The sequence below is a fragment of the Polypterus senegalus genome, chromosome 10 (assembly GCF_016835505.1).
Source record: "Polypterus senegalus isolate Bchr_013 chromosome 10, ASM1683550v1, whole genome shotgun sequence".
Lineage (NCBI taxonomy): Eukaryota > Metazoa > Chordata > Cladistia > Polypteriformes > Polypteridae > Polypterus > Polypterus senegalus.
Window position 1 is genome coordinate 15,902,537 of NC_053163.1, and position 65,230 is coordinate 15,967,766.

General features: G+C 41.6%; 2 protein-coding genes across 2 annotated transcripts; one reads left to right on the forward strand and one right to left on the reverse strand.

Annotated features, from left to right (window-relative positions):
• The first annotated feature begins 4,954 nt into the window (after positions 1-4,954).
• On the forward strand, positions 4,955-55,274 carry LOC120536800. The gene is made up of 2 exons (XM_039765295.1): positions 4,955-5,566; positions 53,370-55,274. Exons 1-2 carry the CDS (start codon positions 5,388-5,390, stop codon positions 54,235-54,237), a joined length of 1,047 nt encoding a protein of 348 aa, XP_039621229.1. The 5' UTR covers positions 4,955-5,387; the 3' UTR covers positions 54,238-55,274.
• On the reverse strand, positions 17,341-36,359 carry LOC120536802 (probable G-protein coupled receptor 146). Its single transcript, XM_039765296.1, has 3 exons — positions 36,109-36,359; positions 27,808-27,959; positions 17,341-18,644 (listed from the first exon to the last, which is right to left on the reverse strand). The coding sequence occupies exon 3, from the start codon at positions 18,420-18,422 to the stop codon at positions 17,646-17,648; it is 777 nt and encodes a 258-aa protein (XP_039621230.1). The 5' UTR covers positions 18,423-18,644; positions 27,808-27,959; positions 36,109-36,359; the 3' UTR covers positions 17,341-17,645.
• Positions 55,275-65,230: the final 9,956 nt, after the last annotated feature.

Consider the following 65,230-nt stretch of genomic DNA (forward strand, 5'->3'; position numbering starts at 1 on the left):
AGTGCTTCATATAATAATTAACCTAATTCAGGCTGCACTTCCAGGTGTGGCTGCTTTCCAGCCCACACAGGCTTGTTAAGCTGTGCAGCTCCCCCTGGTGGTGGCCACAGAGCCCAACAGGGATGAGCTCTTGTGTAACATAATTGTGGCCCTGATGCAACCCAGGGGGGCTGCCATCAAGTGTTCTGGGGACATAGTGTACATCCCATGGCTGCTCCCCCAGATCCAGTGCCAAAGGGCAACACCAGGAACACGATGGGGATGTAACAGCTTGTTGTTCTCATTACGTCTTTATATTTGTTCATGTTTATTGTTAAACTATTGATGTATAAATTAAAATAAAATTAATAATAATTAATGAAAGAATATGCTTTAAATTGAATACAGTTTTTAACATCGTGTCCAAATTTATATTTCCATGATAGAAAAAATTGGGACGGTTGCTTAAATAAAATACTACTTCCAATTAAGTAATTTTTCTCAAATTTCATATCTATTTGCTTTTTATCATTATAAATATCGATACAAAATTTGAATCCTCCTTCTGTAATTATAGCCATAGTTTACTAGAAAATGTGCAAAAGTATTCAGTTAAAGCAACCAGAAGTGGCCCAAAAGTTGATAGGATTTCTCATTTTTGATATAAAGCAGGCGTACACAGTCTCATTGAGTCATCGTGTTTACACACAGACAGACATAATTTCAAAAATGTATTTTCGGACTCATGTAGGTCTAAACGTCGAGATTCATCAAAATCTCGAGGTCGAATTTTTTCCTGATTCCTGTACTTGTTCTATACTATGTATACAAGAAAGTAAAAAAAGAAAGAACAAACCCTGAAATCATTCATTATGTTAGGTTGCAGGACACTAACAGATTAAGAAAACCTGCACTTAGCCTGTGTGATTGTATGCAGCGAGAGTCCTTTTAACATCAGGACCTACTGGTATTTCACAAATCTGTTATCATCTAGTCCTGGTTACTCACTCTTTGGAGTCTGTTACAGATCTAAATACATTAAGGTTCTTTCTGGAACTTTCATGTGGGTGGGTCTTTTGAGAACTCAAAATGGCTCCCCTATGGCATCACTTTGAAGAACCACTCTGGCACCTTGACTTTTAAGATTGTAGTCTGCCCTCTTCTCTCAAGATGGTAACAGACACCTTTGTATGGAGTCTTCTTGTCAGTTTGATGTGTCTAATAACTATAAGAGACATTTGTTAGCTGGTGTTCACCTATACACAGTATGGTATGAGTTACTTTAACTGGAAGAAAGTGCGCGTTCGTGTTTCCGAGCCGCCAGGTGCGCGTGCACGAGTGCCTGTTTTGAAATGATGGCGGAGGAAAAGATTGACGAATCTGAGAAAACGTGTGTGAATGTGTCCAGCAGTTGTGATGCTCATAAACACGATGTGAAAAGAATAGCATTCTGCTAAGGATCCGGATGTCGTCCCTCCACTGCCATTGACCCGTAAAAATCAGACAGGGCATCAAGAGTGACACAGACAAAGCAAGAAACAAAAACAAAACAAACAACTAATGACTCAAAGCCGATACCCAGACAGGAATATCTAATTCTGCTTTTCCGCCCACGCAGCACCGTCAGTCCACCAAACAGCGCACACTTATTCTCACAAACAGATGCGTGTATGTGAAGACAGAAATAAGCACACGACCCCAGAATCGGACTCGCATTCGCACTCTACACACTCGCACATATTCAAGATCAATAGGAAGTCACACATAGCAAATACTCATAAACTCCCGAGCCACTCACGCACACACACACACACACACACACACACACACACACACGCACATGTACACATTCAATTCTTTTCTAAGAACAGCTGCACGGGGTATCAGGTGCAGAGGTAGATCGGCTCCCGTCCGCATCAAACTTTCCTCTGCTTTCAGCGCCAGGCATTGTGAGAAATGTTCCAAATGATTTTTCCATCCACTTCACCGCGCGGCTGCTGACGGCTCAACGTACAGATTTACGAGGCTCAGTCTCCGATCCATGTGTACCGATGAATTTAATTGCCGTTTTGAGGATTAGAGAACAATGGTCTGATATTCCAGACTCGTTCAGGTCCAAGTGACATCTGCACCGTCGAGTAAATCGGGCTCGTGCGACTTCATTAACACTTGACTTTTCTCGACTGCAGCCCTGTTTCTCTTATCTTTTTAATTTCCCGTCAGATCACACAACCTGCCATAGACATTTGTGTTCAAACAGAAACGAAAAAATGACAGACCTGCAAAACCTTTCAAAGACGCATCCCGTCAATTGTTCATCCTGAAGCCTTCATTTTTAAATCACTGCTGCCACCTGATGGCGGTTTTAGAAGATAGCCACTGCAGCTGGATGCTTCCCAAGTTAGGACTTTAGTCGTCAAACGATGGGATGGTAGAAATGTCGCCATCTCCTGTCCTAACTTGATACTCTACAATACCTGCCTTTTTAAAACTAAACTCGCTAGGGAAGGGAAAGACGAAAGCCCTTTAAAGCTTGATTGATGTTTATGCAGTATGATTGCGACCTTGACGGGACATATTGTTGGTGGAGCCTGTTTAGCATTCATCTGCTTTCCTAACCAGTCATTCCAGTAGAGCAGTGGTTCCCAAACTCGGCCCTGGGGACCCTGTGGCTGCAGGTTTTTGTTCCAACCACATTCACAATCGGTGATGATAATCAATAACAACTAATCTCATTTAATTAGCTGGTCTTTTTTTACTCTTCTCTTATTCTGCTTTCAGAAAAACACAACAGTGTGGTTTTTACATTTATAAGACATTTAGAAATATTTCTACTTTTTTTCTAAAGCTATAAACTCTTAACTGTCTTTTGTTCTTTTCCTATTGTTTTCCCCTTTTCCTGTTGCTCCCTTCATTTAGTGACAATTAACAACCAGCACAGCAGACACCCGGGATGATGTAAACTGCAATGACTTCAGTGACGGACCCGCTAATTAGCAAATAATCAATTAAATAACTAGAACACCTGGAAAAGCACAATTAAAATTAGGTTGAAAATATTGTTAACGACTTAAAAAAAAAAACTAAATATTCCCCATATAGCTGCTTATTACATTTTAATAAAAATCTACCAAACTTAGTTTGTAATTTCTACATCGACTCCAAAACGCAAAAAATGACTCACTTAATTAAGCTAATTGTCCAACGAAAAATGGAAGTTGGTTGGAACAAAAACCTGCAGCCACAGTGGGTCCCCAGGACCAGTAGAGGATTTCCAGGAGCTGAAGGTTTTACCAGCAGTCACAGGTTCAATGCAGGAGCCAATCCCCTCATACTGTGGAAGTGCATTATGGGTTGCCCTCACGTGATTATAGCGACACGGGCCAATGCCCCCCACTTACACTCTAACAAAGGGGCCAAAGTGCCTCTTCGGAGTGATGTCACAGGGCACTGGTTCTCAGATTCGGTCGTGGGGACCCCCTGGGGCTAAAAATTTTTGTTCCAACCAACTTCCATTTTTAATTGGACTCCTAGTCTAATTAAGTGAGCTGTTATTTCCCAGTTTCTGTGTTTTGGGGTCAATGAAGTAATTACAAAAGTAAGTGTGTTAATACATTTTAGTGAAAATTAAGCAGTTATATGTGGCGAATGCTTATTATTATTTTTAATTTTATTTTTTTACTTTTTTATTTATGTTTATCGTGATTTTCATTTTGCCTTTCCATAATGGACTAATTAGAAGGTCTGACACTGAAGCAGTTGCAGCCTTTCATCATTTACTGGTTGGTCACCTTGGTCTCTGCTTTGCTTGTTTTTAATTGTCACTATTAGGATACAAGGAAGGAATCAGACACAAAACAAGGGGAAAATAATAGAAAAACAACACGTATAGCAAATAAATACAGTATTTCTAAATGTCTTATTGTGTAAAATCATACAAGCTGTACGTTTCTGAATGCAGAATGAATAAAAAGACCAGCTAACTAAATGAGATGAAAGATTGAAAGTAGCTCACTAATACCAATTTGTTCTTTTTTATTAATGATATATCATAGATGCATATTTTATTATACCTACTTAACTTTTTATCGACATTTATCTATATTTATTTTTCTTGTATCAGAATATAGTTTAAGTTAATTTGTTTTGGTTTCAATAGATGTATTTTTCATATTTTCGATTCTTGTTTTCACATCTTCGCGCGCCCCTTTTTGTTACTTCGCGCCCCGCTAGGGGGTCCGCCCCACAGTTTGAGAACCACTGCAGTAAAGTACTATTAAAGAACCATTCATTTAAAGAATGTGAGTACCATCTATAGTTTCAAGATAACCCAGCATTGCACTGCAGTGCTGAGGAGTCTGCCGCTACACGCGGGTGCCAAGCCGGCTGATTCGGCATGTGGTGGGTGCGACAACCCGCTATCTGCGCATGCTCCCAGCTGCGCTCGGTCTATAAGGTAAGAGAATTGCTACAAGATGTTTTTCTTTTTTCCCAACAATTACGGAATTTTTAGGGGTACCCACATTGTATTTTTTATTTCTCTGAAATATATTTTAGTTCAATGTACAATAAATAAAATAGTGTTTCATGTTAGGAAACAAATCTTAAGAAAACAAATAGTCTGCTTCCATATATTTTCAATGCCTACACTTTAATATTTTGTAGAGACATCCTCTGCAGCAATAATAAGTCTTTTGCGGGGTAATGCGATCAAAAAGTGAAATAGTCTGAACGTGACCAGCTGTTCAGTAACGTTACGTCGAAGATTTTTTTTTTGTTATACACTCTCGAAAATAAAGGTTCCAGGGTGGTTCTTCAGAGTGATGCCTTATAGGGGAACTATTCCCAAAAGAACTATCCACATGAAGGTTCCAGAAAGAACTTTTGGTTTTTTTGCATAACAGGCTTCATACGGCAAATAACGATGAAGAGATAGTAACGATTTGTGAAACACCAAAGGTTCGTGATTTTAAAAGGTATTTTGCTGCATGCAATACCACAGGCTAAGTCCTTATTTTATTTATTAGTGTCCTACTTGGTAGCCTACCAGCTTCGTATACAGAGAACCCTCCCACAATGAAATGGTGCTTTGTCCAGTAATTGAAGAACCAGACAACCCAGTGTCAGCAAAGAACCAGTACTTTTAAGAGTGGCTAATTAGTAATCGAAAGACTTGAAGATAGAAAGTGTCCCTGAACGTGTGTGTGGGTTCTGTGCAATTTTCCAGCAGCGCTAACTGTTCAGGATGTCCAGGATAGCCGCATATTAAATGAAGATCTTGTTTGGCGACGAGGTTCAGTTATCAAAAGCTTTCAGCAGCTCGACTTTACTGCCCCCCGGTGGCGATGACGGTAATTTCATAGTAATGCCGCAGTGGAGATCCTGCGACACTTTTTCTTTTTTACAACATGTCAAGCACAGAGCATCCCAGATCTGATCAAGTTGTGGACGGCGGGGCCGAGATGGCCATCAGTTTGTGTGATATGAACGGAGGGGACGAGGTGAGTGTGGAGCAGATGAACGAAGAGAAATGTCCTCCTAGTCCTCCTCTTTCCACTTCTCCTGGTGCTCAGACGCTGCAGCACAGGTTAGTACTTATACCATTATTAATAACGTCAGTATAATAGCTGGGTAAGAAAAGGATGTGTGATGTTAATGAAAATCAGAAGATCAGTGAACAGAGTCATAAGTAATCAGCCTCCCCTAAAAGTTTGTGGTGTCTGCGCTCCGTGCGTGTACGAGTGTGACCGCGTGAGGTGTGTGCGTGTGCGCGCGCGTGTGTTTATGTGTGGGTGGAGCCCTCTGCTGGGCTGTGACTCTTTTCAGGTTACGTGCCTAAAAACATGTTTAAACGTCTATAAAATTGATGGATGGAATGCTTAATCTACTATTAAAAATGTAGCGTTACAATTTAAATGTCTATTTTTTATATAAATATTAGATTTTAAATTGACGTCTTCACTAAGCGGTGACTAGGATACTTTAAATCTTTACCTTTTAAATACTTTGTACTATTTTATATTTGTTTATAACACAACATGTTATTCTGCCAAAAAGTTTGCGTATTTTGCGTATAGCGAAATGAAACATTCATTTAGCAGGTGTTGGACTCATGCTATGACTGAGTAAACAAACCAAGGATGCCAGAAGAAAGGTTGGGGTGCCAACTGGGCAACCCCGTTTAGTGTGAAGAGAGACAGAGAGAGTGTGAGAGAGAAGTGCACTCTTGGAATTGAATTTGAGAGGCTTTCTTAGCCAATACTTGTGGCACTTCTGTTGGATCTCTTTCTCCACTGAGGCCATGGTCCAAACTGAATGCCACTTTGCGGAGAACGCCGGACTTTATGTCATCACGGGTGAAGGGGCGGAGCCTTCTCCGAGACGTGTGGGCGGGGTTAGCCATGCACTGTCCTCGAATACCTCATCAGAACTGCAATGGAGAGAGGAGAAGTGGTTAGGATCAGCTTCCCCTCATGTCCTAAAGTGGTACTACTTACCGTCTAAAAATCAGAAATTTTCGTCCCCTAGTGCATATATGACAAGAGCAATCTGCTGGAAATGTTTTATCAGTCCTTAGTTAGCCAGTGTGGTGTTCTAGGTTGTGGTGTCCTGGGGAAGCAATTTGAGCTCTAAAGATGCATAATGCCGGAACAAACTTATCAGGAAAGCGTGCTCTGTCACAGGGTGAACCCTGAATATGCTGGAAGCTGTTGAGAAAAACGAGGATGGTAGCAAAATTGGATGCCATCATGAAAAAAATCCCCTCCAGGAGGCGCTCTTAGCCAACGGTCTTATTCCTCCATGGTGTTATTAGGTGCGCTTGTTGGAGTCTTTTGTGATTGCTGCTATCAGGAAATTGTATGTTTCCTCCTAACATCTCAAACCAAATGTAATTTTTCAGTTTATTTTGCAATTTCTGTACAATACACATTACATTGAATGATTGATTGTTTGAATTATTTAAACAGTGAGTCTGTATGTTTGTTTTTTATTGTTTCTGATACTGTATGCGTCTAAATTTCACCCTGGGATTAATAAAGTTTATCTAATCTAATCTAATAACCTAGCCAAAGGAGATGCACAAACTAGTGTGTTTATTCGTGCCACTCCAAAGCCCGGATAAATGGGTAGGGTTACATCAGGAATGGCATCCGGTGTACAATTTTGCCAAATCAATATGTGGACAACAATACAAATTTCCATACCAGCTCGGTCGAGCCCCGAGTTAACAATGACTGCCACCAGTACTGTTAGTCAAAAGGGTGCTGGCGGAAATTGGGCTACTGTTGGCCGAAAAAAAAAGAAGAAAAGATATGCAGGTGATGGGTGTAACAGAACAAGATGCAGAGGACAGAAAGATATGGAAGAAGATGATCTGCTGTGGTAACCCCTAATGGGAGCAGCCGAAAGAAGACGAAGATCTAATCTAATCTAATCTAATCTGACCTAATCTAATTTTAGGTGGAGTAGTCCTTCAAGTTATTCCCAGAGAATCCTATAAAAAGTATGTTAAAGAAAGTTAATCAATAGCGCAACCAATTGCCTATTGTCATTAATTCAGACATCCCGAGTACCGTACGTGTGTCCCAACCCTACATTATCTTGAGCCAGTGGATCTATGGGCATTAAAGATGGACGTGTCAGTCAACTTGTCAATACGCTGTGCAGATGTATTACACTCCAGCCCTACATTGTCCTATATATCTGACAGACTGCCATCTTAATCAAACTGATCAGGTTCTTTCAAGGTTAAGCACAAGAATGTTTATATGAGCCACCAGCCAGAAATTGTGAAAGTTCCTTATTATTACTTTAGTTGTTTCCTTATTTTTCCCTTGTTCTAGTTTTATTTTTATATTAGAAAACACCTATATATATATATATTGTAATGAATGTTCTGGTCCAAATAATTTTTCACAACACACAAACAAAGGTTTGGGGACCGTCCCCATATATTGTCATCCAGACAATAAAGAATAAATGATTCAGAGTCTTAATCAAAACAGTGAACAGTTTAGTTTCAACAAAATGGCGGATTTATAGGGAAAAGGATTATGGGACAGGAAATGGTTGGCATGAAAACAGGAACCGGAATTAACATCATAATGATGAGACGGAAATGAGGTGGTTTGATTAAGCCGGAAGTGACGTCATCATGGTTGGCCAGAAGTGATGTCATTGCAGCCATTTTGGAAGTCGGAAGTTGAGGAATTTATTTTTCTTCAGGTTTTCTGTTGAGCAAAAGAGATTTAGGTAAGTACCACGTGACAACCCTTTATCTCACGATGTTTCACTCACCTTTAGGCTCTTTGACTGCCTCCTAATCGCACATGTGTGACAATATATATATATATATATATATATATATATATATATATCCAATATCTGTCTATTTAACTTACATTGGGTTTTTTTCTAGAATTTGCTTGAACATTCCGGTTGACTTTGCGACTACTCTCATCACGGTAAGTATTATAGGTCTACTTGCAGTACCAATTTATTTGTGAGAATCCAAGACACAGGTAGCGAGCCGAGGGGAGCGGGCCCTCCTCACTCATGTGCCAGCCTCGGGGCATGTCTTACATCCGCTTAGCTAGCGAACGAGAGAACTACTTAACGGATTTAGATCATGTTTTTTTTCTAGAATTTCCTTGAACATTCCAGTTGATTTTGCGACCTCTCTCATCACGCTAAGTATCATAGTTCGCTTGTGGTACCGATTGATTTCGCGAATCCCAGAGAGACACAGCGGGCCAAGGGGAGTGGGGAGGGCCTTTCCTCACTCACGAGCCAGCCTCGGGGCATATCTTACATTCGCTTAGCCAATGAACAAGAAAACTACTTAACGGATTTAGATCATGTTTTTTTTCTAGAATTTCCTTGAACATTCCAGTTGATTTTGCGACCTCTCTCATCACGCTAAGTATCATAGTTCGCTTGTGGTACCGATTGATTTGCGCGAATCCCAGAGAGACACAGCGGGCCAAGGGGAGTGGGGAGGGCCTTTCCTCACTCACGAGCCAGCCTCGGGGCATATCTTACATCCGCTTAGCCAATGAACAAGAAAACTACTTAACGGATTTAGATAGCGTTTCTTTGTAGAATTTGCTTGAATGTTCCGGATGATTTTGTGACTTCTCTCATCGGGCTAGGAATCACAGTTTGCTTGCAGGAGCGTTATATTCGTGCTAATCCCAGTCAGAGACTGCGGACCGAGGGGAGGGGGAAGCGTGATGTCAGGAGTGGGGAGTCGGTCTACCTCTGCGTTTTGGAGTGTACCTTGCCTCCGCTTAGTTAGTGATACTTTTTTGTTTATTGATTTTTAAAGTTTGTCTTGTTCCACTACTATATTGGCGGAGCCGTGGGGAATGACTAGTTCAATATACAATTTGACATTTTAAAAACTGAAGTATGTTATTCCTTATTCTTCATCGACTCATTTTTTAATCCCTTTAATCTAAATCAGGGCACTGGAATTAGGGAGGCTGTCCTGGCAGCACTGGGCACAGTGCAAGAACCCAACCGTGATCATTGCAGGACATGATTTTTTTTTTCTTGCATGTTCACTGGGCATCTTCAGAGTCTCCTGTTATTATAAGACTGGGACTCACAGAAGAGCAAGAGCAAAGTGGAAACACCTCCAAAATGGTCCTTCAGATCCAAGTGTTTAATTGAAAGAGTAGATACGATAAATATGGTTTCCCATATAAAAAAATTATACTTTTCAATTTTTCATTGACAATTAGCTGTGTGTTATGCATGAACAGTAGCTACTGAACTGCTATGTTATTTGACAGTATCATTTAGATGATTTTTAAAAATTACATTTATGTCTTACTTTAAACATACTTATTATGTAGCAGAAGTTTGATTAACATACTTCATACACATGATAACTGGCACATTGTGAATATACACAGTACGGCTATTTAAATGGTTTATATGGTGTCACTTGTACATTTCCAACCTTTTTTCCCCCTTAGAGCTACTTTTACAAAATCAAAATGGCCGAGAGCTACTCATGTTTCCATCCATCCATTATCCAACCCACTATATCCTAACTACAGGGTCACGGGGGTCTGCTGGAGCCAATCCCAGCCAACACAGGGCACAAGGCAGGAAACAAACTGCAGGTCACTTGTACAGAGTACAGTGAAATTTTTACTTGCATGTGTTAATAAACATTCAACACGTCTCCACATTTTGCAGAAAATGAATACTGAGCAGAACTTCTTTACTTTGAAACTTCTGTCTTTCTTTGCTTTAAATAATTTGTAACAAATCAGATCCGATGTGTTAAAAGCGGGCCGATTGCCTTCCGAAAACTGCAAGGTGGCTAATATAAGGAAAGACCAATCCACACAAACTCCCCGCAAATACCCCGCCTTACGTCCCTGTTTCGATAAAATCAATGTAAGGCAATTTTAGCAAAATCAGAAAAATATAAATGTTTAAAAAAAACACAAAGATGAAAACTGCAATGACCCTCCCCAACACGCAATTTCCCCAGTAAGTATGAATCAAAACATACAGTGCACCCAGAAAGTATTCACAGCGCATCACTTTTTCCACATTTTGTTTGTTACAGCCTTATTCCAAAATGGATTAAATTCATTTTTTCCCTCAGAATTCTACACACAACACCCCATAATGACAACGTGAAAAAAGTTTACTTGAGATTTCTGCAAATTTATTACAAATAAAAAAACTGAGAAAGCACATGTACATAAGTATTCACAGCCTTTGCCATGAAGCTCCAAATTGAGCTCAGGTGCACCCTGTTTCCCCTGATCATCCTTGAGATGTTTAATTGGAGTCCACCTGTGGTAAATTCAGTTGATTGGACATGATTTGGAAAGGCACACACCTGTCTATAGAAGGTCCCACAGTTGACAGTTCATGTCAGAGCACAAATCAAGCATGAAGTCAAAAGAATTGTCTGTAGACCTCCGAGACAGGATTGTCTCAAAGCACAAATCTGGGGAAGGTTACAGAAAAAATTCTGCTGCTTTGAAGGTCCCAATGAGCACAGTGGCCTCCATCATCCATAAGTGGAAGAAGTTTGAAACCACCAGGACTCTTCCTAGAGCTGGCCGGCCATCTAAACTGAGCTATTAGGGGAGAAGGGCCTTAGTCAGGGAGGTGACCAAAAACCTGATGGTCACTATATCAGAGCTCCAGAGGTCCTCTGTGGAGAGAGGAGAACCTTCCAGAAGGACAACCATCTCTGCAGCAATCCACCAATCAGGCCTGTATGGTAGAGTGGCCAGACAGAAGCCACTCCTTCATAAAAGGCACATGGCAGCCCGCCTGAAGTTTGCCAAAAGGCACCTGAAGGACTCTCGGACCATTAGAAACAAAATTCTCTGGTCTGATGAGACAAAGATTGAACTCTTTGGTGTGAATGCCATGCGTCACATTTGGAGGAAACCAGGCACCTCTCATCACCAGGCCAATACCATCCCTACAGTGAAGCATGGTGGTGGCAGCATCATGCTGTGGGGATGTTTTTCAGTGGCAGGAACTATGAGACTAGTCAGGATAAAGGGAAAGATGACTGCAGCAATGTACAGACACATCCTGGATGAAAACCTGCTCCAGAGCGCTCTTGACCTCAGACAGGGGCGACGGTTCATCATTCAGCAGGACAACAACCCTAAGCACACAGCCAAGATATCACAGGAGTGGCTTCAGGACAACTCTGTGAATGTCCTTGAGTGGCCCAGCCAGAACACAGACTTGAATCCAATTGAACATCTCTGGAGAGATCTTAAAATGACTGTGCACCGACGCTTCCCATCCAACCTGATGGAGCTTGAGAGGTGCTGCAAAGAGGAATGGGCGAAACTGGCCAAGGATAGGTGTGCCAAGCTTGTGGCATCATATTCAAAAAGATTTGAGGCTGGAATTGCTGCCAAGGTGCATCGACAAAGTATTGAGCAAAGGCTGTGAATACTTATGTACATGGGATTTCTCAGTTTTTTTATTTTTAATAAATTTGCAAAAACGTCAGGTAAACTTTTTTCATGTTGTCATTATGGGGTGTTGTGTGTAGAATTCTGAGGAAAAAAATGAATTTAATCCATTTTGGAATAAGGTTGTAACATAATAAAATGTGGAAAAAGTGATGCGCTGTGAATACTTTCTGGATGCACTGTATACAGTGAAATAAACACCACAGCCCCCTTCTGAAGTTCGCACAATAGTCGAGGTGTCTTAATATACTGGGTGGTTGAATTGTAAAAGCAGGCCAGCGAAAGAAAATGAGTTTTTAAATGTGCATTTACAGTCAGTATTGCACCATTTAAAAAAATTCAACAAGCTCACCCGGGTAAGAGCAATGAAGGATTCACGGGATTACCGTCCTTGGAGACGAACGCTGACCTTCATCAGTCTAGACAAGTCTTCTTAGCTGTAGTTTCATTTACATGGCCAATGCAGTTCTTGATCCGTTTAACTAGTTTGCCAGTCGTTCTCCCTCCTCCTTTCGAAAAACGCAGCTTCTTATGCAAATTACCTTTGAAACCGCACGTCCAGCCTTCAGGGGTGCCACTCTCACTCACTCATCCGTTCCAAACAGCGTTTATGGACACACAGCAAGTAGACCAGACCAACAATCAGAAAATATAATATTTTATATGTAGCAGTGCTACATCTTCCTTACCTCATAACCTCTTATCAGAAAAAAAATGTCTGAACATACCTGTCATAATCTAGCTGCCTTTCTTATTACGCACGTTCACCTAAAGTGAGTTGCAGTTGCCTGAATTCAGGAGGGCATAGCTGGGGGAAGCTGGTAAAGCTGAAGCACTATACAATTCTGGTACGTGTTGCTTCCAGCATGTCCCATAGTTGTTGCACATTTAGCAAGTTGCGGATTCTTGTTAAAGAAGAAATCCCAATGACTGTCTTGAATCTGCAAAAGGTGATCGCTGGTTAAAGCAATTTAAAGATATTAACACAGACATTGTTGGTGAGCCCCAAAATAATCACCTGTAAATTTCACTTTTCTTCCTCTAATTAGCTGTGAAGCACCCAATCCCATTGAGATGGCACGGGGAGGCTGCAGTGATCTGTGGTATCCGAGGGTGAACTACTCCAGGCTGGTGGTCAGGCTGTCCTCCTGGCATCGCAAGCAATCTTTGCTTCCATTTGGTAGACTGGCATCATCCCAACTGACTGGAAAACGGGACTTGTCGTCCCTATCTGGAGAGGGAAGGGTGATCACCTGGATTGCAGCAACTACAGGGGGATAACACTGCTCTCGGTGCTGGGTAAGGTCCTTGCTAGGGTCATCCTCAATAGGATCCGTGATCACTTGCCCACCTACCAGTGACCGGAACAGTCTGGTTTTACGCCTAAGAAGTCTACCATCGACCGCATCCTGGCACTGAGGGTTCTCATGGAGCACAAATGCGAATATCAGCAGAGTATCTTTGCAGCCTTTGTCGATTTTCACAAAGTGTTCGACTCAGTTGATCGAACTCCCCTGTGGGACATCCTGAGGGTTCGTGGGATCCTCTCGATGTTGCTGGATATCATGGCCGGCCTGTACACTGGCACTGTGAGTGCTGTGCAGAGTGGAGGCAGGACCTCTGCATTTTTCCCAGTTGATTCTGGGGTTCATCAGCGGTGTGTTTTGCTCCTACTCTGTTCAATGATTGCATGGACTGGGTGTTGGGCAAGGTCCTGGGGTCCAGCGGCTGTGGGGCATCTGTTGGTGAAGAAAGATTCATGGATCTTGACTTTGCTGACGATGCTGTGATCATCGCGGAGTCAATGGAGGCTCTGATCGGGGCTTTTGAAAGACTGAGTGAGGAGTCTGAGTGTCTGGGCTTGTGAGTGTCCTGATAAAAGCCAAGAGCCAGGCCTTTAATGACCTCTTGGGCACTGCCATCAGCACTGTGTCTGTCTGTGGAGAGAGTGTTGACCTTGTTGAGAGGTTTACTGACCTCGGAACTGACATTCATGTCTCTGGTGACTCTTCCTATAAAGTCAGTTGACGGATTGGGAGAGCATGGAGGGTCATGAGATCGCTGGAAAGGGGTGTGTGATGCTCCTGATATCTATGCAAAAGCACGAAGGTCCAAGTCTTTAGAGTCCTGGTTCTTCCTGTCTTGCTATATGGTTTCGAGACATGGACGCTACCCAGTGACCTGAGATGAAGACTGGACTCCTTCAGTACTGTGTCTCTTCAGAGAGTCCTTGGGTATTGTTTATTTGACTTTGTGTTGCTCATGGAGTCTCGAATGTGAGGGAGCGTCAGTTACGGCACTACGGTCATGTGGCGCGTTTCACAGAGGGTGATCCAGCTCGTAAGGTCCTCATTGTTGGGGACCCGAGTGGCTGGACCAGGCCAAGGGGTCGTCCACGTAACACCTGGCTGTGACAGATAGAGGGTCATTTCCGGAGGGTAGGACTGGACTGCCTGGAGGGTTGCCAACTGGGGTCCCAAGCTGTTTCATCGTGTAGTGGGTTCGGCAACACACTGTACCAGTGCATGCTCCCCAATTTGACTTCACTTGAGTTTCTCTTTTTGTTCCTTTTTCTAACTGTCTCTTCTTTGAAAATTAATTTTATTAATTGATTTTGCGCCTTATGTTGCTGCTCGTGATGTCACGTTATTGTTATGTTTTTTGGCTTCCACGGAATGCTTTTTCATTTCAGTGTGATTGATGAAGTATCAGATTTTATCAATGAGAAAAGTTTTGTGGAAACTGTCTGTCTGTACTTAATGTAAAAAAAAAATAAGGAAACACCTAATCATAATCTGAATGAATACAAGTGGATTATCTCTGTTTGGACTTTTTCCATTAAATCTTCACTTCCTTCACCACACTTCCTGGTTTCATCAATGAAAGAAAGTGCAGCCGGAATTTACGCTGAAACTTACCTATGTTATGATTGTAATTTAAAGTGTTTCTGTTTCTGCCATCCTGGAAAAAAATTACCGTAAATAAATTCACCAGTAACACAGACAGCAGCAGTACATTGCTGTTGGATATTCTTGCAAAAGGGACTAACAAACATCTACGATGGAGTCAAAAATCAATCAGGAAGGAAATTTTCTGGTGGAATAAACAAAGAAGAACACCTTTGATTACTGAAATGTCCTGTTCATATCTGTATCAAATTCTAAAAGTAAAATGTGCATTACGTTTTATAGGAACCCTGTATCTATAGTAGCTTCACTCATTTGGTGTCCTTCACCGTGCCCACTAACAATGGGGACTGGTTCCAAAGTAAAGATCCCATACTCAGAGCCCTTCACTTTTTTCACATTATTTTATGTTACAGCCTTGTACTCAAATAATTTTTAAATTATATTTTCCCACAGTTCCTCAGAATGAATGACAAAATTAAAAAGAATATTTTAGAATATCTGAAAAAAAAAATAAAAGCTGAAATATCATACTGACATGAGTATTCAGACCCTTTTCTGTGACACTTGAAATTTGGCTCAAGTGCACCTCATTCTGCTCGGTCATCAATGAGATGTTTCTACACCTTTTTTAAGAGTCCATCTGAGGTCAGTTCAATTGATAGGACTGATTAGGAAAGACACACCGTTACCTGTGGAAGGCCTCAGAGTTTGGCAAAACCCAAGTCATGAGGTTAAAGGTGGTGCAATGGTGGCTTTACATCCTGGGTCCTCCCTGCATGGAGAGCGCTTTGAGTAGTGAGAAAAGCGTTTGTATAAAAGTAAAGAGTTATTATTGTTATAAATGTAAAGAGTCATTATTATTATTATTATTATAGGAATTCCCTGCATAGCTCACAGGCAGGATTGTGTAGAGGAACAGATCTGATGAAGACTTCAAAAAAGAAATTCCTGCAGCATTGAAGGCTCAAAAGAGCACAGTGGCCTAAATGGAATAAGTTTCAAGCAATAATAACTATTCTTAGAACTGGCCATGCAGTCAAAGCGAGCAGCCATGGAAGAATGTGAGAAAGGTGACCAGGAACCTGATGGTCATTCTGGCTGAGCTCCAGAAAAGCAGTGTGGAAAATGAAATGTCCAAACGGGAGAATCGTCACTGCACCACTCCATCGATCCAGACAGTAAAAGACACATGGAAGCCCACTTAGAGTTTGCAAAAAGGCATCTGAAAGACTTTCAGACTGTGAGAAACAAGACTCTCTGATCTGATAAAACCAAGCTTAGCATCACATCTGGAGGAAATCGGTCACCAATTATCACCTGTGCAGTATCATTTCAGCTGTGAATCAAAATGGTGGCAGAGACTGGGACTGGGAGACTAGATAGGGTTGAGGGAAAGCTGAACAAAGCAAAGTACAGAGATATCCTTAATGAAAACAGTGATCTGGGACAAAGGCTTGCCTTCTAACAGGTCAATAACCCTAAGCGCCAAGCAAAGACAACACAGGAATGGCACAGGGACAACTCTGGGAATGTCCTGAATTCGAACCCAATTGAACATCTCCTGGAAATAGCTGTCCACCAACAATCTCCACCCAAACTGTCTATACTTGAATGGATCTGCAGAGAAGGAAGATAGAAAGACCTCAAATCCAGGTATGCAAAGCATGTTGCATCAGACCTAAAAACACTCCATGTAGGAATTGCCGCCAAAGGGGGTTTCAATGTCATATTAATTATTTTAAAAAAAATTATAAATTTAAAATCTGTTTTTAATTTGTCATTCTGGAGTATTATGTGCTGTTTGATAAGGGAAAAAATTAAACAAATGACTTCAGCACAAGGCTGAAACATAATAAAGTGAAAAACTGAAGGGGTCTGAATGCTTTCAGAATCCATTGTATATATATGCATTAATCTTTCAATACACAATAAAAACATTTTTCTAACCCAGCTCTGTCAGACAGAAAGAGAATTTAGGAAAAGGCTAAATACATAAATGAAGTGATGGATTAACAACCAAGTTTTTCCGATAGGTTTGGATTTCACTTCCATGAATTCAGCATTTTCATCTTCTAATCTGGTGATTATAAATGTTTCCCTGGGCAGATGAAAAATGATCCAGCAATAATAATAATAATAATAATAATAATAATAATGGATGTATTTTTATTTTGAAACCTGAGCATACTGTACAAGTAAAGATCTATCTATCTATCTATCTATCTATCTATCTATCTATCTATCTATCTTGCCTATTATACTAAAATGGAAGTCTATCTATCTATCTATCTATCTATCTATCTATCTATCTTTACTAAAATGAATATCAATCTATTGTAACTTCTAGGGGTCACCACCCAGACCCAACACCAAACACAGCTCAACCACAGACCTTTCCAAGTTCACTTAAATTCTATTTCAAATATATTGTATTAAACAACCCACTTTTAACAACACGTAAAGAAAATGTTTATTTTTCTTATACATCAATAAATTGTGGAAAAATTACAGTAAAAGATAAAAGAGATGACAAGAAGGATTAAATGAACGTGGCTTTCAAATGACGTCAAGCTATTTTGTTTTGATCAGCTGTCCTATTTCAGGTTCCTGGTTTGCTGATTGTCCTTGTCACTTGTCCACATTACAAATTCTCTTCTTTACAAAATGAGGGACAGTCACAGTTAATTAGGACACAATGAACCAGAATGCTGAGTTTTAGGTGGGGCGACCTGTCTAAGGGGGTTGCTGCCCAATCCACTGTTCACTGCCAGCACTGGCAAATCTAAATGTCCACCTCCGCTGTCGTCTGAGAGGAGCACAAATGACATCTGCTGCCTGCCACAACGTCCCTGAAGCGCTTCCAGAACTCTCGTCGGAGGGTGAGGTAGAGAAGGGTGATGGCCCAGCCGCTGCTGTAGGCCAGGAGTTCAGAGCCTCTCTTGATTTGCAGCAGCAGACACGTTTTGGCAGCCAGCTTTAGAAATCCGGTTGAGTTCAGCAAGTCCAAAAGGAGAGAGCCATGATAAGGAAGCCATAGGCAGAAAGTGAGAGGGGCGGCAACCAGAAGCAGGGGTCGCAGAGAGGGCTGGGGTGTTGAGAGTAAATCTGCCTCTTTACCTACACGGTAAACCAACCCCACTGAGTAGAGGATGGTGACAGCAGGAACAAGAAAGCCCACAAAGAGAAGAATGGCCACTCCTACTTCTTGAGTGTGCAGCCGACCACATTCCTGGATGTCCTCAGCCATCATGGAACAGGCGTATGACAGGAGGGAAGACAAACTAGACAGTGTGGCACCTCCCCAGATGAACTCACAGACATGATGAGTTCTGTATTGTCCAAACAGGTAAGTGTGCGGCAGCGTCAGCTCAATGAAATAGTCAAGGCCCAGGAGGGTGGCTGAGTAGATAAAGGCCAATGATGACACATTGAACAAGGCAAAGAGAGCTAAGCAAGGTGCAGAGCCCAGCATCCATTCAGCACCTAGTAGACGGCCACTGGCCACCAAATTCAGTGTCATTCCTGCCAGGGCGATGTTAGTAAAGTAGATATCTGTCATTCTTATTGAAGACCTCTGGGAAAAGATTAACCCCAAACACTAAGATATTAAAAGTCAAGCTTAAAGGGATGAAGAAAAACATATAAACTTTAGAGGTGATCTCCAGGGCAGGTGGCCAAGGGCAGGAGGCATTAGGCAATGACTGATCTCTGAGGCATCTCCACATGGTGGCAAAAGGAGGTGAGTCCTATCACCTGAGACACTCCTCTTCATAGGTCAGAGCTGAAACAGAAGCGTGACAACGTCAAATATTTTAGTAATCAATACCCACACCGCCTCACAGAGTAGCCATTGTGAAACACAAAATAGACTGTCATTCACAAAGTAATCAAACCTATTTTCAAATATGGAATGAGAAACGTCTACAGAATTACAATGAACACCCATACATTGACTGTTGAGGTAATGATTGTCATCTCCCTGGTCCTTCACCTGACATTAAACACCATATCATAAATTAGTGGGGACATTTATTTGTCTCCTTCAGCCAGTTTTCCTTACATACTTCATTAGAATGGCACCAGACAAAAGTTCTAGCATCACCTGTTTGGTCAATGCAGATTTATGATTGGATATCACTGTTGTCCAATCACTGGAAAAAGCAGGAAGGGATCACTGACCTGGACAAGTGCCCCATATGACTATAAATATTTCTTGTTTTACTCTCAATACTGTGTCCTGAATCCATGAAAACTCTGAAATTTTTAGTCTTAGTGTGCACTTACTACACACTCCAGCATCTCAGTCTCAAGCTTTCGCTTTATTTTGTCTGCTGGTTACCTGACACAGTTTCTTCACTTGCAATTGCTTCATACTGGGTATGAGATTAAACTGCATCCAGCCCCCCGATCAGGTCCTCCAACTTGCAGGGAAAACTTGGGGGTTGGTGGCAGGATTGGCATTCCAGCCAATGTAAAAAAACCTCACACTGGTCCACTCCATCTGAACTTGTGTGGTGCTGAGGTGTCACCCGTTGCATGGCAGCACTCGGTATATGTATATGTATAAATGTGTATATATATTATTATAAAACAAAATTTGGGTCAAGATGTGATCATCTCATGGAGACACTTTGAAGTCCCGCAAGACTACTTGCTGTAACTCCCTACTTACAAACAATTTCTCAGAGTCACTTTAACATCAGGGCGGCACGGTGGCGCAGTGGTAGCGCTGCTGCCTCGCAGTTAGGAGACCCGGGTTCGCTTCCCGGGTCCTCCCTGCGTGGAGTTTGCATGTTCTCCCCGTGTCTGCGTGGGTTTCCTCCGGGCACTCCGGTTTCCTCCCACAATCCAAAGACATGCAGGTTAGGTGGATTGGCGATTCTGAATTGGCCCTAGTGTGTGATTGGTGTGTGGGTGTGTTTGTGTGTGTCCTGCGGTAGGTTGGCGCCCTGCCCAGGATTGGTTCCTGCCTTGTGCCCTGTGTTGGCTGGGATTGGCTCCGGCAGACCCCCGTGACCCTATTCGGATTCAGCGGGTTAGAAAATGGATGGATGGATGGACTTTAACATCACACGAGACAAGGCAGTGAGACAAAAGGACAGCTGCTGTACAGGCTTTGAAATGATCATCACTCAGTGCAACATGCAGAACACGCAACACGGTAGCAGCAGCTGAAAACCAGCAGCTGATTGATCCGCATCTCCTTAGCCTGCGTTATGCCCCCCTTCACAATGCGAGCGGCAAAGACACGAAGTGGCGAGTGTGAAGCGTGCCCCCGGAGAGAGGGGTTGGTGGGTGGGCAAACGAAGCGATATATCTATCTATTATTTAAAAAAAATTTGGGTCAAGACGTGATCATCTCGCGAAGACACTTTGAAGTCCCGAGAGACTACTTGCGCGTCACGCCCTACTTACAAACAATTTCTCAGAGACACTTTAACGTCCCGGGAGACAAGGAAGTGAGACAAAATGACAGCTGCTGTACAGGCTTTTAAATGATCATCACGCAGCACGACACACACCTTGGTAGCAGTAGCAGCAGAAAGCCAGCAGCTGATTTGTCTGCATCTCCTAAGTGTGCGTTCAGCCCCCCTTCACAACGCGAGCGGCAGAGATGCAAAGGACATCTGTCCATGAACTGAATCTCAAGAGAAGGTGGGTCATGCAGCAAGACAACGACCCTAAGCACACAAGTCGTTCTACCAAAGAATGGTTAAAGAAGAATAAAGTTAATGTTTTAGAATGGCCAAGTCAAAGTCCTGACCTTAATACAATCGAAATGTTGTGGAAGGACCTGAAGCGAGCAGTTCATGTGAGGAAACCCACCAACATCCCAGAGTTGAAGCTGTTCTGTACGGAGGAATGGGCTAAAATTCCTCCAAACCGGTGTGCAGGAATGAGCAAAAGTCACTGGAAACATTTAATTGCAATTATTGTTGCAAAGGGGGTCACACCAGATACCGAAAGCAAAGGTTCACATACTTTTGCCACTCACAAATATGTAATATTCGATCGTTTTCCTTAAATAATAAATGACCAAGTATAATATTTTTGTCTCATTTGTTTAACTGGTTTCTCTTTATCTACTTTTAGGACTTGAGTGAAAATCTGATGATGTTTTAGGTCATATTTATGCAGAAATATAGAAAATTCTAAAGGGTTCACAAACTTTCAAGCACAACTGTACACTTAAGAGAATATCAGGACTCAAACTCATCAAGGCCTAAGTAACACTTTATTTTAAATATCAAACAAAGTTAAATTCAATTGTTCTCTCGTTCGTAGCTAAGCGGAGTTAAGGAACACACCCCGAAGCTGGCGAGTGAGTGAGGAAGGCCCCTTCCCTCGGCCCGTTGCACATTTCTCTTAATCGTGTAAATAAATCAGTACCACAAGTGAACTGTGATACATAGCGAAATTAGATAAGTTGCAAAATCAACTGGAATGTTCAAGCAAATTCTAAAAAAAAAAAAAAATCTAAATCTGTTAAGTAGACAGATAGAGAGACATTGGATTTCTTATATTTTATATTAGTAAACCTTCAAAATAATGTGCAGTTAAAGTTTTAACAGCATTTCTGGAGCTTAGTAAAGCCAGATAACTGTAAGAATCTTCACCAAGCAGCTCTAAAAATGTCTGCTTTGTTTGGGTCTCCATACCTCTGTGAGTCTGACATGAATGTCATGAAATCAAAGTTCAGAACAAGACTGACAGACAAACATTGAAATGACTCCAGAAGAGCGAAGCTAAGGGGCTCCACTCCACCAGACACCTGCCTCTCTTGTTGACTCCATGCAGTGCCAGTCATCTGATGAACTAAAAAACACATCACACATGCAACTGTACATGTGACAAAATGACAAATGAATAAGTCATATCTGTGGATTTGGAATTGCATTGTTTTGTTTTGCCAGCTTTCATGTTTTAATTCAATAGTGTGAGATACACTAGAAAATGCATACAGACATACAAAATGCACTTGCAGGTAAAATAAATATTTTTTTTGTGATATTTTAATGTAAAATGTGAGTTGTGGACACTGTTCTCATTCCCTACCACTCTTCACCATCACTTCCCCTACCTCTTCACATCTTAAATTATACTTGAGGTAGATTGAAGACTTAAGTGCCAGCTTAAGTGAAAAATTAAAGAAACATACTAAGTAATTGCAACACGAACACTGACTTAATCAGTTTTAACGCAAACAGATTTCGATTAAAGAAGAGAAGAAGCGGGCCACTAAGGTGGAGAAAAGAAGAGCTGCGCAAAAGCGCACCAACATCTGAGCCAACGAATGCTAAACGTACAGAGAAAGAGGATGAAAACTAGGAACGCTCAAGTCAAGTCTATTCACTGCATGTTATCGTGTAGTGCGCCGTTACTGGTAAATTCATACACTCACCTAAAGGATTATTAGGAACACCTGTTCAATTTCTCATTAATGCAATTATCTAATCAGCCAATCACATGGCAGTTGCTTCAATGCATTTAGGGGTGTGGTCCTGGTCAAGACAATCTCCTGAACTCCAAACTGAATGTCAGAATGGGAAAGAAAGGTGATTTAAGCAATTTTGAGCGTGGCATGGTTGTTGGTGCCAGACAGGCCAGTCTGAGTATTTCACAATCTGCTCAGTTACTGGGATTTTCACGCACAACCATTTCTAGGGTTTACAAAGAAAGGTTTGAAAAGGGAAAAACATCCAGTATGTGGCAGTCCTGTTGGCGAAAATGCCTTGTTGATGCTAGAGGTCAGAGGAGAATGGGCCGACTGATTCAAGCTGATAGAAGAGCAACTTTGACTGAAATAACCACTCGTTACAACCGAGGTATGCAGCAAAGCATTTGTGAAGCCACAACACGCACAACCTTGAGGCGGATGAGCTACAACAGCAGAAGACCCCACCGGGTACCACTCATCTCCACTACGAATAGGAAAAAGAGGCTACAATTTGCACGAGCTCACCAAAATTGGACAGTTGAAGACTGGAAAAATGTTGCCTGGTCTGATGAGTCTCGATTTCTGTTGAGACATTCAAATGGTAGAGTCAGAATTTGGTGTAAACAGAATGAGAACATGGATCCATCATGCCTTATTACCACTGTGCAGGCTGGTGGTGGTGGTGTAATGGTGTGGGGGATGTTTTCTTGGTGCACTTTAGGCCCCTTAGTGCCAATTGGGCATCGTTTAAAGGCCACGGGCTACCTGAGCATTGTTTCTGACCATGTCCATCCCTTCATGACCACCATGTACCCATCCTCTGATGGCTACTTCCAGCAGGATAATGCACCATGTCACAAAGCTCGAATCATTTCAAATTGGTTTCTTGAACATGACAATGAGTTCACTGTACTAAAATGGCCCCCACAGTCACCAGATCTCAACCCAATAGAGCATCTTTGGGATGTGGTGGAACGGGAGCTTCGTGCCCTGGATGTGCATCCCACAAATCTCCATCAACTGCAAGATGCTATCCTATCAATATGGGCCAACATTTCTAAAGAATGCTTTCAGCACCTTGTTGAATCAATGCCAAGTAGAATTAAGGCAGTTCTGAAGGCGAAAGGGGGTCAAACACCGTATTAGTATGGTGTTCCTAATAATCCTTTAGGTGAGTGTGTATATATATATATATATATATATATATATATATATATATATATATATATTTCAGCACAGATTTACAGTAGTTAAGTTTTTAGGAGACATCAGCTTAACCTAAAAACTTTACTTGCAGATCTAAAGGAGATACAGTGGCTGGGGAAACTTTAAACTCTTCTCTTGATTGAACCTCCAGGTCTTCAGCAGCTCCTTGCAATTTGCCTTTGTCAGAAACAGGAAGAGCGTTTCGCTATTCACTGAGAAGCTGCCCAGTCATTTCCTGGTCAGTCAAGCAGCACAGCCTAAGATCAGGCAAGTCCCGTGAGAAGCATTTACAAAGCTGGAGGTTTGAGGCTGGGAAAGTTAACACTCGTGTAAACTGGAGCAATTAGAGGAGCCAGACTCCATTAGGTGAGGCAGAGCAACTGGCGTAAGAAGTCAAAGTGAGGAATGCTCCATGTTATACTAACTGATTGTTGGGGAAAAATAATTCCCTATATAATCATCAGTGTTTAAGAATCTATCCATCCTGTTCATAAAGATAGCAAAGCGAGTAAACAATCAAGCTTCAGTCGGTGGAAAACAACAACATGCCAACAAACGGAGGCCAGCCCTTTAGAAGCAAACAAAATGTTGAAAAAGTAACACATTAGCTTAAGGATTGCTTATTAGGTGCTAACAATGTGTAATAAGTTGTCTGCTAAGAAATAAGAGAGAATTTAAGAAAATTTCACATATGAAAGCAGTCAGTGGATTTGTAGATATTAACATATTCCAAGTGCTAAGAGCTTACAAATATATTGTGGAAAACCCAATAGTTAAATGAATTACCTAACAAAATACATAAATGAGCTACAATGAGAGGGGTCACAACAACAACATTCACTTCTATAGCACATTTTCATACAAATGATGAAGCTCAAAGTGCTTTACAGGATGAAGAAAGAGAAAAAAGACAAAATATAAAAACATAATTACGCAATACTAATAAACATAGAATAAAAGTAAGGTCTGAAGGTCAGAGAGGACAGAAAAAACAAAAGAAAACATGAGTGACATGCCGAGTGGGGTGCCAGTTCACAACAGGACCCTCTCATAATGCCAAGACTATGAGGTCCAAGTTGTGGCTTCATTATGTTAATCTGAATTAATTAAATAATATACTGGATATTCATTCTTGGCTGTTTAATTACTGGAGCTCAGCGTTTGCCTTGGTAGTCTTTTGGTATTTTCCACCACAGGAACTTTGTCTCCAAGACCCAAAGAGTTCCTGCACGATGTAGGCCCTGGGCCACTTGCAGTCCTTAGCACCTTTCAGATTTTGTGTTCCCACCGCACAACAGGAACTGTGAACTTTATGTGAAATATGTGACGTGCAAATAAGAATGATGCGGTGCGAAGTAAGGTGCGTTTGGGCGTTCACGGTGGACCCCTCCACATCTTATTGCTTTGAGGTGCTCTGGACTTGATGTTGGACATTTTTGCTTCAATGCATTGGATTGTGCGGCACACCAGGGAGGCATCTATGAAGTGTGATGTGGTGTGAAGTGTGGTGTGATCGAGAGCTTACAGGGGACCCCCGCACCTTATTGCTTTGACGTGTGACGATGCGGGTTCGCTCCGGGCTCCCATCCAGGACTTCTTGGAGCTCTTCAACCCAACACCGTCAGTAATTATGACCCAGATGAACTGACATATGAGGACAGTTCTCAAATGAAGCCAGGGGATAGTGTAAAAAATGCCAAGGTGCTTTCATTACATAATAAAAATCAAAACAGTGTCCAAAGTGCAGTGCTCCACAATTGAAATAAATATATTCCACAAAAACAGTGAAAAGTGGGGATAAAAACAAGAAATAAATCCTTTAAAATCCGAGGTTAAAAATGCACTCTCACTCTTCACAATCGTAGCACACCTTCTTCTCTAGTTCTCCTCAGCTCACCCATAACTCTTGTAACCGTCGGAAACCCCAATAGCCATGAGCTCCTATCGGCCGACCTCCATCTTGGCTTCCTTACGGACATCACTGCTAGGCCATCCGAGGTCGGCTCTCCTCCATTCTTCTTTCGTGCTCACGTAGTCGCTCCTCAGATCCTTCGGGAGGACACCTGCCTTGCACACCCCACTCCACCCAAATGTTCAGTGGTGTGAACTAGCCCCTAAAGCGCCACAACCAAACGCTCCTTCGTGGGGCCCAACTTGTGCTGCCTCCTCCTTTCAGGTGGCTAGATCTTCCTGCTAAGCCTGCCTTTCACTTTCTCACACTTTCTTTAACCTCTTTCCTTTTCTTCTGCTTTATCGATCTATCCATCCCCCCTTTCCTGGTGCTGATCTGTATATGTACACATCCGCCCGTGCCTCTGTGGGCTCAGCACCTTAATCACACTCCGCAGGAAGCCAATGAAGCAATCGAGAACGATCACACTCACACATGCAGGTGTGATTCGCTCCACCTACCTCATTAACTCCCCGCGGTCATGCAATCGTGCCCACGGAGAACGACATGGCTATAAGGATTTAAAACCTGGCCCTTATTTTTTTTTAAGCCACGGACCAGCTATACTACATGACGCACCTGAAGTTTACAATGGAGACGATAACTTCTATGCGGTGTATTGAGCAGTTTCACCAGGGAGGCAGCTACAAAGAGTGATGTGGTGCGAAATGTGGCTCTCCATCTTCACCGATACCTCTAGTAAGTCCATACTACTAAAAGATTTTTTAGGTGGCACCAGTGCTTATGGTCAACTAAACAGCAAAATTCATCGCCTGAGCCCCAACTATGATAGTTCCTGGTTGAACGAGAAGTTGGAGTAGGAGCTAAAAAAAGTACCAAGAACTACAAATGGTCCAAGTTCCTATGGTGGGAATGCTACAAATGTTCCTGAGTTTTTAAAAGGTCCCTGGGTCCTGAAAAACAATTCCTGTGGTGGGAAAGCACCTTTTGACAGAACTTGTAATGGTTACAATATACAAGAGACAGCGCTGAACCATTAAATCCTTCATTGTTTTCCAGTATGGGTTGCTGACCGTGAATCCTGAATTTTCCTTGAAAAAATTAACAATCCTAAACTGTGCTTTGGTGTTCCAAAAAGTCTTGGCTGCCAGGCAGAAGTTGGAGTAAAAAAAGCAATGTGATCTTTTCAAAAGAATGTGGCGAATAAAAGTTCAGTAGAGTGAGAGGTGGTCTTCTAGTGGATGTGTGCCCTCTCGGTTTGGGGTGATAAGCTGAATTATGGCTCACATTCTTTAAGAGGTTCTACACAGTTTGTCTTCATTTATATTTCTCAGAGTAATTTGTACTGTGGGCGGCACGGTGGAGCAGTGGTAGCGCTGCTGCCTCGCAGTAAGGAGACCTGGGTTCGCTTTCCGGGTCCTCCCTGTGTGGAGTTTGCATGTTCTCCCTGTGTCTGGATGAGTGTCCTCCCAAAGATATGCAGGTTAGACGAACTGGAGATCCTAAATTGTCCCTAGTATGTGCTTGGGGTGTGTGTGGGTGGGCTGGCGCCCTGCCCGGGGTTTGTTCCTGCCTTGCACCCTGGGATTGACTCCAGCATGGCCCTGTGTTAGGATACAGCGGGTTGGATAATGACTGACTGACCCTTTACTGTGAAGGCAGCACCAGAACCTGTCAACTAATGGCTTTTTTTTTTTTTGCCTGCTTGTTTTCCGGGCATTACTGAGTTAACTTTATTTCCCTATGCGTCTTTGCCTGCAGCAATGGGAAGCTCTGTTTTTGCATTCTCCTTGGAGAAAAAAGGAAAATGATGAAGTCTGCACAAATGTGTCTCACAGAATGTGTGGAAATAAGTGGAAGGATACATCAGCCATTTCCTTAGGCAGCACCCGCCCTGCATCGTCTTATACAAACAAATGTATTACTGGCCAGCTCTCAGCAGGACAAGATCATCAAAGTTCTCACCTTGAATATGACCGGGAATTCAACATTGTATTAAAGGACATTGTGTTAGGTGTATTTATTGTATAACATGCTGGGGGGTCGGGGAGGTGCACAAAAGTGACTGTATGTGCGTGTGTGACACTTATAGTAAAAATACATCCAGCTTCACTTGAGTGACTGCTAGTAAATGAACGATTTACTTGGTGCTGGAGGGCACAAGCATACGAAACAAATCAGAGAACAGGGGGAAATGGTATAAATGCTGGTACACTAAGGGTGGAGGTCTGGTGGATTAGGAGCTCTTTCTTAAACCTCAGCTATGTCTGTTGAAATCTCCCAGATGCTTAAGTTGTGCTTCCTATTAACTATTATTCCTTGAGTTGGGCATAAGTCATGCAAAGCAAGGCACTCTCTAAAGGAGAGCAAATTTAGCCTCCATCTTACCTGCAGAATGTCAGTTCCTGCTGACAAATGGAGCTGAAGTCCATGTACAAGATGAGTATAGAAAATGCCAAAGCTGTCAAATACGTGTACTTCAAAAGTTGGGATCATTGGATGCCATCCATCCATCCACCTCACTGCAGACTGGGAGAAACCTAGAAAGTGCATGTTACACGAAAGGGAAAAATTAGAGAAGGTTGCCAAGCTCGGACTGGGCAATGAGACACCCACAGCTTGTCATCCCGGAAAGCAGAAGTTTAAGTAAAGCAAAAATGGAGACATCACTGCTATACAGTGGTGTGAAAAACTATTTGCCCCCTTCCTGATTTCTTATTCTTTTGCATGTTTGTCACACAAAATGTTTCTGATCATCAAACACATTTAACCATTAGTCAAATAAAACACAAGTAAACACAAAATGCAGTTTTTAAATTATGTTTTTTATTATTTAGGGAGAAAAAAAAATCCAAACCTACATGGCCCTGTGTGAAAAGTAATTGCCCCCTGAACCTAATAACTGGTTGGGCCACCCTTAGCAGCAATAACTGCAATCAAGCGTTTGTGATAACTTGCAATGAGTCTTTTACAGCGCTCTGGAGGAATTTTGGCCCACTCATCTTTGCAGAATTGTTGTAATTCAGCTTTATTTGAGGGTTTTCTAGCATGAACCGCCTTTTTAAGGTCATGCCTTAGCATCTCAATTGGATTCAGGTCAGGACTTTGACTAGGCCACTCCAAAGTCTTCATTTTGTTTTTCTTCAGCCATTCAGAGGTGGATTTGCTGGTGTGTTTTGGGTCATTGTCCTGTTGCAGCACCCAAGATCGCTTCAGCTTGAGTTGACGAACAGATGGCGGACATTCTCCTTCAGGATTTTTTGGTAGACAGTAGAATTCATGGTTCCATCTATCACAGCAAGCCTTCCAGGTCCTGAAGCAGCAAAACAACCCCAGACCATCACACTACCACCACCATATTTTACTGTTGGTATGATGTTCTTTTCTGAAATGCTGTGTTCCTTTTACGCCAGATGTAACGGGACATTTGCCTTCCAAAAAGTTCAACTTTTGTTTCATCAGTCCACAAGGTATTTTCCCAAAAGTCTTGGCAATCATTGAGATGTTTCTTAGCAAAATTGAGACGAGCCCTAGTGTTCTTTTTGCTTAACAGTGGTTTGCATCTTGGAAATCTGCCATGCAGGCCGTTTTTGCCCAGTCTCTTTCTTATGGTGGAGTCGTGAACGCTGACCTTAATTGAGGCAAGTGAGGCCTGCAGTTCTTTAGACGTTGTCCTGGGGTCTTTTGTGACCTCTCGGATGAGTCGTCTCTGCGCTCTTGGGGTAATTTTGGTCGGCCGGCCACTCCTGGGAAGGTTCACAACTGTTCCATGTTTTTGCCATTTGTGGATAATGGCTCTCACTGTGGTTTGCTGGAGTCCCAAAGCTTTAGAAATGGCTTTATAACCTTTACCAGACTGATAGATCTCAATTACTTCTGTTCTCATTTGTTCCTGAATTTCTTTGGATCTTGGCATGATGTCTAGCTTTTGAGGTGCTTTTGGTCTACTTCTCTGTGTCAGGCAGCTCCTATTGAAGTGATTTCTTGATTGAAACAGGTGTGGCAGTAATCAGGCCTGGGGGTGGCTACGGAAATTGAACTCAGGTGTGATACACCACAGTTAGGTTATTTTTAACAAGGGGCAATTACTTTTCACACAGGGCCATGTAGGTTTGGATTTTTTCTCCCTAAATAATAAAAACCATCATTTAAAAACTGCATTTTGTGTTTACTTGTGTTATATTTGACTAATGGTTAAATGTGTTTGATGATCAGAAACATTTTGTGTGACAAACATGCAAAAGAATAAGAAATCAGGAAGGGGGCAAATAGTTTTTCACACCACTGTAGGTGGCCAAGGGCTAATAGTTAGGTCAGGTCATTTTCCAACCCACTGCATCCTAACACAGGGTCACAGGCAGGACACACATGGGACAATTTAGGATCACCAGTGCACCTAAAGTGCATGTCTTTGGACTGTGGGAGGAAGCCCACGCAGACACGGGGAGAACATGCAAACTCCACACAGGGAGGACCCAGGAAGCAAACCCAGGTCTCCTTACTGCAAGGCAGCAGCGCTACCACTGCGCCACCGCACTGCCCTAGGGCTAATAGTGGCATGCATTATCGTGTTAACACTGTGGTATAGGCTTCAATATTCGTGTTTGTTTTACTGCATAGCAAACACATTTCTCTTCACTCTTTAAATGAGGTTGCCAAAGTGGCTTTTCGAAGCAATTCCAAAAAGGAATACCATAATGAACTTTTATTTATTTAGATCCACAATAGTTTCCGTAAATAACCATGAACAGCAGATTAATGATATGTGAGATACCCCTGGGTCCTGATTTTCAAAGGACTCTGACTGCATACAATAACTCAAGCTAAGGTCAGGTTTTCGTGATGTGTTACATCTTGCTAGGTAGAATACTATACAGTAAAGATTACAGTTTTGCCCACATATTATAAACCTTTTCAAATCCCAAAGAATCAACTTCATATCTATGGAACCCTTGTTAGAATTAAAAGGTTCTTTGTCAACAAATGGTTCTACAAGGAACCACATTCTGTTATTCTCACCTGGACAAAGCTGGCAGCACTGTAAAGATTACATTTCATTGATTTATTTAGAGCCTTCAATTCCATCCAGCCATCTAAGCTATGATATGCTGATGGATGATCCTATGGTGTCCCGAATGATGGACTTTCTGTTAAGCAGATTGTAGTTTGTGACACTCAAGGACTGTGTGGGAGACTTAGAGAACCTCGTTTACACTTCACTCTGTACTCCTCAGAGTATAAATATAACACCAGGCATTGTAACTTGAAGACACTCTCAGATTATTCTGTACGTATGGGGTGTGTTGATAAGGGGAATGAGACAGGGCAGAGGAGTCAGGTGGAGAAGTTTGAGAATTGACTGCAACTTAACATCACCAAACACCAGGAACTGATTAGCAACTTTCACTACACCAAAGAGCCTCAATGTCCGGTCACTCTGTCACAATTCAAGGAGTGTTTTGGACACATCTTTAACACCATCACCTGGGTTTATTATCTGGGGATATCATCTTAATGCACTAAAATTGATGAAGATTATATGTATGTATGTATGTATATATATATATATGTATATGTGTATATGTATATATATATATGTATATTAAGTGCAAAATTCTTTTCTTTTTTTTTTTTTTTTTTTTTTTTCCTCTTTTAAAGACTATATTGGTAACAGATATCTCTATCTTTTAACCTTAAAGCGCCACTGCATGGGGGCTTGATGTGCTTTGGACGTGCTCTGTCTCTGGGTATGTCAGAGGACTGGGACTGCATGAAGTGGGTTTTAGCCTCACCTGGGGAGGCAAAAAGGGAGGGTGGGGGGTTAAGGGGGGAAGAGAAAGAGAGCAGGCTTGATCTATATCTAATCTATCATCTCAATCTTTATAATTATAACTATCAACGTAATAATAAGCTGCATGGCAACAACTCTTGGGGGAATAGGAAATTAAGACCTAAACTATTTCACTTCCAGTTAAGACTATAATATGACACCAAAAACTCAGAATCAGTGTCTCCATGATGGGACAGTTAACTTCGTAAGCTGGAATGTTAAAGGCCTGAATCACGAATTAAAGAGAAAGAAAGTACTTTCTCACCTAACAGGTCTAAATGCTAAAATAGTATTTTTACAGGAAACCCACTTACTAAGTAAGGATCAGTTCCGGCTGCAAAAGACTGGACTGGCCAAATGTTCCATTCTAGTTTTACAAAGAAAACTAGAGGGGTGGGAATTCTCATACATAGAACAGTACCATTTGTAGCATCAGATGTAGTATTGGATCCTGAAGGGAGATATGTGATGGTCATGGGAGACTTATCTAACTGTAAAATGATTTTGATAAATGTTTATGCACCTAATGTTGATGATAAGGAATTTATACAAAATTTATTTGCATCCATTCCCAATCTGAACACTCATAAACTTATAATGGCTGGGGACTTTAATTGTGTTCTAAATCCACTTTTAGATAAGACTTCCTCCACAGGGGAACGCAACTAACACCGCAAAGATAATTACAAAGTTTATAACTGATCACAACTTATCAGATCCCTGGAGGTTTTAAACCCAAATTCAAGAACATATTCTTTCTACTCACCAGTACATCATTGCTACTCAAGGATTGATTACTTCTTTATAGATAATAACTTCTTGCCTAAGATTAAATCTTGTAAATACGATGCTATTGTTATTTCAGACCATGCTCCGATGATCTTGGAGCTGAAATTACTAAGCCCCATACACTCACCCCAGATGGCGTCTCAATCCGCTTCTATTAGCTGACGAGAATTGTACTGAATTTATATCCAAACAAATTGAATTCTTTCTAGAGACAAATACATCCCCTGAGATCTCTGCAGGAATACTCTGGGAAACTCTTAAGGCCTTCTTAAGAGGACAGATTATCTCATATCTTTCCCACAGAAATAAATCCGCGAAGAAAGTAGCAGAGATAAAAAGCGAAATTACTAAAATAGATGAAGAACATGCCAGACTACCAAGCGAGACTCTACATAAGAGGAGGCAGGCTCTACATTCAGAATTAAACCTCTTGACAACTAAAGAAACCGAACAACTAATTTACAAATCCAGACATCATTATTATGAACATGGAGAGAAAGCTAATAAGCTTTTAGCAACAAATTCACAAGCAAGAAGTGCAACGCAATCTCGTAATTACTAACACGAATGGAGATAAAATCATCGAACACAAAAATATAATGTACACTTTTAGAGACTACTATAAATCCCTATATACTACTGAGTTTAAAGAAGACAATATACAATCTAATGCATTTCTGGATAAATTACAGATACCACAAATTGACGCTTTTAGTGTGGAGGAGCTCGATAAACCTCTGTCATTATCAGAATTACTGGATGCTATAAAGTCACTCCAAGGTGGAAAAGCAGCAGGCCCTGATGGCTACCCTGCAGAGTTTTACAAGAAATTCTCCGCTCAGCTAGCTCCCTCCTATTAGCAACATTTACAGAAGCCAGAGATAACCAATCTCTTCCACAAACCTTTCGCCAAGCACTAATCACTGTCTTTCCAAAACAAAATAAGGACTTATTACAATGTGCATCATACAGACCAATTTCACTTCTGAATAACGACGTTAAAATACTCTCTAAAATCATAGCTAGAAGGATGGAGAAAGTGCTCCCTCAGTAATATCACAAGACCAAACTGGATTTATTAGGGGCCGACACTTATCTTCAAATCTTCGACGCCTGTTTAATGTAATATACTCACCAACTAAATCAAACACCCCAGAAATATTATTATCATTGGATGCAGAAAAGCATTCGACATGATTGAATGGAAATACCTTTTACTATTTTGGAGAAGTTTGGGTTTGGCCCGAACATTTGTGCATGGATTAAATTACTGTATACTAACCCAGAAGCTTCAGTTTGCATCAATAACATTTGCTCAGACTACTTTAAACTAGAACGTGGCACAAGACAAGGATGCCCTTTGTCACCACTGCTGTTTGCAATTGCCATTGAACCACTGGCAATACATTGTCGAAATACTGATCAGATAAAGGGGATTAGCAGAGAAGGACTGGAACAGAAAATCTCATTATATGCAGATGACATGGTACTGTATATATCGGACCCAGAAAATTCTGTGCCTGCAGTCTTAGCAGCACTCACAGAATTTCAAAAGCTCTCTGGTCTCAGAATTAATCTGAATAAAAGTGTACTCTTTCCGGTGAATTCGCAAGCATATAATATTAGATTAGACACCCTTCCTTTTATCATTGCAGAACAGTTTAAATACCTCGGGGTAAACATCACAAGTAAACATAAAGCTCTTTATCAAAAAATTTCGTCGTCTGTATGGAAAAAATTAAACAAGACTTGCATAGATGGTCAACCCTTCATCTCACACTAGCTGGAAGAATTAACACTGTTAAGATGAATATTCTTCCTAAGCTCCTTTTTTTATTTCAAAACATACCAATATACATTAATAAATCGTTCTTTAAGCAATTAGATTCAACAATAACCTCATTTATTTGGAATTCTAAACATCCACGCATCAAAAGAGCGACCCTACAAAGACAAAAGGCAGAAGGCGGCATGGCTCTACCTAACTTCCAGTTTTATTACTGGGCGGCAAATATACAGTCGATAAGAACCTGGACACAAATAGAAGAACATACACAGGCATGGACCGCAATAGAAGTAAAATCCTGCAGTACTTCTTTGTATTCCTTGCTTTGTGCTCCAATAAACACACGTTATCGGCAATACACTAATAACCCAATCTATCTATCTATCTATCTAAACAGCCATTGTTTTTTTAAAAAATATGGTTAAGCTGGATATACTGTACAAGTGGAAAGACAAAAAATAACTGCAGATTGTTCCACTTATCAATAGTCTGTAAATTCCAAATGTGATCAGCATCACTCAGCAAAGAGCTATAGAGAGCGGAGATCTAAATGTTAATGGTATCTAAACTATCACAAGCAGGGCATTATATTTAACTGCTGGGTTTTCCCAAAACTAGTGTTCCTTCTCATGCAAAAAAATATCTACAGAATGTGAATGTGTGATGCTTACTAGCAGAGAAGGACACTACCCCCCATTCAAGAAATATAAAATCACAAATGTAATTAATGTTAATGCTACTTTCCCTCTGGCTTTTATCTCATCTGGGGTCACCACAGTACATTTTTCCAACTCATTTTATTTCTGTCCATCTCCTGATTACACCCAACTTCCTGCATATCCTTTACCACAATATATTTCCATATGATTTTTTATCTAATTCTGTCTCTTGGCAACTCCATCTCTTATACCATCCTTTCTTAAAAAAAATGAATGATATCTATCTATCTATCTATCTATCTATCTATCTATCTATCTATCTATCTATCTATCTATCTATCTATCTATCTATCTATCTATCTAGTGCCTTTCATTTCTATCTATCTATCTATCTATCTATCTATCTATCTATCTATCTATCTATCTATCTATCGTATCGTGCCTACTACAGTAACATTAATAATGATCTATCTATCTATCTATCTATCTATCTATCTATCTATCTATCTATCTATCTATCTATCTATCTATCTATCTATCTATCTATCTGATCCTGCCAACTACTCTAAAATTTCTATCAGTCTGAAGCAAGTGGAAATGATCACACTTTCAGCTTAAACATTTTTATTACAAATTTTAAACCCTTTCTGGAAAAGATCTAATTGTTTCAATGAAATACATCTTTCTGTTATTAAGCCGTATCTATCTATCTATCTATCTATCTATCTATCTATCTATCTATCTATCTATCTATACTAAAATGAATATCAATCTATTGTAACTTCCAGGGGTCACAACCAGACCGAACACCAGACAGAGCTCAACCACAGACCTTTCCAAGTTCAGTTAAATTCTATTTCAAATATTTTGTATTAAAAAACCCACTTTTAACAAAATGTAAAGAAAATGTTTACTTTTCTTATACATCAATAAATTGTGGAAAAATTACAGTAAAAGATAAAAGAGATGACAAGAAGCATTAAATGAACGTGGCTTTCAAATGACGTCAAGCTATTTTGTTTTGATCAGCTGTCCTATTTCAGGTTCAGGTCTATCTATCTATCTATCTATCTATCTATCTATCTATCTATCTATCTATCTATCTATCTATCTATCTATCTATCTATCTATCTTATCTTGCCTACTATACTAAAATTCAAATCTATCTATCTATCTATCTATCTATCTATCTATCTATCTATCTATCTATCTATCTATCTATCTATCTATGTTATCCTGACAGCTACACCTAAATATCTATTAATCTGGAACAAGGGGAAATAATGATGCTTTAAGTTTTATTGAAGATAAACATTTGTATTACATAATTTAACCTGCTTCAGTAAAATTTGTAACTGCTGTTTGAAAATACAGCTTTTCAGCTATTTGGCTTTAATTAATGTTTCTTTAAAATGAGCAAAATCTATCAGTGTATCTATGTGTCAATCTGTCTGTCCATATAAATACTCCAATTTATTATGTATCAGTTATTCTATGTATTGTACAGTACCTTCCATATATAACTATCTTTATAGTGCATATTCTGTTAGCCTATCCTTAATTTACCAATGCTAACATTCATGCATGATAATGTTCTGAAAATAATTTACAGAAAGCGCACATACCTGAGCAGACTTCCTTCCCTCTTTCTGCTTGGCCGCCTTCATATTCTGACAGACCCTTTGTCCAAAGTAGACCTGTGCTCACTCATCAGATAGCCCATCTCTTTGTAAGCACCACCTCTCACTGTCTTCTGTCCACCCTCCACTTGTATGAGAGTGTCACCCACTTCTTATTACACCTCTGTGAGTTTCAGCCAGTGCTTCCTACCACTAGCTTAGTTTGCTCCTAATGGCAAGCCAGACTATGGCAGGACCCCCTGCTTGTTTGTGCAATCTCTTTTATGTAAGTGCAGACATTTCCTTGCACAGTAAGTGAGAGGAAATGTTTGTATTGCTCTTGGCCCAGAGTAATTGTTACATATAGTGGAAAAATACAACAGAGGAGGATGGAGGTAGGGAACTGAGAGCAATTAATTAATTTGATGCCGAAAAAAAAGCTGGATGTTTCTTTTAATCCATACGAACATTCACGCTAAAAATGAAAAGAAATGAAAAGTCCGATGTCTGCATGGAGGTAAAAAGTCATCGAGAGCTGTACTAATGTGATATGAAGCTGTATGATTTGTATTATTTTTGATTCAGATTCCCATGTCGAAAACCTCTATGACAATATGCAGCTCAATACTCGAGCCAGTAAACAACCTATCAATATTTATCAAATTATCTCATGAACCTGATATAAATTAAGATTTATTAACGAAATGTGGCAAAAAAATAACAAAAATGCTCCAAAGAGCACAAAAGAATATCCCTACAATTCCTATTTGAAGGGAAACAAATCCAAATGCACAGAATGACAAATCCAAGAAATGTGCAAGACAATCCAGAAAACAGTAATAAATCAAAGAAATAACCATACTCACTTGAACTCCAATACAAACCCAATGAACCGCTGCTGAAACCTTTCCTTTGGGGTACTTATAAAGCTAGAAGAAGGAGCGAGCTGTAGTGACATTACCTCACTTACAAAATTCATGGAATGGCTGCACATTTAAGTGGACAATAAGTCTTTAATAAGAAGTAAACCAAACTAATAGAAATAACATTCCAACTTCGGGGTGACCCTACAAAAAGTTAACCAAGGCATCACCAAAGTATATAAATGTTTTGTAAACCACCAGGGGGTGTACCAGTCACCCAAACACCTGACACGACAGACACAGACACAAGTGCGGTAAAATAAAAGGCTTTTCTTCCGGGAGCAACGTTTTCTACCCATTTCCCACTAGTACCAATTACAGTACAGCACAAGAATACAGCACACAGCACTTCTTCTTCTTCTCTCTTTTTCTTCCTTTCCTTCCTTCACCTCAACTTCTCCACAGGCAAGCTTGTCCCACTTCCTCCCAACTCTGGCTCATCCCTGCGAGGCAGCTTGCTCCTTTTTTTAGGCCACACTCGGGAGCATTCCAGATGACTTGAAATGGAGGTCTGTAATTACTCCCAGGTGTGGAGCTCCCACAGCTCCCCCGGTGGCATCCACGGAACCCAACAGGGCTGTGCAGACAAATAATAATTCCCATACAGCCCTGCGGGAATCCGAGGTGCCATTGCAACCCAGGGGGCCAGCTAAGTAACAGTTTTTGGGGGGAGACAGTGCCATTCAAAGGCTATCTCCTTTAGGGAGATGTCCCGGCCAGATAAAGACACCGGCCATCCCTCCCAGTAGCCAATGAGATGTTGTACTCATGCAATGTGCTCTTCTGTTAGTTTTATTCATGGTATGGAAAACCACAATAAGGCTGAAAATAATTAGAAGTTAGAAGCCCATTAGTCAGTCTCCCCAAGTGACCCTAACCCTAACCCTAACCTTAACCCTGGAGTTCTGTTACAGGTCTACAGGTAACCCAATTCATTCTGCCTCCAACATCTGCAGTTGATAGTCAGCCTCTTCAACAGAGGACGTGATATGAAAAGGAGTGATGTTTTGAGTGTTTCCACACCCAGAAATACACCCCACGGTTATATTTGTGGGGTACATCAGGGCTAATTTGCTACTGGCAAAGTGAAGGCAGAGACAGTAAGTCCATATCTTCTTCTTTTGCATTATTTTTATGCCAGCCACTGACGGCATTTTTAAAGAATTCATGTAAAAACTACTTTGAGTTCCAAACAAAGAAAAAGAACATCACACTCAGTTACCTTTACAAGAACACAGAGTTCAGATAAACATATTCCGATTGTACCCTGTGGTCCTTTGGATGCATGATGACACTTGAGTAAAGAGCTTCTCTTCAGGAGGTTAACTCCATACACTTCCTGCCCTCCAAAGCAAACGGAAGTTTTTGTTTTGTTCCCAGCTTGGTGGAAAAGAAATTTCAGGAGGGGTCTGAGTTCAGCCAGGGTAAACAACGTAAACAAACCATCGGAACGATGTGCTGTGATTGTGAAGAAAGAACATTAAACGTAGTGGTGAACGTGGTGGACTTTCTATATGTATAATGATTTTATTTTTTTTAGTTTGTTGCAGAGATAGCATTAAAGGGACAATTCCTATCAAGCAGTAGAATCCCATTAATTTAAAACCAGTTCCCCTGAACAAAAGTGGCATGAGATAATTTAAAGAGTCATAGGGGATTTGTTGGAAACAAACAGGAACTGTCATCTGTGTGCTCCACTTGTGCCAGGCCCTGGCTAAAGAGTGCAGAAGAGCCTGGAGACACTAAACAAAGTGGAGGGGTCATTTAAGGCAAAGAGGTGGGGCGGGCATATCAAATAGAATCAGAAATGAAAGTGGGCACTTAGTTGACTGCCAAGCTGCCACCCATATTGCATAGCTAGGCCAAAAAAAAAGGATGTTGAGGTTATATGGGGCCTTGTGTTTTGCAGTGCTAATAAAAAGTAGTCAGCCATCTTGGAGGTTTTCACATTTTACTGTTATACAATGGTAATGGTAATGGTGGATTTTGATTAGATTAGATAAACTATTAATCCAGTGCAGAAATAGACATCAGTGTACATCGGAAGAAACATAAAAAACAAGGATATACATTCACAGAAGAGATAATACAGCCAAGAAATCAATACATAAATAAATAATGAAATAAATAAAAGTAAAGTTAACAAGTCTTGAATTGCCTGAGAGCATTGGGCAGAAAAGGCCCCCTGAGGCACTTCTTAGCACGCCGTGGTGGAATGAGCCTGTGGCTGAAAGAGTTCCAAGAAAACGTCTCTTGGAGGGATGGAGGGGATTTATAACTGAGGAGGAGGAGGAGGAATAGTTTGGGTGCATGCACTGTTACAGCACATTGCTGCACCCACCACACAATGAACCACCTCAGGATCCCAAATTCGGACCCAAACACAGCCGTGCAGCAGGATTTCTAATGATGGCATCCAATTCTGCCACCATCCGCAACAGCTTCCAGTGGGTCCGAGATTAGCAGGCTTTCCTGATAAGTTTGTTCAGGCATTGCACTTCTTTTGAGCTCAAGTGGCTTCTCCAGAAGATGGCAGCATAGAACACCTTAGTGGCTGCTATGGCCTGGTAGAACATTTCCAGCAGTTTGCTGCACGCATCACAAGACCTAAGTCTCCTTAGGAAGCCCAGTCTGCTCTGATCCTTCTTGTGCAGCACCACTGTATTTTCAGACTAGTCCAGTTTGTTGTTTATGTGGACCCCCAGGTACTTGTAGCTCTGCACCACTTCCACATCCTCCCCATGAATGGTGACTGGTCTGAAAGGCTTCTTGTCATGCCAGAAATCCACCAGTAGCTGCTTTCTCTTGCTGATGTTCAATTGCAGGTTGTTGAACCACAAGACAAATTCTTACACAACCTTCTTGTACTCCGACTCGTCTCCATTATTAATGAAGCCTGTGATGGGCGAGTCATCTGAAAGTTTCTGTAGATGGCAAGCGCTGGTATTGTGCTGGAAGTCTGTTGTGTAGAAGGTGAACAGGAAAGGAGACAGGACAGTTCCCTTAGGTGTTCCACTGTTACATACCACCATTTCTGACAAACAGTCCCTCAGCCTCATAAACTGCTGTCCGTTGATCAGCTAGTCCATGATCCAGGAGATTGTGGGATTTAGTTTGGCCTTTGGATCAATAGAAAAGGACTCTTTAATTTCAAAGTGAAAACAGATCTGTGCAAAGTGGCTGGAGACACAGATTAGCAGATACTAGTTCTTTTATTACATTGTTTTAAACAACACCTTATGAAATGGTAACCATTGCACCATGACTTCTAAGCTTAGATTTTTTGAAGGTAAATAAATTTGCCCTTTTGCCTGTATCTCTACATCATAAGAGCCAGCGCCATAATGATAACTCTTTTGCAAAATGCTGGGACTCTTTGGAAATTTTATTTTGAAGTCAATTTTATTTGATATATGCAAAACATATTGTTAATGGAATAAATCACGAAGTGTGCATAAAAAATCAAAGGTGCCGTGCTGTTGTATTCCTATTGTTGCCCGATGTCTCAAACCTCTCAGACGTACTTTTTTCTACCTTAAGTCTTATGTTAGAGCTCCTATTATTCACATCTCAGACTCATCAGCACTGGCTGCATTTCAAAGCTGCGTCACACAATTTAAACGATTCCTAGCTCTGCTAACCTTGACTGGAAACATACTAAAGAGTTAAACAGAAATACTTTCAACAGGCAAGTTCGACATCTCAACATACAAGGGGGGCCTCTAGTGGCTAATGACATGTATTGCAAAACAGAGGTATGGGCATTGACTTGAAATTATCAAAATCCTCAATAACCCTCAAAGAGTCTCTTAGCCTCCAAGTTCTTTTTGTGATGTTCCTCCTCATGAAATGTATTATATAAAAATAAAGTTTGTTTGATTGATCCCAGGTTTCCCTTTTTTTCCAGTTTAAATTTCATTGTTAAAAATGAACAAATCAGTTAAAAAATATCAGAATTTTGGAATGTGAGAGAAAAACTGGAGTAGTCTTGGAAGAAAATTGTAGACTGGGAGAATATGCAAACTTCACCCCAAGAGTTATGAGTTGTGAGTTCTGAACCCAGGGCCCAAGATTGAGGTAGAAGTGTCCATTATGACATATTTCCTGTACCAATATATATATTGTGGTTCCCGGCCGGGACGCCCAGGAGGACCGGAGGAGGGCTTGTGCCTCCTCCAGACCGAGAGGGGGTGTCCGCCCTGGTTATGTTGGGGGCCTCGGGTAAAGGGCTTGGAAGCCCAGCCCTGTAGGGACCCGTGGCCACCAGTGCCTGAATATCCCGGGAACCCAGCACTTCCGCCACACCAGGAAGTGCTGGGGGGAAGACGACAGGGGGCACCTGGGCGGCTTCCGGGTGCGCAGCCGGCACTTCCGCCACACTGGGGCGTGTCTAAGGGAGGAATGCCAGGAAGCAGCTGGAGCCCATCCGGGTTCCCATTTAAGGGGGCCGCCTCCCTCCAGTCGATGACAAGAGTCGGGTGGAAGAGTGGCAACGTCTGGAGGAGGCAGGAGGTGGTCGGAAGAAGAGAGAAAGAGTGAAAGAAAGAGAGGAAAAAGAAGAAGAAGAGAAAGAAAAAGAAAGAGAAGGCATTGGATTGGCCTGGACTGAGGGGTATTGGGGGTTGGTGAGCAGAATTGTACAGTAGAATGGAAAATAAACCTGTGTTTGTGGGTGACATTAACGTGTCTGCCTGTCTGTGTCCAGGGCGAGGTTCACAATATATATATCTATATATATATATATATACAGTATATACTAGACATCCTCTGTGGCTACGCCCATGTAGTAGTAAAACAGGACAGTGAGGAGGACCCTGCCGGCTCCCCACTTCTGAAGTCACGCTTCTGCATCACCTTGGCTCACAGCTCGTGTCTCGGTTTTGCACAAATATATCACTCCTGCAGAAATACTATGATTCTTAGTGCAAAATCAACCGGAATGTTCAGTCAAATTCTAGAAAAAAAAATCAGATTTAAATCCGTTAAGTAGTTCTCTTGTTTGCTAGCTAAACGGAGGTAAGGAACGCCCCGAGGCTGGAGCAAGAGTGAGGAGGGCCCCGCCCCCTTCCCCGATGCCCGCTGCGTGTCTCTCAGATTTGCGCAAATAAATGGGTACCGCAAGCGAACTATGACACTTAGCGTGATGAGAGAGGTTGCAAAATCAACCGGAACGTTCAAGCAAATTATAGAAAAAAAACCCAATCTAAATCCATTAAGTAGTTCTCTCATGAAAAGCAGACAGACATTGGATTTTATATATATATAGAGATATACAAGGTGTGACAATTTAATTCCCGGAATGGCCGCGTAGTGTCACCCTTGACGTAATTGTGTCGTATTCGTGTTTGAACATGTTTGAACTAACATGTATGCAAATTGCAAGCTGATTGAGCCAGTTGTCAGTTAGCTATTGGGAAGGTAATTGATATCAGCGTGTACATTTTGGCGTAAAAATGAGTGATCGAAATTTTGAGCAACGTGAAAATCGTGAAAATTTTTGTGAAAATCGGCAAATGAGCTACTACAACGTTACATCTGTTGCAAGTGGCATTTGGTGAAGATGCCATGAAAAACCTGAATGTGCCTGAGTGGCATAAACAGTTCAAAGATGGGTGAGAAGATGTGTCGGAGCATGCAATGGAAATCCCTGAGTTCACCGTGCCCTAAGAAAGCACGCATGTCGCGCTCACAGTTTAAGACCATGCTGGTGTGTTTCTTTGATCAGAAGGGAATAGTCCACTAAGACTTTATTGAACAGGGACAAAAAATCAACCAACAATGATATTTAGAGGCACTGATGAGATTACAAGATTCTGTATGAAGAAAAAGACCCAAATTGTCACCTGACAAGTGGATCATTTATCATGATAATGCGCTCACTTTGAGAGAATTTCTGGCCAAAAGAGCGATTACCCAATTAGATCATCCTGCCTATTCACCTCACTTACCTCCCAGTGATTTCTGGCTATTTCTAAAACTAAAAGCTGTACTGAAAGGACAAAGATTTTCTAATATAAATGATACCCAACAGAATGACAGACAGCTGCTCAACAGTACTCAGTACTTCAGGCCTGCTTCCAGAAATGTGAACACCGTTTAAGTCAGTGTATAGATGCACAAGAAGAGAACTCTTTGAAGGCGACAGTAGCCACTAGTGTACAGTTCCACATGTATATTTTTTTAAAGGTGCATTCCTGGAATTAAATTCTCACACCTCATATATATACTTCTTGCAACTCAGAGGATGTCGTGGATGTTTGCCAACTGGCCAGTCAAACACAAGCGCTACATGTTGGTAACCACTAAATAATCAAACTGAGATACAGATTAAAAAGAGTAGATATAGCTGTCCTCTGCGGCTACACCCACGTAGTAATGAAACAGGACAAATTTTAAAAATCAATAAACAAACAGGTATCGCTAGCTAAGTTGAGGCGAGTTACGCTCCAAAACGTGGACGGAGGTAAAGCGATTCGAACGGAGGCTGACACATGAATGAGGGGAGCCCCACCCGGCTCCCTACTCCTGACATCACACACCCCCCACCCCTCAGCCCACAGCCTCTGTCTCGGATCTGCATAAATATATCGCTTCTACAAGTGAACTATGATTCTTTGTGCGATGACAGAACTCGCAAAATCAACCGGAATCTTCAAGTAAATTATAGAAAAATAAAGCAGATCTAAATCCATTAAGTAGTTCTCTCGTGGAAAGCAAGCAGACAGGCAGACAGACAGACTGACAGAAGCCACCCTAACACCGACACAGACAGGCAGGATACAGGTTGTAGTCCACACAGCACATGGTTTACTTACACAGTCCAACACACAATGCTCACAGAGCACAAAACAGTCCCTTCTGCCTACACTCCTCCTCAAGAGCTTTGTCCACTTCCTCCTGAAAGGTAGTGACAGACTGCTTTTATAGGGCACCTGGGTGTGGCAGAAGTGCTGCCAAATAGGGTCCTGTAAATGACCAGGTGCCCCTAGTGGTGTACCCCAGCAGGGTTGAGCTTCCATGCTCATAACCCACTCCAAGGGGGCTGCCTTCTGTCGGTCTGGGGGAGATACAGTGATGAAAATAGTCTCCTCCCTGGTCCTTCCACACTGAGAGGTTCCCAGTCCCAGCCATTCGCCACAATATATATATATATATATATATATATATATATACTAGCAAAATACCCGCGCTTCACAGTGGCGAAGTACTGCCTTAAAATTTGTATTAAGAAGAAAATGAAACCTTTTTAAACTGAGGGAAAACATACCAATAATTATTTGTTAAAGATCTCTTTGTATACCACATTGTTAGTTCAGCCCTCTGGTTGTAATATGACCAAGCTGTGCGCTGAGCTTACTCTTGAGCATGCAACATACAGTTGGCCATGTGAACAGTAATCTTGTTTCAAATCTCACAGCTTGGATTGCTGCTGTCATAATCGGTTTGAGTTTCATGGTTTGTTTCAATTACGTTGGTATTTGTAGGACTTGTTTTGAAGAGACATTCGGCATCTGTCAAGCGCTGTAAGTATACAACCAGTTTCATCGATAACTTCACATCCAGCTTTTGAGAGTTTAAACATTCATAAACATCAAAGTGTCCACTACTGAAATCGTCACATGTCAATCTAAGATGTTTAAGAGGCATTGGCGGTTGTCCAAAGGTGTAAAATATTTGGCCATTTCGGTACACTTGAAAGCAACAACCGAACAATTCAGCGGCAGCCATCAACTCACATGCAGAACCATAGGTGAAGGGCTTAAGCATTTCACTCTTTTAGTGCTCCTGTGTAGTATAATTATCTCCTGTACCGTCATCAGTCCACACCTTGAACCTGTCCCAGTCATTCAATACATAAGACACAATGTTCCTCCGGATATCAAGAGTGAGCCTGATATGGCCGTGTAATACGTAACAAAGAGAATGGAAAAGGCAGGCAGCATCTCCGGGCATGGAAACCACTCGGTCAGTGACAGTTCTTTGATCGATGGTGATCACCTCGATAGACATGTTAATGGGGTTACGGTTGGAACGATAAAGGAAATGGGTAACTGAACAATGTAAAGTAAGTCTAAAATACCTACACAATAACTATAATCATAATAAAAGAACAATAAAACAGCGGAGAAGCCGTGGATTAAATAAAAAGGCTGTAGTTATCAGCAGGGAGACGTGAATCCCGTGGCAAAGCAAGGAAGGGAATGAAGAGACTGGAGCGACGGACGGCCTTATATAGGCAGGCAGCCAACAACGTGGTAGGCATTGGGATGGGGGACCCAACGCCGCCTCACACGGTGACTGAGCTGCAGACTATGGACGTATATATGTACGTAAGTAGGATTCAGTTAGTGTTGGGAACCCACTTACCAAATTTCTTGAAGATGAGCCCATAAGTAACAAAGACTGTTGAAAAGTTCAATATGGCGGCCGACAGTGGCCTCATACCACCGAAATAAGTACCAAATTTCAGCATTAAATTAGAATTAAAGGAACACGTTTTAATCAGAGTATAGCATAAAGTCAATGAAACTTATGCGATATTAATCTGGTCAGTTAAGTAGCAGAGGGGGTTGTTAATCAGTTTCAGCTGCTGTGGTGTTAATGAAATTAACAACAGATGCACTAGAGGGGCAACAATGAGATGACCCCCAAAACAGGAATGGTTTAACAGGTGGAGGCCACTGACATTTTTCCCTCCTCATCTTTTCTGACTGTTTCTTCACTAGTTTTGCATTTGGCTACAGTCACTGTCACTACTGGTAGCATGAGGCGATACCTGGACCCTACAGAGGTTGTACAGGTAATCCAACTTCTCCAGGATGGCACATCAATATGTGTCATTGCCAGAAGGTTTGCTGTGTCTCCCTGCACAGTCTCAAGGGCATGGAGGAGATTCTAGGAGACAAGCAGTTACTCTAGGAGAGCTGGAGAGGGCCATAGAAGGTCCATAACCCATCAGCAGGACCAGTATCTGCTCCTTTGGGCAAGGAGGAACAGGATGAGCACTGCCAGAGCCATACAAAATGACCTCCAGCAGGCCACTGGTGTGAATGTCTCTGACCAAACAACCAGAAAGACTTCATGAGGGTGACACAAGGGCCCCATGTCCTCTAATGGGCCCTGAGCTCACTGCCCAGCAGCATGCAGCTCGATTGGCATTCGCCATAGAATACCAGAATTGGCAGATGCACCACTGGTGCCCTGTGCTTTTTACAGATGAGAGCAGGTTCACCCTGAGCACGTGACAGAAGTGAAAGGGTCTGGAGAAGCCATGGAGAACATTATGCTGCATGTATCATCATTCAGCATGAGCAGTTTGGTGGTGGGTTAATGATTGCCTGGGGAGGCATATCCATGGAGGGTCACACAGACCGCTACAGGCTTGACAAAGGCACCTTGGCTGCCATTAGGTATCAGGATGAAATCCTTGGACCCATTGTCAGACCCTATGCTGGTACAGTGGCTCCTGGTGCACGACAATTCCTGGCCTCATGTGGTGAGAATATGCAGGCAGTTCCTGGAGGATGAAGGAATTGATACCATTGACTGGCCACCACACTTTCCTGACCTAAATCCAATAGAACACCTCTGGGACATTATGTTTTGGTCCATCCAATGTCACCAGGTTGCACCTCAGACTGTCCAGGAGCTCAGTGATGCCCTGGTCCAGATCTGGGAGGAGATCCCCCACAACACCATCTGTCATCTCATTAGAAGCATGCACCGATGTTGTCAGGCATGTATACAAGAACACAGGGGCCATACAAAGTGCTGCGTACAATTTGGAGTTGCTGCAATTAAATTTTGGCAAAATGGACTAGCCTGCCACATAATTTTTTCACTCTGATTTTTGGGGCGTCTTTGAATTCAGGGCTCTGTAGGTTGATCATTTTCATTTCCATCAAACGATGTGGCATCCTTTCGTTCCTAACACATTAGCCAGTCTATATCAGTATAGATATCCAGAAACAAACAGGGGGTAAAGTCCCCTAGTATATATATATACTATACTAGGAGTTGATAATAGTTGAAAACTAGCTCCTCTCTCTATATTTCTACAGACCGCAAGAGGAACAATAAAACATCGCCACCAGGCATCCCAGAATTCCTTCGACATCATCACTTCCGGCTTCCCTTGATGACATCACTATCATCTCCCAGAACCCATCTTCATTCTAAACCCCTTAATGATATTGCTTCCACTCCCTTGCCATGTCAGTCCATCTCTCCAGCTTGTTTATATAAACCTGGTTTTATCTGTTATAAATTGTCAAATGTTTCCGAATTTGATCACATTTTTTCTGTTTATTTCCAACGTCCAACAGGCATTATATGGGGCTATTCCCCAACACTTTGTGTGCTTTTCAGAGTGTCTTTATGTAAGAAAATTACATATATATCTATACTAATAAAAGGCAAAGCCCTCACTGACTAACTCACTCACTCATCACTAATTCTCCAACTTCCCGTTTAGGTAGAAGACTGAAATTTGGCAGGCTCATTCCTTACAGCTTACTTACAAAAGCTGGGCAGGTTTCATTTCGAAATTCTACACGTAACGGTCATAACGGTCGACAACGTCCGCCATGTTGAATTTTCTTATTTATGGCCCCATCTTCATGAAATTTGGTAGGCGGTTTCCCTGAGCTAACCGAAACCGATGTACATACTTATTTCGATGGTATGATGCCACTGTCGGCCGCAATATTGAATTTTCCAAACGTCACTAATTCTCCAACTTCCCGTGTAGGTAGAAGGCTGAAATTTGGCAGGCTCATTCCTTACAGCTTACTTGCAAAAGTTAAGCAGGTTTCATTTCAAAATTCTATGCGTAACGGTCATAACGGTCAACAACGTCCGCCATATTGAACTTTCCAATTCATGGCCCCATCTTCACTAAATTTGGTAGGCGGCTTCCCGAAACCAATGTACATACTTATTTCGGTGGTATGACGCCACTGTCAGCCGCCATATTGAACTTTCCAATGTCACTAATTCTCCAACTTCCCATGCAGGTAGAAGGCTGAAATTTGGCAGGCTGATTCCTTACAGCTTACTTACAAAAGTTAAGCAGGTTTCATTTCGAAATTCTACGCGTAATGGTCATAACGGTCAACAACGTCCACCATGTTGAACTTTCTTATTTATGGCCCGATCTTCTCGAAATTTGATAGGCGGCTTCCCTGCACTAACCGTAACCAATGTACGTACTTATTTCGGTGGTATGATGCCACTGTCGGCCGCCATATTGAACTTTTCAACAGTCTTTGTTACTTATGGGCCCATCTTCAGGAAATTTGGTACACGGGTTCCCAACGCTAACTGAATCCTACTTACGTACATATATATGTCCATAGCCTGCAGCTCGGTCACCGTGTGAGGTGGCGTTGGGTCCTCCATCCCAACGCCTCCCACGTTGTTGGCTGCCTGCGTATATAAGACCGTCCATCGCTCCAGTCTCTACATTCCCTTCCTTGCTCGCCACGGGATTCACGTCTTCCTACTGATAACTACAGCCTTTTTGTTAAATCCACGGCTTCTCCACTGTTTTATTGTTTGTTTATTACAATTATAGTTATTGTGTAGGTATTTTAGACTTACTTTGCATTGCTCAGGTACCCATTTCCTTTATCATTCCAACTCCCATTACCATGTCTATCGAGGTGATCACCATCAATCAAAGAGCTGTCACTTACCGAGTGGTTTCCATGCCCGGAGATGGCACCTGCCTTTTCCATTCTCTTTGTTACATATTGCACGGCCATATCAGGCTCACTCTTGATATCCGGAGGAACTTTGTGTGTTATGTATTGAATGACTGGGACAGGTTCAAGGTGTGGACTGATGACGGTACAGGAGATAATTATACTACACAGGAGCACTAGAAGAGTGAAATGCTTAAGCCCTTCACCTATTCATCTGCATGTGAGTTGATGGCTGCCGCTGAATTGTTCGGTTGTCGCTTTCAAGTGTACCGAAATGGCCAAATATTTTACACCTTTCGACAACCGCCAATGCCTCTTAAACATCTTAGATTCACAGGTGACGATTTCAGTAGTGGACACTTTGATGTTTATGAATGTTTAAACTCTCAAAAGCTGGATGTGATTTTATCAATGAAACCGGTTGTGTGCTTACAACGCTTGACAGATGCCGAATGTCACTTCAACACAAGTCCTGCAAATACTGTCGTAATTGAAACAAACCATGAAACTTAAACCGATTATGACAGCAGCAATCCAAGCTGTGAGATTTGAGACAAGATTACTGTTCACATGGCCGACTGTACATTACATGCTCAAGAGTAAGCTCATCGCACAGCTTGGTCATATTACAATCGGAGGGCCGAACTCACAATGTGGTATACAAAGAGATCCTTAACAAATAATTATTGGCATATTTTCCCTCAGTTTAAAAAGGTTAAATTTTCTTCTTAAAAAATTTTTAATGCAGTACTTCGCCACTGCGAAGTGCGGGTATTTTGCTAGTATATATATATATATATATATATATATATATATATATATATATATATATATATATATATATATATATATATATATATATATATATATAAAGTGGGGTACAGCCCGGACACAGACAGGCAGACATGTTATTTCGCCACACACGTGTTTATTTGCAAGTGGTAATGTGAACAAACCCAGTGTCGCAGCACCAATCACCCCTTCAAGTCCTGGCCGCACAACAATGCCTTGCGCAGTCCTCAGACCGCCTCCACTCCTATCCTCCGAGCTCCGTCCATTTCCACCCGACTCTTGCTGTCGACTGGAGAGAGGCAGCCACTTTTATGTATGCCTGGATGGGCTCCAGGTGCTTCCTGAGGAGCTCCCGCTGACACACCCCCATGTGGCGGAAGCACCAACTGTGTAGCCGGAAGTCCTCCAGGTGTTCCTGGTCCTCTTACCCCAGCACTTCCTGGTGTGGCGGAAGTGCTGGGCTCCAGGGTTCTTCAGGCACCGGGGCGACGCCTGGCGGTGGCCACGGGCCCCTACAGGGTTGGGCTTCCAAGTCCCCTACCGGAAGCCACCAACAAAACCAGGGCAGTCGCCACCATGTGGTCGGGAGGAGGCACCAGCCCTCCTCCGGTCCTCTCGGGCATCCCGGCTGGGCTCCACCCCCAGCCGCCTGTGACAATATATTAATATATATATAAATATACAGTAATTCCTCCTCAATCGCGGTGGTTGTGTTCCAGAACCCCCCGCGATAGATGAAAATCCACGAAGTACAAACCATATGTTTGTCTGGTTATTTTTATATATTTTAAGCCCTTATAAACTCTCCCACACTGTTATCATTATTAGAACCCTCTAGACTTGAAATAACACCCTTTAGTCAAAAGTTTAAACTGTGCTCCATGACAAGACAGAGATGACAGTTCTTTCTCACAATTAAAAGAATGCAAATATATCTTCTCTTCAAAGAATGCGTGTCAGGAGCAGAGAATGTCAGAGAGAGGCGAGAGAAAAGCAAACAATCAAAAAATCAATACGTGCTTTTAGGCTTTTAAGTATGCGATAAAGCGACATTTTTTAGAGGAGTGTCCGTATCCTCTAGGCAAACATGTCAGAGAGAGTGAGAGAGACAGAGAAAAACAATCAAGCACCGTGCGGGAAGCATATCGTATATCATTGAGGAATTTTAGTTAATACGTAATACATGCTCTGATTGGGTAGCTTCTAAGCCATCCACCATTAGCGTCCCTTGTATGAAATGAACTGGGCAAACAAACTGAGGAAGCATGTTGCATAAATTAAAAGACCCATTGTCCGCAGAAAGCCGCGAACCAGCAAGAAATCCGTGATATATATTTAGATATGCTTACATTTAAAATCCGGATGGAGTAAAGTCGCGAAAGTCGAAGCGTGATATGGAGAGGGATCACTGTATATATATACCGTATTTTTTGCTCCATAAGAATCACTTTTTTTCCCCAAAAGAAGGGTGGTAATGTCTGTGAGTCTTATGGAGCGAGTATTGCGTCACAGACCGTGATGTGTATTACCTGACAAAAGTCGACATCAAGGGGTAGAAGGCGACAATCAGCTGTTAATGGTGACAAAACTCACCGTTACATTACAGGCATTCCCCCTCTTGCTTGGAGAATTGTTAGACTCATTGACTCGACATCTAATCCTTGCGTGTGTGTGGGTTACGAAATGTAAACAAATGTAAACAAAGGCAAGATGTCATTGACATCTCATGAGGCAGCGAAGCGAGTGCAGAAAACAAAATACTCAGCAGACGATGTTTTGCGCATTATCGCTGAGTATCGCAGAAGATGATTTTGTTGAGAGTGATCAGGAGATCGAGCAAGAGAGTGAGGATCTGGCATCAGCTGATCGGACACCAGCCAATGCCGCCCCAGCTGAGCCCATTCTCGCAACCGATGCACCTACAAGGTTTGTGTGGGAGGAATACCCAGATATTGATCCGTGCGAGCCAACCTGGCTACCTGACTTCACAAGACAGCATGGCTTGATGTTGGACTAGACAGATTACCAACCGCTACTCTACTTCAGGCTGTTCTTTCCTGAAGCTGCCTTTCAGCTACTGTCAGACAAGACAAACAGGTATGCAAAGCAATTTTTTGAATCGCGGTTCTGCGGTTGCAACACATTCTAGTTTTTTCAAAGTGGAAACCCACAACAAAAGACAAGATGAAGGGCTTTGTGGCATTACAAATATAGATGGGACTGGACTGGCGATATAACTTCAAGGAGCATTGGTCCAAACGTGCTTTGTCCCCTGGTGGCTTTGAACAGGTTATGCCACGTGATGATGGGTACATGCTCCTGCAAAGTGATTGTGAGCAACTGAGCTTCATAAATTCTGACACTAGCGATGAGGAGTTCTTGGGGTTTCTAGAAAACTAGAAGAGTGCTTGAACCTTAAAGTCTCTTCTCATTTGTTAATGACAGTGATGATGGTTCTTAGTACAGCTGTTGACTTTACATGGTTGAAATATTATTCTGCTATATTTTATTTAATATATTAATACACCTTTGGATCAGAATTTTTTTTCTTGTTTTCCTCTTATATATATATATATATATATATATTGTGAACTGGGGCCCAGACACAGACAGACGGACAACATAGTTCTACCACACACCGTTTATTTACAAGAATATGTACAATTTGGCTCACGTGCACCCCCAGTGCCTCTGCACCGTTCCCCCAACTGACCAGGCCACACAGTCTCTATGCCTCTCTCCTGGCCGCCTCCTCTTGGACACACCCCTGTGCTGTGTGGCGGAAGTGCCGGCTATGCACCCGGAAGCCGTCCGGCTGTCTCCTGTCTTCTTCTCCCCAGCACTTCCTGGTGTGGCGGAAGTGCTGGGCTCCAGGGTGCCGCCTGGCGGTGGCCACGGGTCCCTACAAGGCTGGGCTTCCAAACCCTTTACCCGAGGGCCCCAACATAACCAGGGCGGACACCCCCTCTCAGTCTGGAGGAGGAACAAGCCCTCCTCCGGTCCTCGGAGCCCGGCCGGGGACCACAATATATATATATTGGTACAGGAAATATGTCATAATGGACACTTCTACCTCAATCTTGGGCCCTGGGTTCAGAACTCACAACTCATAACTCTTGGGGTGAAGTTTGCATATTCTCCCAGTCTACAATTTTCTTCCAAGACTACTCCAGTTTTTCTCTCACATTCCAAAATTCTGATATTTTTTAACTGGTTTGTTCATTTTTAACAATGAAATTTAAACTGGAAAAAAAGGGAAACCTGGGATCAATCAAACAAACTTTATTTTTATATAATACATTTCATGAGGAGGAACATCACAAAAAGAACTTGGAGGCTAAGAGACTCTTTGAGGGTTATTGAGGATTTTGATAATTTCAAGTCAATGCCCATGCCTCTGTTTTGCAATACATGTCATTAGCCACTAGAGGCCCCCCTTGTATGCTGAGATGTCCCCCAACATAACCAGGACGGATGCCCCCTCGCGGTCTGGAGGAGGCACAAGCCCTCCTCTGGCCCTCCTCTATATATATACTGCGGTGGGTTGGCACCCTGCCTAGGATTGGTTCCTGCCCTCTGCCCTATGTTGGCTGGGATCTGGCTCCAGCAGACCCCCGTGAACCTGTGTTTGGATTCAGCGGGTTGGATAATGGATGGATGGGTATATATATATATATATATATATATATATATATATATATATATATATATATGTATATATATATTTTTTTTTTGTAGTCTTACATTAATAAAACTCAAAGTTCTGACTGTGTCACACATTATTATATCAAGTACTTTGATTGGATGAGCCATTGTTTTAAAATTATTTTCTCCTTTCTCTTCACAGCCAACGTGATGGTCACAATACTCTGGAGTCCCAAGAGGCTGCTGACATCTTTATCAAGTTATTCCGTGTTCAAGAGAGAAAACTGTGCTCCTACCTCAAAGACTTAGAAAAGATAGCAGATGACATGCTGCTTGATGACAAAAGCAGCACAATTGTTAGAGTTGCTGAAAAATCTAGCACTTGCTTAAAACGAGTTCTTACAATGGGTGGGTCAGCCATGGCTGCTGCTACAGGTGGTGTCTGTTCAGTACTCTGTAAAACTGGGACGGTGATGGACATCGCTGTGAAACTTAGTGGCCCTGTCTCAGAGACCACCTTTCAGGCTTTGGGAGAGAAGAAAGTGAAAGAGATATTATTGAAATATGAGCAAGATATTAGTGAGATTCGAGCAGCTTTCGAAAAGATGAAGAATACACAACTCACGGAAACGTCTGAAGAGAAAGAACGCATTGAATCAGACCTAACAGCAGTAGTCGACACTGAGAAGCACAAGCAAATAGCAAAGCACTATGCCATTAAGGCTCTGAGAAGTCCAACTCTTGTGAAAACTGCCAAAAAGTGCATTAAAGGGGATTTTAAACTTGCTAAAGAGAAGGGAAAGAAAAACAAAATGGGCACAAACGTATCAGACAAAGTTGTCAGAACCGTGTCTGGGATGTGCTCCATGTACACCAAGGATAAAACCGACATTGCACAGAATATCCGAGATAAAGTGAAAGAGCTGAGGGCTGAGCTCGACTCTTATAAGGATCTTCATGACAACTTAGTCAAGCAGGTAAAGGAGTCTGAGAGTACCCAGCATGCACCTGAGAGGCCAGCATTGCCTTCGACAAAAGTCACATCGCAGACCTTGGATTCTGTCCTCTAATTAGCAAAAGAAAAAGTTGAATCCCAGCTGAAATGAAATGCTGCACAATAAACAATAAACGTCTTTCACGTGTTTGCACATTGCTCTTGTTTCTGGTTCAGTAAAGCTTCCATCTTCTACATAATAGCACGAAGGTCTGTGTGTCCAATCCCTCTGAGCAATCTGATTGGTTAGTTTGGAGAGAGTCGCCTTCAATGATGGCAAATATAAAACCAGACAGGAGGTGAGAAAGGTGCCTCAAAACTAACAACAGAGTCTGAGAAGGAGGCTTTATGGAAACGTGGTCAAGAGTGCCGGTTAAGAGACGTTCACACCGAGAAAAGGAGCAAATACTTTTAATTACTTTATTACTGGTATTGTGGGTAGTTATTAATAATTCCTTATTGTGAAAATGTTTACAATTATTTGTGGTATTTTTTCAGCTTTTCCTTACTGCAGATAGCATACAATAGTCAAATAATTGTCACTCATTACACAGTCTTAAAGGGTTTGAAATTCTCCATCTTCCATTCTGATATCCACCATCCTAATTCACTTCAGTTGGACCCTTGAAAGTATTGTCTGCCTGTTGTGGGGCACACACCGTCATAACCATTAATGTCAAACGTGTTTAGATTTGTCTACCAGTTTGATTTGGACTACGGGAGCACACTGGAGACCCAGGAAGAAACCCAGAAGAACATGGAGAAAACTTGCATAGTCCACAAAAGCAGTTCAGGAATTAAGTTAGAATTTGCTTGACCATAAAAACTAAAATCATTCATTGGATTAACTGTGGCAGGAAGAACAACAAACTCTGCAGTGGAATTTTTAGTTTGTCTGTGCCACCAGGAACATTATGGCTGCTGTGACTGGATAGATTTTGTCATTAAGATCTGTCCAATGCTGTGTCCAATTAACTTTAACTATACTGATTAGTTTACAATGCTTCCAGCTACATGGTCAGATTAGGCAGAAGTCCATCCATACATCTATTATCCAACCCTCTATATCCTAACCACAGGGTCACGGGGGGTCTGCTGGAGCCAAACCCAGCCAACACAGGACGGAAGGCAGGAAACAAACCCTGGGCAGGGCACCAGCCTCCAGCAGGGCACACACACACACACCTACCAAGCACACACTAGGAACAAGTTACCTAACCTGCATGTCTTTGGACTGTGGGAGAAAACTGGAGTACCCGGAGGAAACCCACACAGACACGGGGAGAACATTCAAACTCCACCCAGGGAGGACCTGGGAAGCAAACCCGGGTTTCCTAACTGTGAGGCAGCAACGCTACCCACTGCGCCACCATGCCGCCTAGGCAGAAGTCGATACGCTATATTTTTGTAATATTTGATTTGATTGGAAGACCAAAAAACAAAGGTCATGGTCCCAAAGATGTTCAAGCAAACATTTTCAGTAACATTTAACAATAATTTTCTTAAGAAACCATTAATGAATATTATATAATACTTCACCATTACCCCTTGTCTGTGTTGGTTTCCTCCCAGATTCCAAAGACATGCAGGTTAGGTGCATTGGCAACCCTAACTTGTCCCTAGTGTGTGTGTGTGTGTGCCCTGTGGTGGGCTGGCGCCCTGCCCGAGGTTTGTTCCTGCCTTGCGCCCTGTGCTGGCTGGGATTGGCTCCCCCTGTGACCCTGTGTTAGAATATATCTGGTTGGACAATGACTGACTGACTTCACTTTTATTAATTCATGTCCATTGAAATAGTTATAAATGTCATGAAGTTATAATTCACATGTTGATTAACACTTTTTACATTTTACAATGCATCTTTATATCCTTAAAGGAAATGTTTGGTGTTTTTCATGTCAAAGCTGTTTCTTCATAATCATGGTAAATATTAATTTGTCATTTAAAATTGCATTCTGAAACGTGTTTTTTTAATACATTTTAAAAATAGATTGTTTGTTCTTGAGGTTTACTAAAGGGGCTTAAGGGACTATGGGTCCATATTTGAATGCAAAAGCCTTTAAAACTTACCAAAGACACAGACACGGGAAGAACATGCAAACTCCACACAGGGAGGACCCGGAAAGCGAACCCAGGTCTCCTTACTGCGAGGCAGAAGCGCTACCACTGCGCCACCATGCTGCCCTTCGGGGAATTACTTCCTATTCAATCAAAAGTACCAAAACGTAGGGATTATAAGTCCCATCAGCTCCCCCTGGCGGCCCCCAGGACAAACAATAGGGGTTGCCTTATAGGACTACAGGTTCCAACATGCACTGCGGGCATCCATGTGGGGATCCTAACCCAAGGAGGCTGCCACCTAGTGTATTGGGAGAGAAAATATTTATCAGTGTTCATCTCCCCCAGTTCTTCCATTGTAATGGCCAGGGAAGGATCCTTGTTGAAGCCTGGTCAAGATGCCAGTCCCTTTTTTGCCATTTATTACACTTCCTATTTAATATCATGTTAGTGTTTAGAGGTGGAAAGTGAGTCACAGTTTATTGTGATGGGTTGTCTGAGCAATTGCTGTTACCGCACAATATACTTCCACTTTCAGCTGTGATGATCATCTTTAATCCATTAAGTGCGACCCCTCAGTGCTTTGCAATATTAAAAAGTCTAAGAAACAATTTTTTAAACCATCTTTATCATTTATATCTCTCTATTATAATAAAAAAAATCCTGGGACAAGACGTAACTTTTTAGCCTGGGATGAGACGTGACTTTTTCAGAGAGATACTTTCACATCCCATGAGACGAGACTTTGCGCCAAGAGATTTAACCACACCTGGGGCTGGAAATAAAAGACAAAGAGTAGATGACAAAGTAGAACAATGTAAAGAATTCAAAAAGAATTTGGTGCGATTCACATGAGATAATGAAAGTACTAAAATTCGAAAGTCTCAAAAAAAATGATAGTAAAGATCGCATTAGCGCAAACAAGCAGAAATTATTACTCGGTGAAATAACGGAACAGCGAAAAGAGATCGAATATATTGTTCGGATTTAAACTTTTAGTCGGAAACTTGTAGATCGTCTAATTCATGTTACCAGCAGGGAAAAGTAGTGTTTCTTCCCAATGAAGAGGCGTATCTGCAAGAAATTAAAAGATTTGTTGTTTGGTGAAAGTGAAACCCACATATGGGAGCGGCAGAGACGTAAAGTGGCTGGCGCATAGTTCTGGCCCGGGATGCTATGGGTTGATTGGGTGGTGAGCAAAGCGAGCAGGGGGAAAAGTGTCTGTGCTACAGTTACACTCTTTTCAGAGTTACCTTTTATGATGTGCCATTTTTTGGAATGGATTTTGGGACAACAATACATTTTTCCTTTATTTGTCCTCTCTGCTCTACAGGATTAAATTTGTAATCAAACAATTCACATATGAATATTTGGAAATATTTGGAAATTGTAATAACAGTCTGTTTAGGTTTCCCATATAATTTGACTATTTTAACTTACAGCTGATGACTCTTGGCACCAGTTGGAGGTACAGCAGACAGCAATGACTTGCGGATTACAACATCTTCCTCATTGAAAGCTATGATTTTGGTGCAACCAGTGAATAATGAGAGGAACTGGAGCCCAGAGAAGACTGGAAGACAGTTAGGAAGAGGTGGTCTTGTTACCCTCTCCAGAGACCTCAGCAAGGCCCAACACAAATTAATTAGGAACAACAGAAGAAAAGGACAGCCCTACAGTCCTCCAAGAGAAGCGATGGAATCAGGACCATTTAGAACGCACCTCACAGTAACAAGAGGAATGGCAACGATTAATGAGTAGAAGATCCTTAGGAGCTACACTTCAGAAATCAATGAAAACCACACCTCTCACAGGCTTCCGAATACCCCATGGGAGGATGAACTGTCTTCATGATGACCAAAGGCAACCTTACACTGCACAAGCAGATGAGCCAAGTAGGGCGATGATCCACATTGAACACCATATTGCTACTGATGGACAGATATTGCTGTCTTTCATTTATGTTAATTAATTTCTATTTTGTTATTGCAGTATTGAAAAAATATTGAACAATGTAGTTTGTACTAATACTGTACTTCTGGGGTGGCCATGATAGGTTGGCCGTCTAGCTCTGTGAAGAGGATTACTTGTGTTCTGTTTTGTGTGTTGTATTTACTCCATTTTTGACAACCATTGCACACCCAAACTACCGGGAAAGGGGGTCTGTATTTCATTTCCCAAACTTTTTTCCCTACAAGGCTTTTCTTGTCTTCTTAGGGAGTCGAGGCTGAGGGGCTATCAAAAAAGCAAGGCCTGTTAAAGCCTATTGAGGTACTCCTTGTGTGATTCTGGGCTATACAAGAAACAAACTGTTGTTGTTGTAGTTGTTGTACTGAGCCCATTGCTGTAGATGGTAACATAAAAACAGGACAACATGTTCTGGAGATGGTTAAAATTCTGTAGTGAAGGTGTTCATGACCCTTGTAATGTACAGTGCTGTAAAAAGTATCTGCCCTTTCCTGAGTTCCACTATTTTTTCTAATTCATAACACTTGTTTCAATTCTCCTAAGAAATTTAACATAACACAAAAGACAACCTGAGTAAATACAAACATAGTTTTTTTGTGGTCATTTGATTTGTTGAAGGAAAAAAAAGGTCACCAACATCTCTATCACCTGTGTGAAAAAGTAATTGCCCCCTAAACTTAATATTTGGTTGTTCCACTTTTAGCAGCAACATCTGCAATCACACTCTACATTGTACTAAATTTGTTTGGAGATCTGAAAAGATTAAATGTTATAAGAAAAGCAAAAATAGAGGAAATCAGGAAGGGGGCAAATACCTTTTCTTGACACTGTATATGTCCGTTTCAAGCTATGTAAACTTCCTTTGTGCTTTTGAAATGGGTGGACAGGCTTGTAAGAAAAATGGTAGTCCGTGTTAAAATGAGCTCAAAGTGAACTGGGAAGAGTTGCTGTAGTTGTGTAGACTGTTTAGAAGCTCAGACCTTTCACTGTACTTTTATATCTGTCATCGTAGAGGAGATGCCCTCCATAACAATACTTTGTTGCCAGTTTAGAGATCAGTCATGTTTTTCAAAGGGGACAGCATTTCTGTAGGAGATTATGACGTTAACACATTCTTGTTTCCTTTATTCTGTTGACCAGCCCATGTCAACTATGCCAGCCTATTTCTAGAATAGTCACATGATTGGCAGTAAGAATACTTTTTAAGTTATGCACATGATGTTGTACAAAGAGAACTTGGATCTGGCACCCAGTCAATAAAAATAAATGCACACCTTCTCCCCATTCTGTACAGTTGGTATGCTTCCAGTTTCTGATGCCCTTTAACTGAGAATTATCACTGATGTACAAAGTTTTTTTGCCTTTTTACCGGTCCTCAGACTTGGGAATTTTGTGGTTTAAATGCACCAATATGATTATTCTGTTTCTTTTCACACCAACATTTAAGTGGCACATATAAGGCCTTTCTTAAGAAGACTGTGTGGACTACAATGGAGTCCGGTGCTTCAGTGTTCACCAGTGAAGACATTTTCTCAGGTGATCTAATGGGCGAGGAACTCCTTGGTTATCAGAAAAGTGACAAGGTGATGACTGTCATCTACACAGCCGTTGTTTGATGAACAACTTTAATTAGTATGAAAGTTTCCTTCCTTTTAAATTTGTCCTTCCCTTTGTTATAAAGTTCTGCTATTCCACTATGAGATGTCAGTCTCATTACTGAAGATGGGGCTAACGCTAAGTTCCCCATCTCCTATTTTGATAAACTATTATTAGGAACTACTCCAGAATTCCCCATTAAGTCACAGCAAGTGCACTCACTCAATGTAAAGTGGTGTGGGAGAAGTGGTGTGGAAATTCAACAATTTAGCCTTACATTTTCATTTTTGTCAAATGCAAGAAAGTCTGGTTGATAATTCAGACATAATGTTCTAACACTAGTAATTTTAGTATTTAAAATCGCAGCGTTTATACCTCTTCCTTAAAGACTGTTCCTGGTTAACACTGAATTGTGATGCCATGATGCTGGCGGCCACGGGCACCAACTCCACTCATGACATCTCATATTCATGACTGAGATGGACCAGAGTGATAGAGAGACAGACAAAACCTTCAGTTCATAAGTACATTCAGAAGTTTATTGAAAGCAAAGAACTAAAGTGCCGCAGTGCAAAAATCAATTAATAAAATTTATCAATAAATAAGTCTTAAAACCTTGTCCATAAAATTCATGTCCTCAGGAGTGCAAACTAACCCAATGAATAAATAAATCATACTTCAGAAATCTCAAGAAACCCTCCCAGGATGTAATTCTTCCCCCCTTGTCTGGTCTTTATGATGAATCCCACCAGCATAGGCCATTCCCTGTAACCTCTACCATCACACATACTGTAGATCTGAACTGTAACCTCCGTCAGTGGGTGCCCTGCATCTCCGAACTGCCATCTATGTTAATACCTGAAGCACATTTAGCTTTTTTGCCCTCTATACACTTGATCCTCTTTCAAAAGTTCCTGCATCCATTCTCCATTCATCTCTGCTACCTGAAATTGAGCAAACTCAAATATGGCCACTTCTACACCAAACATCAACCACTGGGAATTTTCACACCAGCCATTGGTCCTGCTCCCTCTAATATCTCAACAGAGCCGATATTGACCACCCTGTCCTCTTGACAAGGAGGACATCTCACAAGCTGATCAGCTCTTGATCGTTTCCTCTTTTTCTCTATCTCAGGTTGTCCCTCTGTTTCATTTTTCTCCTTTGCATTTCCTTTCTTTCTTGTTCTTCCTCCAGCACTAACATGGCTGGCCTTTTATAGCAGCTTCATTCAATTCAGTTCTCTTTAAGTCGTGTGACACTTTCCTGGTAATTAACTCAAAGAAGGAAGTACTTGTGTTCTTGTGTGCATTGCTGAATAACAACCATCGGGCCATGCTTGAAAAACATTAAAACAAATTAATAAAAAATTTATTAAAACACAAATTATTACATGGATATAAAGTCATTTTTCTCTAGAGAATAACCTTTAAGTGCAGGAGCATTCTTGTAGTGGTAAAATCAAGGAGACTCATCTTCATCGTCATCAACTTTGCATTTTCCTGCTAGTGTAGACTACTAGTTCACTTTTCAGATTTGAGAACACAATTTTGAACAACCGAGTGCTTCACCTGGGCTTAGAGTAACAATTTTCACATTTCTATTTGTTGTGCTTTTGCATTGTTGGATTCTTCTTCCACAAGGTCATCAGATTCAAAGTTGTAAGTAATGTCATTTTATCTGGGACTGGTGCAGTACCCATTAGTTGTTTGTGTAATTTCAAGTTTGGTTGAGACAGGATATTCCTACACATCTCCATGACATGTAGCTAATGCTGAACTCTTTTAGTGATTGGCCAGCATTCTGTTCCGTATAATGCATCTGGGTGTATTACTGGGCTATATATTGTAAATTTGTAGAAAGCTGGAATGTGTCTGTCACGGAGTATTCCAGAACACTAACTTCACTCCATCACAACCAGGCTGCATTTTCTTCACATCAGATCTCAATGGGAAAAAGAAATCCTCCTGGATATCTATACTGATATAGACTGGGTAATGTGTTAGGAACGAAAGGAAGCCACATCGTTTGATGGAAATGAAAATGATCAACCTACAGAGCCCTGAATTCAAAGACACCCCAAAAATCAGAGTGAAAAAATTATGTGGCAGGCTAGTCCATTTTGCCAAAATTTAATTGCAGCAACTCAAAATTGTACGCAGCACTTTGTATGGCCCCTGTGTTCTTGTATACATGCCTGACAACATCGGTGCATGCTTCTAATGAGATGACAGATGGTGTTGTGGGGGATCTCCTCCCAGATCTGGACCAGGGCATCACTGAGCTCCTGGACAGTCTGAGGTGCAACCTGGTCGCATTGGATGGACCAAAACATAATGTCCCAGAGGTGTTCTATTGGATTTAGGTCAGGAAAGTGTGGTGGCCAGTCAATGGTATCAATTCCTTCATCCTCCAGGAACTACCTGCATACTCTCACCACATGAGGCCAGGAATTGTCGTGCACCAGGAGCCACTGTACCAGCATAGGGTCTGACAATGAGTCCAAGGATTTCATCCTGATACCTAATGGCAGCCAAGGTGCCTTTGTCAAGCCTGTAGCGGTCTGTGTGACCCTCCATGGATATGCCTCCCCAGACAATCATTAACCCACCACCAAACTGCTCATGCTGAATGATGTTACAGGCAGCATAATGTTCTCCATGGCTTCTCCAGACCCTTTCACTTCTGTCACGTGCTCAGTGTGAACCTGCTCTCATCTGTAAAAAGCACAGGGCACCAGTGGTGCATCTGCCAATTCTGGTATTCTATGGCGAATGCCAATCGAGCTGCATGCTGCTGGGCAGTGAGCTCAGGGCCCATTAGAGGACATGGGGCCCTTGGGTCACCCTCATGAAGTCTTTCTGGTTGTTTGGTCAGAGACATTCACACCAGTGGCCTGCTGGAGGTCTTTTGTAGGGCTCTGGCAGTGCTCATCCTGTTCCTCCTTGCCCAAAGGAGCAGATACTGGTCCTGCTGATGGGTTATGGACCTTCTATGGCCCTCTCCAGCTCTCCTAGAGTAACTGCTTGTCTCCTAGAATCTCCTCCATGCCCTTGAGACTGTGCAGGGAGACATAGCAAACCTTCTGGCAATGACACGTATTGATGTGCCATCCTGGAGAAGTTGGACTACCTGTGCAACCTCTGTAGGGTCCAGGTATCGCCTCATGCTACCAGTAGTGACACTGACTGTAGCCAAATGCAAAACTAGTGAAGAAACAGTCAGAAAAGATGAGGAGGGAAAAATGTCAGTGACCTCCACCTGTTAAACCATTCCTGTTTTGGCGGTCATCTCATTGTTGCCCCTCTAGTGCATCTGTTGTTAATTTCATTAACACCACAGCAGCTGAAACTGATTAACAACCCCTCTGCTACTTAACTGACCAGATTAATATCCCATAAGTTTCATTGACTTTATGCTATACTCTGATTAAAAGTGTTCCTTTAATTCTTTTGAGCAGTATATATATATATATATATATATATATATATATATATATATATATATATATATATATATATATATATATATATATATATATATATATATATATACTGTATGAAAATGTGTTGGTCTTTATCAGGTCCTTACCATTAACTTGGATGGTATCATCTTCTGGGCATGTTTGCACGTGGTAATACCAAGCAGCTCATAATTACTAATTGGGTACATTTATCACATAATTGAAATACATGAGCAATGGAGGAGTAAGGGGAATGCAAATGTGAAAGAAAAATTAACTGTTTTCAAGCTACTTAAGTTATAGCTGACAAAGCCGTTTTACTATAATGTTAGATTATTCATACAGGCGTCTGTCATAAGATAGGGTGCAGTAAGCTGACCTACGAAAAATTCCAGGTTCTTAAGAATGCATCTGTTTGAAACAGGAGTGATGACCTTTCCTTCTTTAGGGTCTTTCTGATTAGTGAAAAAAAAGAAGAGAAGATGGCCCATTAGCGTACTAAAACAAAATGCTTAAGTAAACGATATTATGTTTATTTTTTAAGAAATAAGGGGAAGGGGAGGAAGAAGAAATTGTAAAAATCCAATAGAAAAGAAGGTAACATTGCTCTTCTGATTCTGTGACTGAATAAAAATCTAATTGGTTGAACTTGTCCTGTCTTCCTTGCGTTGTTTTCCTTCCACACAAATTAGCAACTGAACAGAACAGAAACATACATATAGCCCCTTTGTGTCCACCTACACAATTGTTAGATCCTTATTTTCTTGGATAACTGGCTCATCAACACATTCACCTTAGGAGTTCCCCAAACGTGTCCTTTTCCAGCTCACATCTCTCTTTCTCTTTCTCCAGTGCTGGCTTATGTGTATCCCACCACTGAAAAATTTCTCACAACTGAATGTCAAGTTGCACATTAAATAAGCCCCTGGCCATGAAGTGACTATAAAACCCATATGGGCCTTTTTCCATCCAAGACTGGTGTGTAGGGGTGTAGTCTATGGAATGCTTTTGGGGGGACAAGGAACCATAGACTTTAAATTGCCAGGTTTCTTAGATGGCCTTCAAGCTGCCTGTTGTTAAAGGGAAACACAGTCAACAGCCAGTTTCTGCTTACTTACTGTATATGACTTTATCACTGCTTACAAACCAGAATGCACATTGAGATCTCAAGATGCCAACCTACTTAAGATTTCAAGGATTAATAAAACAATAGTGGGAGGTCAAGCTTATAGCTACAGGGCCCTGAAGTGGTGGAATGATCAGCAACTCAATTTTGATCTACGACAGGCTCCATACAGAGAATAACCATGAATAGACGGCGACAGATTTATGACGTACCAGTAGGTCAAGATGCTGCTGTGTTTGCCTAATAACACAGGCTAATTCTGAATGTTCTTAATCTGTTGGTGACCTGCCAGTTAGCCTACCATGCATTAAATATTTCATTTTTTTTCTACATAAGAGGAAACTTTTCAAAACACAAAGAACCAAACTCATATGTAAAGACCCTTTCACAGAATGAAATGGTACTTTGTCAAGCAAAGGTTCATCAAGGAACCAAAGAACTTAGTAAGGAACAACAACATTTATTTCTATGGCACATTTTCATACAAGTAATGTAGCTCAAAGTGCTTTACACGATGAAGAAAGAGAAAAAAGACAAACTAAATAAGAATTAAAATAAGGGAACACTAATTAACATAGAATAAAAGTAAGGTCTGATGGCCAGGGGGGACAGAAAAATCTGCAGGGGTTCCAGGCTACGAGACCACCCAGCCCCCTCTAGGCATTCTGCCTAACATCAATGACCTCACAATCAGTCCTTGTGGTACTCAGGGTTCTCATGGAAGAACTTGATGATGACGGTCACTTGGACTTTTGGCCTTTAATCCATCAATGTAGGGACATCACGGTGCTTTGATTAGGTGGTGGTGGCGCAAATCACCACTACAGAAAACCGGAAAAAGAACAGAATAGAGAGTAGGGG

Bases quoted from the DNA above. Each gene is read 5' to 3' on its own strand.
- LOC120536802 (XM_039765296.1), bottom strand. From the start codon at position 18,422: ATGACAGATATCTACTTTACTAACATCGCCCTGGCAGGAATGACACTG.
- LOC120536800 (XM_039765295.1), top strand. From the start codon at position 5,388: ATGTCAAGCACAGAGCATCCCAGATCTGATCAAGTTGTGGACGGCGGG. The intron at 5,567-53,369 runs GTTAGTACTTAT...TTCTCTTCACAG, and splicing joins GCTCAGACGCTGCAGCACAG to CCAACGTGATGGTCACAATA.